Source organism: Rhea pennata, chromosome Z (assembly GCF_028389875.1).
Source record: "Rhea pennata isolate bPtePen1 chromosome Z, bPtePen1.pri, whole genome shotgun sequence".
NCBI lineage: Eukaryota > Metazoa > Chordata > Aves > Rheiformes > Rheidae > Rhea > Rhea pennata.
Window position 1 is genome coordinate 30,672,801 of NC_084702.1, and position 71,921 is coordinate 30,744,721.

Here is a 71,921-nt window from a genome sequence, read left to right on the forward strand (position 1 = left end):
TCATTTCTGAAATAGTTTTTATTTGTTAAACGAAATGTGTAACACATAATAAAAGATCCTCTGAAGAACAATTCTGCTATTTGGTTTGACCAGGCCCAGTGCATGTCTGTGGTCTGCAAGTTTTTCGAACATTCACATATTTTTCTGAAACATTCAAAACTCTTCTACAAAAATACCTGTTACAAATCCAATGAATCTAACAAGTTTTGACCATGAGCCAGCAATGTGCCCTTGTGGCCAGGAAGGCCAATGGTATACCAGCCTGAACCAGGAAGACTGTTGCCAGTAGGTTGAGGGAGGTGATCCTACCTCTCTACTCAGCCCTGGGGAGGCCTCATCTCGAGTACTGTGTCCAGTTTTGGGCTCCCCACTACAACAGAGACATGGAGCTACTGGAGAGAGTCCAGCATAGGGCTACGAAGATGATCAGAGGGCTGGAGCATCTGCCCTATGAGGAACAGCTGTGAGAGCTGGGCCTGTTCAGCCTGGGGAAGAGAAGACTGAGGGGGGATCTTATCAATGTCTACAAGCACCTGAAGGGAGGGTGTCAAGGGGGTGGGGACAAACTCCTTTCAGTTGTCCCATGTGACAGGACAAGAGGTAATGGGCAGAAATTGAACCACAGGAAGTGCCGCCTGAATGTGAGGGGGAATTTCTTCCCTGTGAGAGTGACGAAGTACCAGACAGGTTGCCCAGAGACGTTGTGGAGTCTCCTTCTCTGGAGACATTCAAGGCCCACCTGGATGCAACCCTGTCTAACATGCTCTAGGTGATCCTGATTGAGCAGGGGTCTTGCACCAAATGATCTCCAGAGGTCTCTTCTGACCTTACTGATTCTATGATTCTATGATTCTGAGTCTTATTATCCAGTTCCCACTCCAGGCAATTATGAAATCTGAGTGTTGCTGACGTGATCCATTTATATACAATATTTATTTAAGAACAAAGCTTTATATTTTTGTCATGCCTCCCCCTTAACCAGACACAGTAGGGAAATGTATCAATATTTTGCAATGCTTGTGGAATCAGTCTCTCAGGTTTATTCAATCTAAATAACACATCATCTGGCAGATGATCTTTATGGGCCAATTTTATAGCACGTAATAAGAATTATACTATCCTGGCTTCTAAGAGTTTAGGAAGATTTTAGACCATGCAGTCTATTTGTAAGAGAATGAATTGACAATACAAGGGATATCTAATTTATTTAAACTCTTGAAACATTATTTATTTTTTATGCTAAAGTGTTGTGCAGCAATTCTAGTCATGCTTAGATAGCATTTCCAGGCTTTTACTTTTACTACTGTGGACAGAAGAGAGAAAAATGAGTTGAAGATCTAGTAGATCTAACAGTAGAGTCAGGAGATTCCTGTTTGCTCACTTCACCAACCTGTTGTCCCTCTGGAACAGCAGAACAAGTCCTAGTATCAACCACTTTTCTCAATTTTATTTCATCTGCAAACCTGCTGAGGGTGCACTCTGTCCCATCACCTAGGTCATTAATGAAAATGTTCTCCCCAGTACTAGCCTTGGTATACATCACTAATGACCAGACTACAGCTGGACTTTGTGCTGCTGATCACAACCTTTTAAGCTCAGCAGTTCAGCCAGCTTTCAGTCTATCTCACTGTCCATTTAGCCAGTCTGTACTTCATCAGTTTGTGAGAATGTTACAGGAGGCAGTGTCAAAAGCCTTACTGAAGCCAAGATAAGCATCAGCCACTGCTCTCCCCTCATCCACAGAGCCAGTCATTTCATTGTAGAAGGTTATTGGGATAGTCAGGCATGATTTCCCCTTCCTAAATTCATGCTGACTACTTCCTGTCACCTTCTTCTCCTTTATATGTTTGGAAATGGCTTCCAGGAGGCTTCATCACTTTCCCAGGGATGGAAGGAAAGCTGACTGGCCTGTACTTCTCTGGATCTTCCTTTTTGTCCTTCTTTAAGATAAGAATGATGTTTGCTTTCTTCCAGTCCTCAGGAATCTCCAACAATCACCCTGACTTTTCAAAGACAGCTGAGAGTGGCCTCACAATGACACTTGACAGGTCTCTTAATATTCATAAGGGCACTCCATCAGAACCCATGAAATTCGGTATGTCCAATTTGTTTAAATGTTCCCAAATGATCCTCTTCAACTAACAGTAAGTCTTCCTTGCCCTGGACTGCCCCAAAAGTCTCAGAGGCCTGGGATTCCTAAAGAAAAATCTTACCAGTGAAGACAGAGATGAAAAAGGCATTGACTACCTTGACCTCTTGCACACCCCATTCAGCCACAGGTCCACATTTTCCCTCATCTTCATTTGGCTGCTGATACATCTTCAGAAGGCCTTCTTGTTGCCTTCCATGTTCCTTGCCAAATTCAACTCGAGGTGGACCTTGATTCTGCATGTTCAGATTGCATACTCCACCTGCGTCACCTGACCTGCTTCCACCTCCTGCACATTTTTTTTTTCTGTTTGTTTGAATTTTGTCAGGAGCAACTTGTTGATCCATGCAGGCCTGTTGTTGTTTTTGCTCGATTTTGTGCACCTCAAGGTGAATGGTTCTTGCACTTAAAGGAAATGATCTTTAAAAATCAACCAGCCCTCCCTGCCCTTTCCTCCAGGCCATGGAATTCTTACAAGCAGATCCCTGATCAGGCCAAAGTCTGCTTTCCTGAAGTCCAGGGCTCTGATCTTATCTGCCTTGTTCTCTTCTCTCAGGATCCCAAACTCCATCCTGTCATAGTCACTACACCTAAGGCTGCCCCCAGCTTTCGTATTCCTGATTAGTTCTTCCATGTTTGTAAGTATGAGGCCCAGCAGGGCATCTCCCTTTGTCAGCTCCTTGATCATCCACGTCAGATTATCATCAATGCACTCAGAAAGCTCCTGGACTGCTTGTGTGCTGCTGTGTTGCTCTTCTGAAAAATTGTTGGGATGGTTAAAGTCCCCCATGAGGAAGTGGAGGGCCTACAAATGTGAGGCTTCTTGCAATTGTATGAAGAAGGCCTCATCTACTTTTTCTTCCAAATCAGATGCTCTGTAGCAGACATCCATCACAGTGTTGTCCCCATGTTGGTCTGCCCTCTATTACTAACCCATAAACTCTCAGCTGGCTCCTTATCCCCAGGCAGTGTCCTATGTATCCTAACTGTTCTCTGACGTAAAGGACTATTCCCCATCCTCACTGTTCCAGTCTGTCCTTCCTAAACAGCCTATATGCATCCATGGCAGCACTCCAGTTGGGTGAATTATCCTGCCATGTTTCCCTAATGCTGATGAGATTGTAACCCTGCAACTGCACGCAAGGGCTCTAATTCCTCCTGTTTGTTCCCAGGTTGCATGTGTTAGCATAAAGGTAAATCAGAGCACCCAGTCATGCTGATTTCCACGAAGAAGCATGAGAGCTTCTTGAACATTATTAGTAGGGACTGTGTAAAATACTGTGGCAAATGAACACCTAGAAAGACAAAAGGTCTTCCAAAATGTTCATTTAACTTAGTACATATCACAAAACCAAGTTCTAAGTTCCTCTTTGTACCACTTTTAATTTTGCCATTAATATCACTGAATAGAATACCCTCTTCTTTCTTCTAGTATACAATTAAACAACTGACTTGCATTTTCAACAAGACTTCTAAGAGTCTGTCCTTTCTATGGGTTTTGGTGAGGTCTGCAAATGTTCACTGCATTTGAAGCTCACCAACTTGCTTTGTTTTCAGATATGCTGACATGACGGTTGCTGTAAATGTAACTAAGCTGCAGTTTTTAGATGCACATCAGTTAATTTATCTCCCCTCTGCATTGAAGCAGAGTGAACAGGAAGGCCACAACATTACATCTGAAATGCTTTCAGGGATATAGCACATCTTTAAAAAGTGCTTATCCCCATTATTGTATTCATTTGGCTGTTATCTGAGTCTAACAGTCCTCTTTCTTACAAAATCTAAACTAAGTCAAACATGAGTAGAGTTCAGATTTTCCTGTGGAGTTTGGATAAATACTTGAACTCTTCAGCAATGGCAACAGTTTTTCAAAATGAAATCATTTTACAAATCTCTCTGTGCAAAAACATGGTGAAAGATATTTTAGACAGCCAGCAAATAGCTTCTAGCTTGAGCTAGAAATAATTCCTGAAAAAAGGACTTTTATTTTCTAAAATCTTTTAAAGATACATGACCAAAGTAAATCAACTGATTAGCCTCTGAAAACATTCTCATTATGGGCTGGTTCTATGTGGATACTGCAGGAGGGAAGTCCTAATTTCTGTGGGCTAGTTTCTCTCCTGTTGTCTAGCCTTTTTTTTTTTTTTTTTTTTTTTTCCCAAGAGGCATAAGATACAGATGCTGCTTGTAATTTACTGGAAGAATTGTAATGGCAGAGGAAAATTCTCTGCTGCCACAAAGCTAACTGACTGTTCCCATTAACAGTGCCTTCCTCCCTTTCTTGTCCCTCTTGAAGGAAAGCATTACAAGCACGTAATGGAGAGACATTTTAGTGACTTGAAGTACAACTCTGCCTCCAGCTAATCCACTGAGATCTTACCAGGGTCTTAAATGCAGAATGAAATCCTTGGAGTGTAGACAGAATTTTATTCCCTGTTTGCTTATTAGCAAAATTAAAGTGTTTAAGCAGGAATTTAATCTGCTTCTTATTTTATTCTATTGTGAAGTCATAAAACTGTATTTGTGACAGTAAAATAACAGCTGCACTCTTCAGGAAAGATCTTTATTAAACACAAAAATCTCCATAAGAATCAAATGCAACATAATATTGGTTAAATAAATACTTTGTGGTATAAACACACATTTATCTTCAAGTGCAACCAAGAGTAAAAGTCTGCTTTAGAAAAACAGCCTATATTCTTGCTGATTTTTCTAAGATGCTCTGAGGACTGAGGTGTATTAAGTATCTGAGGTCATGATGGAGTTACATTGTGTTTATTTTGCCAAGTTTTTTAAATCTGAAATTTCTTCCCGTTTGCAGCTTTCATTTTATGAGAGTATGGTTCTTGTCACATTCCTTTTAAATGAAGGTAGTAAAGTACATGATTGCATGTATATTTTTAAAACAATATAATTTATTGGTACAATATTACATTCAATTTTTAAACAACCTCCCCCAATATATGGTGTCTGATGTTCACATAGTTTATTATTCCAGAAACTGCATTAGTGTTTTAATGCCAGCTACTCTCCCATTAGTCTAAAGAAATTGGTTAATCAAACACCCTCCATCTTTCATCAATTTGAGGTAGAACCAAATTCTAGCTAGCAGCAAAGACAACTTACAGAAGCAACTTAATGTTGCTTCTGGCTGCAGAAGTCTTCACTACTTTCAGAGTAAGCACGTACGAAACAGCACATAGAGTCATATATTAGAATCTCTACTGATTTACTCTGTCTCTGAAAATATTTTATGCAGAAGGATGTAGAAATTTCATTAGCCAATCTGACTACCTATCTTCATCTTCTACCCTCATCTCTAAGCACATGGAGGAAAAGAAGGTGATCAGGAGGAGTCAGCATGGATTCACCAAGGGGAAATCCTGCTTAACCAATCTGATAGCCTTCTCTGATGGAATGACTGGCTGGGTAGAGGTGGGGAGAGCAGTGTACGTTGTATACACTGCTTCCCACAACATCCTCCTAGGCAAGCTCTGGAAGTGTGGGTTAGATGAGGGGAGAGTGAGGTGGATTGAGAACTGGCTAAAAGGCAGAGCTCAGAGGGTCATCATCGGTGATGTGGAGTCCAGTTGGAGGCCTGGGGCTAGTGGAGTTCCCCAGGGCTCAGTACTAGGTCCCATCCTCTTCAACTTATCCATCAATGACCCGGATGAGGGGACACAGTGCCTCCTCAGCAAGTTTGCCGATGTACAAAGCCGGGAGGAGTGGCTGACACACCTGAGGGCTGTGCTGCCATTCAGAGACCTGGGCAGGCTGGAGAGCTGGGCAGAGAGGAAACTCATGAGGTCCAACAAGGGCAAGTGCAGAATCCTGCATCTAGGGAGGAACAACTCCATGCAGCAGTACAAGCTGGGGGCTGACCTGCTGGAAAGCAGCTCTGCAGAGAAAGACCTGGGAGTGCTGGTGGATGACAAGTTGACCATGAGCCAGCAACGTGCCCTTGTGGCCTAGAAGGCCAATGGTCTCCTGGGGTGCATCAGGAAGAGTGTTGCCAGCAGGTCAAGGCAGGCAATCCTACTCTCTACTCAGCCCTCGTTGAGGCCACATCTCGAGTACTGTGTTCAGTGCTGGGCTCCCCACTACAACAGAGACATGGAGCTACTGGAGAGAGTCCAGCATAGGGCTACGAAGATGATCAGAGGGCTGGAGCATCTGCCCTATGAGGAATCGCTGCAAGAGCTGGGTCTCGCTATCCTGGGGAAGAGAAGACTGAGGGGGGATCTTATCAAGGTGTACAAGTACTTGAAGGGAGGGTGTCAAGGGCATGGGGACAGACTCTTTTCAGTTGTCCCATGTGACAGGACAAGAGGCAACAGGCAGAAATTGAACCACATGATGTTCTGCCTGAACGTGAGGGGGAATTTCTTCACTGTGAGAGTGACGGAGCACTGGTACAGGTTGCCCAGAGACGTTGTGGAGTCTCCTTCTCTGGAGATATTCAAGGCCCACCTGGATGCAACCCTGTCTAACATGCTCTAGGTGATCCTGCTGAGCAGGGGTCTTGGACTAGATGATCTCCAGAGGTCCCTTCCAACCTTACTGATTCTATGATTCTATGACATGAGACTGTTGTGGAAACTGGGCCTCTATCACTTATGTCTTACGCCCCCAAATTAACACTTGTTGCATGTATGGTATACAATTTGGAATAACTTAGTCCTCTTTCCTCTATAATACAAATTGTAAGACTGCTCTCTGAGTACCACAGTTACACATTCCACCATTTATTATCCCTGCTTGTTTACAATTTATGCTTAGAGAATAACTTTAGATTCCCTTTTTTGCTCTGGATTTTGCTACAGATAAAGGCTGCAGTGGGAAGAAATTCAATTTTAGGGTATTTAATATACATCAAGATGCTAAATAATTACCTCTAGCTTGGTCCCAATGCCTGCTTTTATGGCATTTGCCAAAAGCTAGTTGTTGTCTTGCATTTCAGGCTGGGATGCAGACTAAAGTCTAGAAGGGAGCAAAATAAAATGAGGTGAGTGATCTCTCACCTTACTGCGTACATTGGTGGAAAGAAGTAGCATTGCTGAATAAATTAAAAAGAAAATATTTAATATCAAAGTGGGCATTTATCACAAGACTCCATCCCTTCTTTAGGGCTTGATGTTTGAACATGCCATCAAGTATAATCTTTTTCGGAGCATGCTAATTATTTCTGAGAGAGATAACTCTCCGCAAACTCCGCAAACAGCTTTCAGGTATTCCTTTGACTATAGGCTTGGCGTACAAGATGATACAAGCAGAGTAGCACAGGCCCGTGCCTAAGCTGATTACAATTTTCTTGCGGATATTAGTTTCTCTTAAAATACAGAATGCACTACTCTCTCTTTTCAGCAGCTTAAACCAGCCTGGATAAAATTAGTCAATAACCAACTTATGACACAATAATAGGATTTTAGGTTATAGTAATTAAATCACAGTCCTGTTTAAATAAGGGAACAGTTTCTCTGTTAAATTAACTTGCTTAAAATGTTCGAAGTAATTTATTAAATAACATCTTTAGTTAGCTTCTTTTGGAGACCACACGTAGTATTTGCATGACTTTCACTATATACCATATAGTTCTGAGACTTAGAAGTTTTTTTTTTGTTTGTTTAAAATTGTTTTTTAAGAGTGAAGAAATTCTATGCCATGCCATATTCATTTACTGATTAATTCTTGTGCAAACTTTACCAATTATTTTCTACTTTTAGCATTTTATAAAAAACAATTTGATCTCACATTACACTCATTCTTTCATTCTTAGACCTTCTAACATATTATGCCACGCGAAAGGAATCTGACACAAGCAGCTTACCCCCCCAGTAATCTGAAAAGCACTGCCTGGTCAGCACACTACAGTGGAAATTAAGAGAACTGACATGAACCGCTCCTCCTTTGAAATTGGTGGGTTTGCTATTGAATTCAGGAATTCATTGCAGCCTAGATTCTGAAGACACAGTGTCCTGTTCCTCACTCTGCCAGTGACCTGGTTTGTGTCATATGACAGCTCCTGTCACTATATTCCTTTGTAGAATACATTTATGACACACGGACAAGAAGGAACTAACAAATAAATATTTTACCAGCTGTCTCCGTTTATGCCTTTCTCAGCCCACACTGTTTCACCTAATGTTATGAACCAGTAGCATGAGCGCTAGCCTATCCATAAGCTGCAACTACTGTTCCACTTCTCAGTGTTTATCAATGACATTTCAAAAATTGTCTCTTTGCTACAGAGATATTTTTAACCTACAGAAAAATCCTCTCTCCCTAATAACCTATTTAGGCTTCCTCACAGTAAACTTATAATTAAATTATTCAGGAAGAAACAGACAAAATCAGTTATTGGATTATCTAGTTTGAGAGTTGATGTTACATGCTTTGATCCTGAGATCCTGATACAAGCAACTGGAAAAAATTGTTCACTGTCCTCTATTTTAACAACTCAGGAAGCTGTCAAGTGGGTAAATGCTTATCTCTGTTTCCCTTGTTAGTTTCAAATTTGACACATTATGTAGAAGTAAGTCATCACTCAGCTCTGGAGTAAAATATATGTGCAAAACACAACTGCTGTCATCAGCATCAGCAAGAAAATTTAGCTTTTCAGGAAAAAAAAATCTGCAGACTTCAGTATGTTTAAAACAAACTACAGGAGAGCTGAAAACAAACTATAACAGAGCTGATAGCCCTGAAGATACCTGGAAACTATAGCAACAGTTGAAATCAGCCTGATTAACTTCCAGCTTGAGTAATCATGCTCCCCTGGGCTACATTCACACGATAGTGTATTTTTTGCTTGTTGTAAACTTACAACAGCACTACTCACACCACATTCCATCTTTGTGCACTGCTGTACAGAAATACATTTAATTTTGTGTTTGTACCATAGTACAGCAGTTATCCCCAATCCCAAACTGGATTTTGCTCTCCCCACCAGCACGGACCGACTCTCAGGCCAAGCTCCTCCAAGCGCGCCGCACGGCAGCGCTTCTTCCCGTCGCCTGTGAAGCGCTAGTAAACACGAGAGCGCCGGCCCGCAGCGCTCCCGCCCTCCGCGCTGCCCATTGCACCTCAACTGCAGCCGCCTTCGCTCTCGCCCTAACGGCCCAACGGCCGCGCCGCGCGGGAACGCCCGCAAGTCTCGCGAGACTTCTCCGCACCGCCTCCCCTCGTTTCACGGGCGGCTCCTTTAAGGGAAAAAAGAAAAAGAAAAAAAGAGAAAGAAAATCCCGCGGGGCTGCTGGTCTCGCGATACCCGCCCCCCCACCTCCGCCGCGGCAGTCCGGACCCACCGCCCGGGGCCAGAGGCGGGTGCTGGGCCCGCGCCCGCCGTTACCGCCGCCGCCTCCGTCCCGAAGCGCCCTGAAAGGCCCCGGGGGCGCTTCGCCAGGTTCCCGCAGCCCGCGGCGGCGGCCGGGCACCGCGCGGGGCCTCCAGCGGCTCGTGCCGGCGCGGGTGCGGCGAGGGCGGCGGCGGCCCGGCCCGGCCCGGCTCGGCCCGGCCCGGCCCGGGCCCCCTGCCCGCCTTAGCGCGCGGGCCCTGCGCCGCCCGTGACGATGTGCGATGGTGCCCCAGGTAAGCGTCTCCCGCCCCTGCTTCCCGAGTGGCGCCCCGGTGCTGATTCCTCGCGTCGTGCGGTGGTAAAATCACGGCCGAGAAGTTACCGAGCGCTTGGCAGTTCGCCGCGGCTGAGGCGCTGCCCCCCTGGGGAAGAGAGTGGCCGCGGCCCGGTGTTGTGGGGCAGGCGCCCGGGGGCCTGGCTGTCCCACAGTGACTTGCACGCACATCTCGGTGGCAAAGCGCTGTGAGGCCTTGTCTAGTAGGAAAGCTGGCTGTCAAAAGCTGTCTTTTATATATATATATATATGCGTATATATATATATATATATATATGTCTTAGGAACTTTCAGTCAGGAAACTTTTTTTTTTTTTTTTTTTTTTTTTAAGAAAATAAATGTTCATTTTGATTTTCTTCTTGAGGAAACATGGAAATGCTTATTGAAGTGAATTTGAACCATCCTACTTCAGTGTGTGTTTTCTTTCTTTTTTTTTTTCTTTCTTTTCTTTTTTTTTTTTTTTTTTTTTTTGCAGTAAGGCATTTTGAATATTATTAGCATTTTTTGCTTAATAATTTTGTATTTAAATTTGATAATGTAAGAAAGGAAACTTTTTATTGCATAGCATACTTGAATTTTGTTTTCAGAGGCTGTTTTTTATTTGGGGATGAAAACAAACTTAACACTCTCCATGGTCGGACCTCAGTAGTTACAAAGTATTCATAGTTGTTTTGCCCATTTTATATAGGAGCGATTGTTGGAGTGAGCTAGTATCTGACAGTAGGGCATCATCAACATGATTTAGAATAGTCAATATATATAATGGCATTTTTTCCAAGTGTAGCATGGTGAATATAGCTAGACATCTGAAACATCAGTTTTATAGCATTGATGGTAAGTGTACTAAATCATGTTGGTATATCCATTCTAGGAAGTCATACTAGAATAAACTTTTTCATTTATAAGGCTAGAACCCTATGTAAATAATTGTTGTGGTTCACAAAAAAAAAGCAAATTGGCCTAATTAAAGTACCAATTCTTGCTTTGGCTTGTACACCATTGCTTTGGGGGATATTGTTGCAGTGATGGCCTTACTAGTACTCTTTTTGCTATTTTCTCACTTTTTCTCATTCTATGCCTAATTTCTTAATGAATTTGGTATTGCTGAAACTATGGCCATTACTATTCGCTCTACTTTGCACCTCCAACTGCAAAATGTCAAAGCCATAAAACTCAAAAAATGCTTAGTTAAAAACAAAGGCACTGTAAAATCATTGTTTTAACTTGAGGCTCCCTTTTTAAGACTATTTTGTTACATGTCTCTTTAGCTATGACTGTAAAAGAAAGTACTTGTAGAAGTTCTCTTATTTTAAGTTTTGTTATGCAAATTTAACAGCATGTTGTATGTAGTTGGTTTCATTTTATCAGTCTTGCTTCCTAATTTTGAGCAGTCCTACAAAGATTTAGACATTATTGGTCATGCGCTTGTTTTTTCACATATGTTTGGGCATGCATGTGAGACAGTAGAAATGGCTTAAAATTTCAGAGATTGGTTGCATCCAATTTGTTGAATACTGTTTGTATTTCCATGTCCTTCACCTCAAAAAGACATGTTAGAAATGTAAGCTTCATTAGCAAGAATAGCTGAAGATATGGACCAGCTTACTTACAGGGATCAAGCTGTGGGGTGGGGCTTCTCAACCCGAACAAGGATGATGTAGAAGTGCTCTGAAAAAGATCCACAAAATGATGTGTGACATGGAGCCCATATATAGAAATGGATGGGATTTAATCTTGTTGATAGTCCTCAGTTTAGGTTGTAGAATCCAAGTTTATAGCTGGGAAAAGTTTGTCATGCAGAAGAGAGCAGACCTGTGAAACTCCTAGTCGAAAGACATAGAATGCAAGAAATCTGCATGCATTGGAGGGGGAACGGGTACTTGGAAGAGAGATCTCCTAGGGATTACTAAGTAGACAATCACAGGCTCAGGAAATCTACAGAACTAAAAATACTTTAAGCCTGGAAAATTTTAAAGAGTGGTTTTCTGTATGCTTGTGCTATATTTACTTTTACCTGAATGTCAACTTACGGCCTCTGGTCATTACAGAATAGTAGGGTAAATGGACGTTCTTATGTTCTCTTTTAATGAATATAGCTTAATATAATAATTTTTTTAATATAATTAAAAAAATATTTCATTGATCTAATTAATGAAGAATATAATCTGCTGAGGATATAGGAACTGGGGAAGATGACTCAGGAAATGGTGAGGAGAACATACCCTCTCAAACCGGTTTTTGCACTGAGATATAACAATATGAGAAAGCGGGGTTGTCTCAGCATGAAATCAGTGTGCAGAGAAGTGCACAGAAAGGTGTATTGCCACTGATTAAAGGTGTGAAGTTCAAATACTTTTCTAAGGCAAAATTCTCTCTTGCTTCTTTCCATAAAAACCTGTCCCATGTGCCTTTCGCTGCTAATGCTTCTCACAGAAGTAGCAGAATGATAATTTCAACAATTAAATTGGAATAGTAAAAGCTCTGAGATGAATCATCCATATCAGTTTCTTCGGTTTGGGAAAGCTCAGTTCAGGAAGGCTGAAAATGGATTCTACAGGCTCAAAAAGACAAGCACACTACCTCAGTTCAAGCTGGAAAACTTGCTATGCAGCCATTATTTCCTGCATCTTTTTATTTTTTAACTGCAAAGAGGAAAAGCTTTATATTTTCTAGAAGGGTGCTTTGTTGGATGTTTCCTTGTTAACTTGACATGTTCTCCAAGCTGTGATGTATAGTTGTTCTTATCTTCCTTCTTCCAGCCCTGTTAGCAGCATTTACAATTTAAAAAGTTGTCTTTGTATACAAAATGTAAAAATGAGATAACTGAAAGACCTGGTTTTTTTATTAATTTGTTCTTAATATTTATTGTGCTGTATTGAGGCAATACTCAGAAGATACATGTCTGTCTGACATTACAGCTGTAGACGTGACTGCTGTGTAAGGAACTTACTGAGTGATTAGCCATTTTGATGAATAATATAGGCAAATGCTGTGCTACTATATGTTTTTAAGGTACTCCTCTATTGTTCCAGAAGCTTTTTATAACCTATGCTAGACTTCCTTAGGAGAAAGGTGATGTTTTCATGCTCAGTTACATTTGTAAAATAATTTATTAAAGCTGCAGTACTAGATGCAAATAGAACAAAAGTGCACATAATGCAGAAGGTCATTTTGACCAGGTCACCCAGATTGTTAATTAGACTCTAAACCTGCAGGCATCAGCGTATCCGTATTTGTTTGTCTGAGCTCAAGAGAAACCTTCCTGGCATAACTCAATGTATCAGTATTTGTTCTCTACCTCAGATTCTTTAATACAGACACACTGTTTTTACAAATTGTAATTTTGTTGCTCAGGATTTGGTTCTAAATTGTAACCAATATTGTTATTTGTAACTAATATTTTATTCAAGGTTTACCTTGAATAAAATCTTGAATCTTATGTTGTATGCATTTTTGTTAAATAAATTTGTATTAAATGTTTTTAATGGTGTGATAAAAATGAAATGCTTTGTACATTTGGACAGGTTTTCACTATGCTTTTTATTTGCGTGTTTTTTTTCTGTAGATAGATGGCACATTGGAGATAAATGCCTTGCCCCTTGTCTTGAAAATGGGACACTTTATGAAGGAACAGTGAAGTCTATTGAAAAGGACAAGAATGGGAAATCATTTGCTGTTGTATCATTCTTGGAGTCTGAAGAAAGGAAAATACTTATAACTAAACTTCATAGAGTCAAATCCAGTAAAGGTCCCTGGAAAAACTTAATATTTGATGATGATGATCTGGAAAAGCCTAATTTTCCTGACCAAAATCTTCCATCTCCTGCAATTCCTTTTAAGTTATCTGACAGTGGGGATTGTATCCCATATACAATTAACAGATATCTACGTGATTATCAAAGAGAAGGAGCCCAATTCCTGTATGGACACTATGCTAATAAAAGGGGATGTATTCTTGGAGATGATATGGGCCTTGGAAAAACAATACAGGTATTCTCTGTGGAATTCCCTTGTGGAATTCTCATCTGATGATTATTTAATCACAATATCAAGCAAGCAGAAGAAAAATTTTTTTGAAGAATATTTTATTTATTTATAAAGTGCAGTATTCTGTTCTTATAATGTTTATGGTAGTTCAATACTACAAAAATCTCCTTTTGCTTGTTTAGAAAATATTAGTATGTATAAATGAAATTTTAATTAAAAATCATTATGTGGCAGTTAATTCATTTACAGTCCTATAAAAAAATTTGAGGTATGCTTGTCAAGGGGCCAGACCTTTCCCATCTTAAACTATAACATAAGTTCTGAGAGAAGGACTTTTCTAGAAAAGTCTTTTGCAGTAGTCTCCATTTTTCAATTGATTTTTGCTTAATTTGGTTTGGCTGTCTGGCTCTTTCTTCTTAAGCTAAAACTGATATGGAGACAAGTAGAACCCTCCTTTTTTTTTTTTTTTTTTTTTTTTTTTAATAATATTTTCACTGAATTAAAATTCCTATCAATGCCTTTAAATTTATTCTTGCTTTATCTGGAAGAACCAAAGGTTTCTTAGCAGCGTGGACCTCTCTTCCAGCCTTTGCTTTAGTTACACATTTGTGATGGATAATTCTTCCATAAAGGGAGGATCTGGAAGGCATATAGGAGTTTACTTTTTGTAGAATTTTCTTTTTATTCTTGAGTAAAAAAGACACTAAAATCAAACAACATGTGCAAACTTGCAGCAGCCTCCTACCTTCAGTTACTGTGAAGCATTATGTATAAAAATACCTTTTTTTCCCTTTCTTCCATATACCTGTTTCTCACCCAGCTGCTCCTCTCTTCCAGTCTTTTACCTTCATTCTTCTCAGGTATTTTTCTGTCAACTCTGCACTCCTGGCTGGCCTTTTCCCCTGACCATTAGAGGGAGAAAGATATGGGTGTCTTTTGATGACAGTTTTATCTTTGCTCTGCTGTGAGCAGCTGTGTAGCAGCTGCTCAGGGAACAGGCTAGAGCTAGCTGCCCTGAGTAAATAGGGCCTGTTGAATTTCCAAAAGAAGGGCATCTCTGTCCAGCAACACGGCTGGGTCTTGCTGCTGCTTAGCCCCATTTATCATGTGTGGATTTTACAAATGTGAGTGTTCTGGCCAGGTATCTCTGTGCCTTCTGCCTGATTTGGATTGCCGTGGGAACAACTTGGAATAGCCCAGGTCACACTGCTTGTCCCCACTGTAATGTGTTCTAATAAATGTCCCATAAATCTACTGGTTGTGGATGGGTTGAGGCAGATGACTGAGTAACAGGCCCAAACACAACAGAAAGAACAGATTTTGTAGATAACAGGAATTTGAAGGAAAGGAACGTACATGAAACTACATATTAAGAATCTAACCTTTAGTTTAAACCTTTTGCAGAAGTAGTATTGAACTAAAATTAGCAAGTACCTCTTCCTTCTGTTTTCTCATCCAAGATTCATGTGCCATCTCTTTTCAGGAAAATTCCCAGGCATGTTTCATCTCTAGTTTTTCTTGGCTCCTTTATCTGTATTTTTTGAAACTTTTTCCACTTAGATGACTGAAAAGTAAAATCAAGCAAGATATGCACTTAGCATGAGTGCAGGATTCTCCAAAGTGAATGGTTCCTATTTGTCTTTAAATATGTGGGTTTTTTTTTTTTAAAAAAAAAGGAAAAAAGAAAAGAAAAAATTGAATACTTCTGTTTTAAAAATAGGGTTTCCTATTTTAAAAAATCAGTTTAAAAGAACAAAAGGTTTTACTAGGTCTAATTCAGGATCTTTTCCTAGATGTTTACTTGCAATGTATGATGTTCATTTTCTGCTTACATTTTTTACTTAATCACTGAGAATCGTTTCCTTTCTTGAGGTCATTTCATTTCTGGCTGCAGTGCTGCACAAAAAAGGAACACGTGAAGATATTGAAAATAATATGCCAGAATTTTTACTGAGGACAGTGAAAAAAGAATCAAAATGCAGTCCCAAGAAGGTACAGCTTTTGTTGATACAAATTTAAAGGTTTTGGTAAAAGATTATACCATTTTTGTTGTCATTTGTTTGTTTTAGGAGTTTACGTATGTTCATTTTCAATGGTTAGTGTAGATCAGAGGTTCATGGCCTTCTTAGCAGTGTTATGGCAGGCTCTGTTTTTTCAGATTATCACAGTGATTTCTCTAGCTGTTATTGTTCAATCTATTACTGTTGTCAGTCTGTACTACCAGAAGACATTTGCAAGTATCTGGATGAGATCTGTGGCATAGAGTACTTTGAAAAGCCTGTGTCACTGAGTAATAAACTAGTTTTGCATTATTGTGTTTCTAAAACAGAAAGAGCAGGTGTTTAACTTATCAATGAATATAGAGATTTATGTATAAGTTATGTGAAGAGAGATTTGAAGATCACTTTAATTTTACCCTTGAGAAGACCCATTCAATTTTATGTATTCTATTGCTATTTTTGTTTTATTGGAATATTTGGAACATTTGACTGGCTGGAATGGTTCGTATGACTAATCTGCTCTATGAGGAACAGATTTGAAAAAGATGGGCAGGGAAGGAAAGGTGAAGGGATGTCCCTTTCTGTGAACAAAGAGGAATGGTTCTGGCCAGATACAAGAGAAGAAAAATTCTGCTATGAAGACTATTAAGTATTGGAACGGGTCACCAAAAGAGGTGCGCCCCCCGTCTTGAAGTTTTTGATGACCTGACTGGGCAAAGCCCTAAATGGCTTCGTCCGAGTTCAGTGTTGCCCCTGCTTTGGCCAGGAAATTAGACTAGATGCTTCCTGAGATCCCTTCCCACGTGAATGCCTTCATGATTCTATGACGAATGAGTTGTAGAGGTTATCTTAAACCTGTAAGTGTGTTTTGATACTTTCTGTTCTGAAGTCATGTTTTTACTAGCTTTGTGAATTGGAGAAGTTGTTTAACCTCTTCATGCTTCTGTTTTCTCCATCTGTATAATGTTTTATGATACATGGATACAGATGTTATATCAGAGTGTCTTGTGTGCTTTATTGCATTTACTTATGCATTTCTCTGTGGAAATAAATTTAATAATTTATGTAAATGCTGTTAGTATATAATTTGAATAAGCAACACTATTGCTTTGGTATTTTTGTGGTATTCTAGCATGTGTGAATTTACATACTGTGAATAAGGTGGATATTTTTGAATTTATTTTGTTGACTCCTTAGGTAACTTTTTTTATTCTAGGCATGTAATTGTAGATAAATACAGATGTGACAATTAAACAAAATTTGAACTGTATAGCAGTAAAATAAAACTCAAGATTCAAACTTTCCTTATTGATAAAGTGCTATGTTGCAGATTTTTTAGTAGTATTGTAACAGCTGTTTGTTTTCAGACTTTCCTTATAGTGGCCCCTCTTTCTGTGTTGTACAACTGGAAGAATGAGTTAGACACATGGGGCTACTTCAAAGTTGCTATCTTGCATGGTAATAAAAAGGACGACGATTTGAGTCGCATCAAGCAAGGGAAATGTGAAGTTGCCCTTACAACATATGAGATACTTCGCCTATATTTGGAGGAGTTCAACAGGTAACAATTTTAATATATTTTGTGCAACTACGATTGTAACTGCCTTTTTAATATTAAGTTGTTCCTTACAAATATTTGTAATTCTTCCTGTGTGAAGTATTTATTATTAATTTCAATGACTTTCTATGTGGAAAAAGAATCCGTCTGTAGTAGATCTGCAGTGTACTGTCTTTGCAGGGGGGGGGGTGCTTAGGAAATGTAAGTGCTTAAATAGTTTTCAGAAGGCTATAATTACAAGTAAATTAGTCTTTTTTTCCCCCCCCCCCTTCCTTAGTGACCATGAAAATATTTACGTGTCTAGAGTTCATGTTTCCATAAGAACTTTCTACTCATTCTTTTGCAGCATGGCATGTAAGGTTTGAAAGTCTAATGAGTCTGCTGGTTGACTGCAACAAAGTTAAATATTTTCACATAGCTAGTCTTTGCTGTTACCCCATTCATGAAATGTTCTTAAAAGCTGCAGGAATCGTCTACCTGAAAAATCATGATAGCTAAAGATATGCAGAAGGTATTTCTATCTTTCAGTATAGTGTAAGAAAAAGGTTGCTGGAAGTCTTTAGCAAATGTTTACAAGATGCTTTGCTTATTATTTATACTTCACATTACTTTTCACAAGCTTCACAGAATTCCTAAGAACTTTGAGATGTAAGGGAGGGGGAGGAAGGGTGTATATGTGTATTGTATATGTATATATGACAGTGTATATAGAATTTATATACCTGAGGAATTCAGCAGAATCAAGATCTTTCTGACTGCAGGTTGTATTGGAAATCCTACTTTATTTGTCCTATTCCTGTCAGTATTCTTAAACCAGGTGTTTTGCCTTACCTTTGATGTTCAGGAGTATTAGGCTCTCACCTGATCACAGCAGCCTTCTTTACTTGCTTCATCTTGGAAGTAGAGTGGAAGTTGTATGAATAACTGTTGATAGTAGCAACCTGCCCTTAGCTGTTAGCATTCTTGGCAGCCCTGCAGACCTTCCTGTGTTAGGTGATGGGAAAGGACTAGAGAACATCCTGGTGTTCTGGATGGTCCTTGTCAAAACAGTTGGCTCTGTTGTCAGGTCTGAGGAGAAAAAGTGTGGGTAGAAGACAGCTAAAGGTGTTAAGTTAGCCTTTTTCATGCTGTTGTTCTCTCTTTGAGAGACTCCTTAAGCTTGAACATCAAATAATGGTCAGGGAAGAGGTGCATGTGCTGCACTACCTGTATCTATATGGCAGGTGTGAGGGGTCATTGTGCTAGTAAGTATGTTGGTTCAGTGTGCAGGTTGACTGAATGGGCTCCTGCAGAACATATAACTAGATGGACCTATGGTCTTCTCTTGGCATTGAGAGAAGCTATATTTCTTGCTTAGCTAGAAGGGTGGTTTGACGTCACACATTGGTGTTAAGTAAGAATTAATTATTTTAATACTGTGCAGGTTGTGGCCAACACTGTTGATAGCTTGTGAGGGTAACTAAGCACTGGAACAAGTTGCCCGAAAGTTTGTGGAGTCTCCTTCTTTGCAGATATTGAGAAGCCATCTGGACAAAATTCTGGGCAACATGCTCTAGGTGACCCTGCTTGAGCATGGGGGTTGGACTAGATGATCTTCAGAGGTCCCTTCCAACCTCAACTATTCTGTTATGCTATCTTATGTTCAAACACTTAAGCTGGCTTGCAAGCTTTTGTAACAAATTAGCTGTGAAATCTCTTTACATCTGATTTCATGTTCTTCCATTAGCCAAACTTAAGAGTAGATATTTGAGAATTTACGTAAAGGGAAAGGAAGAATATAGAGGCTCAAAAGTGCTACAAGTTAAGCCTTCAAAATAGTCACCTAAAATACCTATGACTTGCTCAGCAAAGATGTTTCCTTTTATACATGCCCGTTCCTACATTTTGCTTCTTGAAGTAACATCAAAGTGTTTTCATGTTAATACTATGCTGACAGAGGAGATTTCTGTCTACTTTTATTTAATCTGTGATTTTTTTTTGGGGGGGGGGGGGGGGGATGAAGGTCGTTTGCCCTTATCAGGTTTCAATAGTTTACTTTCAAAAAACTATGAAATTTTGTAAATTTAACTTACAAGTGGAATGAGTGCTGGTAAGAGATGCTGGATTACTCCAGAGATGGAAAGTGGTCTTCTTTCACAGAAGACATTTGATATAGTCAACTGTAGTTCCATCCATTTGACTATGTAGTTTAGCCGTTTGGCTTAACTATGATCAATTAATTTACTAAGTGAATAGAATATAATGAAGTGAACAGAATATAATGAAATGAGTAATATATATAGTAATATAGTAATATAGTGTAAAATAAGAAAATAAGAAAATCAAACATAAAATTATTGTGAGTATAATTATCATCACTACTTATGTGACTCAGTACTGTGGGATTGGATAAGTAGTTTCAGTTAAGATGGTATTTTTAATCTGCAGTGTAGAGTGGTCTGCTGTCATAGTGGATGAAGCACACAGAATCAAGAATCCAAAGGCTCAAATAACGCAAACCATGAAAGCACTGAAGTGCAGTGTTCGCATAGGTCTTACTGGAACAATTCTTCAGAACAATATGAAGGAACTTTGGTGTGTCATGGACTGGTAAATAAAATGTCTTTTTATGTGGTTAAACACCTGTGTATCTTTGCCATATGGTGGGGTTGGGCTAGGGCTGTTTCAAAAACCCTCAAGGTCCTTGTGAGAATCTTTCTACTCCTCCTCCCCCCTCCAAGGGGAATTGGGATAAGTCCTAGCAGATTCATCTGCAGCATGTATTTGACAGGTATTTAATAATTTTAGAGTTCTCTTCGTTGTCTTGCTTCTTTGTGGAATTTGGGAAGCAGGGACTTTTTCCTCCCTTTATCTTTCTTTTGTAAAGGTACTATTTTTTTTCTTTTCCATCTTTCTCTCCCCCACACAGTAGAGTGAGAGTTACTTTATGTCTTTGAACAATTTCCTATGCCTTGTCCAATGCATGCAGGTCATTTTGGCTTACTTGAAAATTGAAATTAATAATAATATTTTGACAATAATATTTGTCAAAAGGCATATATTTACAAAGCACCAATTCTTGTCCTGATAAAGTTTGAAAGGAGAGGGGAAGTTGGAAATAAATCTAGATTATAAATCCAAACACAATACTAGGTACACTCACAAAGGAGAATAAAGCAAATGTATCTTAAATGTAAATGTCAAGAAAGAAATTCTTCAATGCTAAGTTTAGGATTGTACCTAGTTCATTAAAACTATGGTGGTAGTTGGCAGCACAGTAGCTTGGAACAATCTATTACAATGATCTCTGAAGTCTTCCTGTTGGGTTTCTCGATTATAATTAAATTATAATACCTATATATCCTGTTTTTAATAAAAATAATAAAGATAAACCATTGCAAACATGAATGCACAACTTTGTAATTAGGCTCCTGAATAAAAGCAGCCTTCATGTTTGAAGGTTATCTATACTTGTGACTTAGGTTGGCCTGCTGATGTTTTTTTTTTTTTTTTTTTTTTTTGGAGGCCGTGTCCCTTTTTCTTTGGAGGCTTTTTTAAGATTTGAGGATCACAGTGAGTAAATGAAAAAGCTGAATGTTTGGAGGTAGTGTAAGATGTGTTTCTACTTATATGCACAGCTTTTATTCATCTCCCTAGTGATAGTTAATTTAAGACCTTGCTGTTAGCCAGAAACAATTTATGGTATGCTTTCAATCAGTGGATAGCCTGCCTCGAAGTAAAGACAATGCTGGTATTCCTTCTCCTCATTTCACCACCTCCCTCCCCCCAGCTTCTTTTATTTATTTATTTATTTAGTCCTCCTTTTGATAGGGCTGTACCAGGACTTTTGGGAACTAGAATGCATTTTGAGAAGAAGTTTTCTGATCCAGTGGAGCATGGCCAGAGGCACACTGCAACTAAAAGAGAGCTAGCAACAGGTCGCAAGGCCATGCTGAAGCTAGCAAGAAAAATGTCTGGCTGGTTCCTCAGACGTACTAAAGCTCTGATCAGTGATCAGTTACCAAAAAAAGAAGACAGGGTAAGAGCATCTGTCCATTTCAAATATAATACTAGTGAATATCTCTCTTCTTTTTTGTTTTTGTTGTATTTTTTCCTTTCATCATGCCTTTAGTAGTTTATGATTTTCTTTTGGGCTTAAGAACTTAGGAAGAGTCCAGAGTCTTGAAAAAAATGCACATGCAGTAGTGTGCTTTGTTCAGTAATTACTATGATTGCATGTTGAAATGGAGTTAATCGGGCATGCAAATGCTCAGCTAGACTTCTGACTAGTGATCTACACATCTGTTTTTTGTGTACTTTTGTAATTACCTGTGCAATCCACTGCAATTTATGTAAATCTCTTGAAATTCTGTGTTGGACTTCTGAATTCAAGACCTGTTATTTAGTACACAACAGTTTGCTTTTAACTTCCCTAAACTTCTTCATTTTCAATCATTAAAAAAAAAACCCCAAAACTGATTGTTATAGATCTGTAATCCTATTCATCTAATGTTATTGTAAACATGCAAAGAAAAAAACGCTTTATGACTATAGCTAAGAAATGTGATGAATGCTCATTAAAATATATGTGCTTTCCGTCTAAGTAGATAAATAAATTCATTTGTGGTTGGTTTTGTTTTCAAAATTTGGTATTTGTTCTTCATTCTTAGTGTATAATAGTGTCATCTAAACTGTCTTCTTTTTTCCTTTCTGTGAAGGAAAGATTAACAAAAACATCAGTCAGTTGCTTTTCTAAATCTAGCAGGTTTTATTCTTTTCATTCTCTTGTTAATGTGAGTGTATGTTCAAGTCACTGTTGTATTATTATAGCACAGCATGGTGGTGCTGCTGCGTGGGTGGCCTAGGTTAAGGAATGATCTTGGGATTTCTGTCTCCTGCTGCTTAAGACTAAAGATGTCATGGAGATGCCACCCATGGCCTCTAAGAGAAGGGATAAGAGTTTTGGCAATAGCACTGTATAGATCCCTGCCTTCTCAGTGTTCTGACTGCTGTAGGCCACCATTAGACTGAACTATATTTTATTTCTTATGCCTGTGTTAGTGTCCTACAACAGTGAGCACCTAAGAAGGAGGAAAGAAAGGGCAAAAAAAGCAACTGGCAGAAAAGGAGAGTCCTTACAGTTACGCATTTATTGCTCTCACTTGTCCCTATGCCTCCCTCCTTCCACCCACAAAAGCTCTATTGAAGAGTTTGTGGAAACCTAACAGCAGATTGATGTAGCTCAAAATTGATACTCTTTGTAGTGTTTTGAGAGGAGTTCAATAATGCATTTTGACTACAGTTTCCTTTTTTGTTGTTTTGGGGGAGGAGGGTTTCAGTGTTCCGTGTTTTTTATTCTGAAATGCCCTTTGCTGTTCGTTACATGCTGAACATAACTGTGATTTGGGGTTCTCTCTTTGGCAGATGGTATACTGTTCCCTGACAGAATTCCAGAAGGCGGTATACCAGGCTGTACTGGAGACAGAGGATGTAAGCTTAGTGTTACGAGCAGGAGAGCCCTGTAGCTGCAGCAGCGGCCGTAAAAGGAAGAATTGTTGTTACAAAGTAAGAACTTCTACAGTCTGGATTTTAGTCATTCCATTTTGAGCAGTAAATAGATTTCCTCAGAAGACTCCCTTCTGATGAAGAACTGTTGCAAATGTAGGTGACCTGGGCACAAGTTTAATGCTTGCATCTTTCTTTTTGGGAAATCCCATCTAGAAACATGGGATTGCATCATAAGTGCAATGAGATCAGGCACTCCAGGAGCACAGCAAAGCTGCTTTGTGTGCTCTGAGCAGGTGGCCATTATATATGCTGTGAGTTCTAGGTGTGTTCAATTAATATATATGTGCCTGTGACACAATAGTGGTGAGTGGAATGTGCCAGTATGCCCAGTATGTCAGGCATGCTGCTTTGGTGCAGATCAACTGGTTGGTGTAGAAGCTGCAAACCAGAGGGGTTGACCCAGCAGATTATTTGGTCTGTGATTGTTAAACCTGAAGCTGGGATTTTATCCTTCTTTGCCAGTAAATAGACATTCCTTTTTCTTCACTGAAGAGAGAGTTATGATAGCAGCCAAGTTAAAGCACAAGTGGAGCTTTTTCACTAAAGTGATAAGTCCTACAGATTTCTTCCATGTTTTCTGGTCTTCTAATGACTAGTCTAGCTTGCTGTTTGTTTTGTCTGTATCTTTCAGTAGACTGAGTTTAATTTAAGCATGGCTAATACATATTTAAGCAAATATCTCATACTCCATTTTCCCTAATTTCTTTCTGGCCTGCTTTGGTTTGTGTATTTAGGTTTTTTTCCAAATCGGGTAGCATGCCTTCTTCATCTTTCATTTGAACATGCTGACAGAGAGATTGTTTTTAAACTGTAAGTTATGAGACCTTTTCAGATGGAAATCAGAAGAAAAAATATTCTCTTTTTTTAAAGTATAATTTGTATAGAACAATCCATTCAAACTGATATTGAAACATTAGATTATATACATTGGATAGTGTCCTGAAGTGAAGTAGGGTAGTAGGCTGGAAGGTATATGATCTTTCTTCTAGATGCAGTTTCTTAATTCATTATCAGTAAACTAATGCTATAGACCAAGGATTGTCGTCTTTACTGACTGGTTTTTTTTTTGTAACCTGTTAATATTGTTTTGTTATACCCCAGAACAACAACTGTATCTACTCTGTCCTGCTGGAATATTTCTTGAAGTAAGAGCACTTCTAGTTTTACGCTAAGCCTTTATTATAAGGCACTACTTGTGATGGTAATTTGCTGATGGTTCTCCAAGAATATTAGCATCTTTTAGGTTTCTATTTCTCCTGTTTTTTTTGTAGAGCAAATGACATTTGGCAGGACTGCAGATGCTTAAGAGCTCTTATGGACTGCAATATTCCAAAGTTACCCATGAAATCTAGTAACTTGAAGAGGGTAAAGAAAGCCGATATTGGTCGCATCACCCAGCCAGAAAAATAGTTATCTGATGCTATTGCTGCTGATGCAGTGGAAAGCCATAAAGAATGTTTCAGGTTATTTGAATTGTATTACTTCAGATGTTTATAAAACTTCATGAATTTTTGTTGAAAAGATAAGTAGAGTTAGCAGTCACAGGGTAAGAAGTTATTCAAACATCTGGTTTCATTTATATTTAAATCAGTTGTAAAGTTACTGTATTTTTGTTAGCCAAGGACTACTAGGTTATCTTAGCAAGTACTGTAGATATGCTATTTAAAATATTTAACAAACTATGAACATACCTGGACTTTTTGAGGGGATCACAAAATAGGAATAGGATCACAAGCTAAGAAATAAAGGGGTTTTTTTACTTGCTTTTCTGTTAGAAATGCAGTATGCATCTCTTTAGAACCAATTTTATTACTACTTAGAATTGCTAGTGTAATAGATTAGTGTAGTAAGCTGTTAGAATAGCCTTTGTTTCAGGATATTTCTTATTTTCAAGAGTATTTGTTTTCATGATTATTCTTCTCTTTTTGGTAGGCAAATGCTCATGGTGAAACAGTTAAGTCACTGCGTTTCAGTTACCTGACAATCCTACAGAAAGTTGCAAATCATGCTGCGCTGCTGCAGATGGATACTACTAGTAAGCAGCAGGTTAGTTTCAGAAATACCTGAAAAGCAGACTTGTGGGAAACAAATGGGAAAAATTTTGAGTACAAATCGTTGCTGGTCTCCTTGCTTTATGAATATTCATGTTTTTGAGTTCTTTGACTTTAAAAACAAACAAAAAAAAACCTAACTGAAATTAAGGAATCTTGCAAAACTCCTTTTCATTCAGTAGTGCAGAATGGAGTCCTTATTTAGTAGCTAGAGATGTTTTACAACCATATTTTCATTTACAGAATCACAGAATGGGTAAGCTTGGATGGGACCTCTGGAGATCATCTAGTCCAACCTCCCTTCTCAGCAGGGTCACCTAGAGCGTGTTGGACAGGGTTACATCCAGGCGGGCCTTGAATATCTCCAGAGAAGGAGACTCCACAACGTCTCTGGGCAACCTGTACCAGTGCTCTGTCACTCTCACAGTGAAGAAATTCCCCCTCACGTTCAGGTGGCACTTCCTGTGGTTCAGATTGTGTCCATTGCCTCTTGCCCTGTCACATGAAATGACTGAAAACAGTTTGTCACTTCAGTTACTCGTAGACATTGATAAGATGCCCCCTCAGTCTTCTCTTCCCCAGGCTAAAGAGGCCCAGTTCTTGTAGCCGTTGCTCATAGGGGAGGTGCTCCAGCCCTCTGATCATCCTCGTAGCTCTATGCTGGACTCTCTCCAGTAGCTCCATGTCTCTGTTGTAGTGGGGAGCCCAGAACTGGACACAGTACTCGAGATGTGACCTTAACCAGGGCTGAGTAGTGGGACAGGATCACCTGCCTTGACCTGCTGGCAGCACTCTTCCTGATTCACCCCCGGATACCATTGGCCTTCTAGGCCACAAGGGCACATTGCTGGCTCATGGTCAGCTTCTTGTCCACCAGCACTCCCAGGTCCTTCTCTGCAGAGCCGCTTTCCAGCAGGTCAGCCCCCAGCTTGTACTGCTGCATGGAGTTATTTCTCCCTAGGGACAGGACTCTGCACTTGCCCTAGTTGAACCTCAGGAGGTTCCTCTCTGCCCAACTCTCCAGCCTGCCCAGGTCTCTGAATGGCAGCACAGCCCTCAGGTGTGTCAGCCACTCCTCCCGGCTTTGTACATCGGCAAACTTGCTGAGGAGGCACTGTGTCCCCTCATCCGGGTCATTGATGGATAAGTTGAAGAGGATGGGACCCAGTACTGAGCCCTGGGGAACTCCACTAGCCCCAGGCCTCCAACTGGACTCCACGCCAGTGATGATGACCCTCTGAGCTCTGCCTTTTAGCCAGTTCTCAATCCACCTCACTGTCCACTCTTCCAGAGCTTGCCTGGGAGGATGTTGTGGAGACGGTGTCAGAAGCCTTGCTGAAGTCAAGGTACACAGCGTCCACTGCCCTCCCCTCATCTACCCAACCAGTCATTCCATCATAGAAGGCTATCAGACTGGTTAAGCAGGATTTCCCCTTGGTGAATGCATGCTGACTACTCCTGATCACCTTTTCTTCTATATGCTTGGAGATGGCGTCCAGGATGAGTTGTTCCATCACCTTTCCAGGGATGGAGTGAGACTGAAAGGCCTGTAGTTGTCTGGGTCCTCCTCCTTGCCCTTTTTGAAGACTGGAGTGACATTGGCTTTCTTCCAGTCCTCAGCAGTCACCTCTCCAGTTCTCCATGACTTTCAAAGATGATGGAGAACGGCCTGACAACATCTGCCAGCTCCCTCAGTACCCGTGGATGCATCCCATCCGGGCCTATGGAGTTGTGGATGTCTAGCCTGCCCAGAAGTTCTCTAATCCTATCCTCCTCAACCAAAGCAAAGTTTTCCCTTCTCCAGACTTTCTCCCTTGTCTTCAGGCTCAGGGATTCATGAGGGCTGCCCTTAGCAGTGAAGACTGAAGCAAAGAAGGCATTCACTAATTCTGCCTTCCCTGTATCTCTTGTCACCAGGGCCCCCACCCTGTTCAGTAGCAGGCCCACATTTTCCCCAGTCCTCTTCTTGTTGCTGATGTGTTTGAAGAAGCCCTTCCTGTTGTCCTTAACATCCCTTGCCAGATTTAATTCCAACTGGGCCTTAGTCTTCTTCATCACATTCCTGCATACTCTGTTCCTGTATTCCTCCCAGATGGCCTTTCCTTCTTTTCCACATTCTATGTACTTTCTTCTTTTGTTTGAGTTTTGCCAGGAGCTCTTTGTTCATCTATCAGGCCACCTGCCCCTTTGCTGGACTTTTCACTCACGGGAATGTGCACTCTTGAGCTTGGAGGAAGTGATGCTTGAGTACTAGCCAGCTTGGAAGTGATGCTTGTACACTAGCCAGCTCATTTAGGTGATGAAAAACTGAAAACGAGGCTCCTAAAAGCCTTGGAAAGCTTTAAAGTAAAGAGTCATTCTTGGTGATTTCTAATAGTGCTATTTCTGTTTCATTTATGAAAACTGTTCACTAACAGCTAGGCCTTTTTGCAAGCAAATAAGTAATAATAAACAGAACATGATTTCTCTGTAGAATTTTATATTCAGAGTAGAGTCTCTCTAAAAAATATGATGAATGTGTTTTGGTAGAAGCTGCTCAAGGAGAGAATATCAGAAGTGCTGGTACGCAACTGTTGGGTAATGCAAATCTCAAGCTATCAGGGCTTGAGACTAAGAACTCTGGGCAGTCCTAGTGCAATCTCAGCCCAAGACCAGGAGTTTTGGCCATGTCTTGCGATAGTAACTGGAATCATTGATGTCGAATTAGAATCCTTTTTCTTTTTAAATGAAGAAAAAAACCTTATGCAGTAGATGTTTTATCTAACAGTTGTGTACTGAGTTAAATAAAAACATGTAACTTTCTAGTTGAGTTCCTTTGGATGAGTTGTTTCAGCCAGTTAAACTCCTTTTATGGCTTACCTGCTATGCTAATGTAACTCTAATATTTAATGTCTATTCAAACTTCTTGCTTTTTTTTCAGGAAGCACATATCAAACGGGTGTGCAACCAGGTATTTTCCAGTTTTCCAGATTTTGTGCAATTAAGCAAAGATGCAGCTTTTGAAACAATTTCAGATCCAAAATACAGTGGAAAAATGAAGGTAAATTTATTTTTTAGAATGAAAAAAAATCAGATTCATATCCTGAGTTTAAGACAATGTACACCTAATAGTTTCTAAATCACTCATTTGATGGTAGTGGTACTATGCTAGAGATCTCCTCTAAGGATGCTGCTTTGCAGGGACTGCAAGAAGATGTTCTGTCACCTTAAGAGTTAATAGCTTCATATGTTCAGTGACAGGCATTGAAGTGACCCTTACATTCAAGGATGAAACACTGGAGGACAGTTTCATGAAGACATCAACTCAGTGGTAGTCAAAAGTCAAATTAAGCCTTTGAACCCTTTAGAAAAGGAACAGAGAACAAATGAAAATCATTATGAAATTCATTATTTGTGTGCTCTTTCAATACTGTGAGTAGTTCCAGTCCTTCCTCTCAAAAAAGGATATGTGAGATTTGGAAGAGATTTAGAGAAGGGTGACAGAGGTGCTCAGAGCTGAGGCTAGTTTCCATATGAGTAACAATCAAGTAGGCTGGGGGAAAAATAAGACTTAAAAATGTGACAGAGGTCTGTGCTGTCATGGGTAGCATGGAGATACTGGAAATGTATTGAACACTCACTGTCTGTTCTAATTTTGACGACATCAAAAGAAGTTAATAAGAGCCAGGCTGAAGATGAACAAAAACTTACGTTGAGTATAAATCTGGAATTCGATGCCTTAGAAACCATAAGGCTTTCTGGGTTCAAAGGGGGACTATTAATAACTGGAAGGGAGACCCATTCAAGGTAACTAAAGAGAAAATTAAACCAGGCTTAGGACCATTCCTGAGCTGAAAATAACGAGTGAGAAGGTATGCAGGATGAAGTATACTGTATGTTTACACTTCCAATATAACACAATATCCACAACTGTTGCGGCAAGGCCATTTTTTTATATCACATTACTGATTTGTTATTATGCAAGCAGTATCTTTCTTTTCTGTTACTACATACATGAGGTGTGCGTATTGCCTGCTATATACACATAATTGTGTCCCAATAGTCAGTTTTATTCTTAAATTCACTGCCAGCAAATATTTTATATACATATACATATATATATATATATATACACACACACACACATATATACACACACACACACACACACATACATATATATATATATATATATGTATATCTACATATCTAAAAATCAAGTTAGTGAACTTCGGTGGTGCTTGTGAGATCCTTCTTTTATTCCCTGAATGAAATTTCCTGTGTCTAGAAATCCATTACAGGGTAGTAATATGGACTTCACTCCAACAGTACCTTATGACATTTTTGTTACATGTTTTTTGACACTAGTGAACAGTTCAGGCCAGCAGAATCACCTGAGTTTAGATAATGGTGTCAGCACCAAATGCTCTAAAAGCCTGCATCTTCCAAAGCTGCCAGCCAGTGAGAAGCAGTCCCAAAAGGTGTCAGTGGAACTGAGTTGCTTCTTAGATGGGATGGGCTACAGCTTCCTCCAGGGGTGCACCTGGCTGTGGCTATGTGGACTCCATGTAACCTTGATCAGTAGCAGTGAGGCTTTTCCCATGTTAATACAAAGCGGCCTTGAGTGATAAGGAAGTGGGTTTTACTGTTGCAGTACCAGAGTAGGTACATAAGTGAGCATAAAAGAGCTCACTTTTATGAGCTTCTTTATGAGCTTGTATGACCTTCTTAAGTATACTGGACTTGTGCCAGTGGCTTGATATTTGTGAGGGTCAGGCAAGTTGGATGTTTAGTTTTGGCACTGAGGAGGTCTGCTTGATTAGAAAAACATTTGAGCTATCACTGTATAAATGACAGTTCAATTTATATTTAGGAAATAATACTCAAACATAGGTATAGCCAGATGAGAGTAAGTGACTCAAAGTAGTTAGCTACTAACAAGATGATTTGTCTGTTTTTTTTTTTTTTGATTATTAGTGAGTCAGTGATACTCATCTTCATTCTGTCTCATTAGAGACTTTCCTCACATGATATATTGTGCTTTTTCTTTGATTTTTGATCTTTTATCATCAATGTTCATGTATTTCAAGGTATTTTTCTGTACTGTAGGTAATTGCAAAAAAAACCTCTGAACAGATAATGGGATGTTCCTGAGATGAGCTTTAGTATGGCAATTTCCCTTAAAATAAGAATCATAGAATCAGTAAGGCTGGAAGGGACCTCTGGAGATCATCTAGTCCAACCTCCCTGCTCAGCAGGGTCACCTAGAGTGTGTTGGACAGGGTTACATCCAGGCGGGCCTTGAATATCTCCAGAGAAGGAGACTCCACAACGTCTCTGGGCAACCTGTACCAGTGCTCTGTCACTCTCACAGTGAAGAAATTCCCCCTCACGTTCAGGTGGCACTTCCTGTGGTTCAGATTGTGTCCATTGCCTCTTGCCCTGTCACATGGAATGACTGAAAACAGTTTGTCCCCATACCCTTGACACCCTCCCTTCAGTTACTCGTAGACATTGATAAGATGCCCCCTCAGTCTTCTCTTCCCCAGGCTAAAGAGGCCCAGTTCTTGCAGCCGTTGCTCATAGGGGAGGTGCTCCAGCCCTCTGATCATCCTCGTAGCCCTGTGCTGGACTCTCTCCAATAGCTCCATGTCTCTGTTGTAGTGGGGAGCCCAGAACTGGACACAGTACTCGAGATGTGACCTTAACCAGGACTGAGTAGTGGGACAGGATCACCTGCCTTGACCTGCTGGCAGCACTCTTCCTGATTCACCCCCGGATACCATTGGCCTTCTAGGCCACAAGGGCACATTGCTGGCTCATGGTCAGCTTCTTGTCCACCAGCACTCCCAGGTCCTTCTCTGCAGAGCCGCTTTCCAGCAGGTCAGCCCCCAGCTTGTACTGCTGCATGGAGTTATTTCTCCCTAGGGACAGGACTCTGCACTTGCCCTAGTTGAACCTCAGGAGGTTCCTCTCTGCCCAACTCTCCAGCCTGCCCAGGTCTCTGAATGGCAGCACAGCCCTCAGGTGTGTCAGCCACTCCTCCCGGCTTTGTACATCGGCAAACTTGCTGAGGAGGCTCTGTGTCCCCTCATCCGGGTCATTGATGGATAAGTTGAAGAGGATGGGACCCAGTACTGAGCCCTGGGGAACTATAAAATCCCATCTATAAAAATACATTGTATAAAATACAGGCAGGGCTATGTTGGCGGCAGCCTAGTAGATCTATAGTGTGTCTTTCCACTGTTAGTGACCTCTGGGTTTGTATATCTGATGCCTTACTGTAGAAATCTACCATCTATTTCAGTCCCTCAAATTTTTAAAATTTGTGTAAGGAGTGAACAAATGGCTTGTATTGATGGAAATAGATCTGCCTTCTCTGTTAAGGGGAACTTGAGTTTTCTGTCAATTCAGGAAATAGGTCTTAGCACAGATGTAATATCCCGAAGTGTATAGTGATATCTTTGTGCTTTAAAGGAAAAGTGTGGTGTCTAATACTAGATTTACAGGGACTGTGTAGTTTAAGATGGCTGGATTTTTAACATTCTATTGTTGTACTGAAAGCTAGAGGTGATTAATTTCATTTATCTGAAGTTGGGCACATATTGGGAGCCTTCTGTAGCCGAATACATAATCTCAAAGTTTTTTTGTTAATTAGAGAAGAGACTTATCAGTGTTTATTTTAGATTTTAAAAAACAAGAACATTGTTCTACACAATTGTCCAGGTAGTCATCATTGAAAAAAAGAGAAGTTGTTCTTGAGTCCATTAAATTTTACTTCAGGATAATTATAATACCAAAAATTGTTTCACATGTATCTGTTATGGTAGTGGTATTTTGTTTGTTTTTCTTAATACTGATGCAGATTGCATTGGAAGCTTATCTTCTGAAAGAAAATTGACTAACTTCTGCTTTCTGTTCTTATTTTTTTTGAAGAAGAAGTTGTTTTGGTGGTTTTGTTTTTTATACTCTGAAATCTGGAGGATTTTTCACCTCTTACTATGAAAAAGTGCACAGTCATCACATATTAGAACTTGAAAGCTACTTTATATTATTTGTTTACATCCTGGGAAATAACAAGTTATGGTGAAATGTTTTTAATAACCTTGTTCCACTTTAATAATTGAAATTTTTTGTTCTATATGTTACAGGTATTTTAGATATTAATTGAAATGGTACTATAACTTTCTTGTGAAAATTTAAGCAAACAGATATTATTTGGTTCATTTGATTAAAATTTAGTGTGAAGTATCCAGAAAATTTGGCATAGATACTTCTTTTGTAGATAAGCATATTTGCAAAGGAAAAGTTTGTGGCATTAGTTTATTCCAGAGAGAGAAAGAAAGGAAAAATAAGGAGGGATTTATTAGCAAAGCTGATTAGCTAAGCAGTTGTAGTTGTTTTGCAGAGATGCAAAAGTAGTGTATCTGCCAAAATACCTTCTGTTCTCTGACTAAGCACAGATAAAATGGATGGGGAAACACACTCTGTTTTTTGTACTGTGGGATGTTCCTAGAGCCAACAGTAAGGCTGGAATTGCTTATGTGTAGGTGTGAAGGCTTGAAATAAGGGCATTTGTGTCCTGTATTGTGCAGGTGTCTTGGCTGCACTCACCTACAACTGCCTACAAGATGTAGAATTTACAGCAAGCCATCCTGGGAATGATTCAGAATTTAAGATTACAAGAAGGACCTAGGGAAGACAATCCCTATAATCCAAATGTGCCTATATAAGCATTGCTCATACAACTATGGCTCTAATTGATGTCCTCATTGTAGAGGGAAGTGGGTACTATAGAATAAGGTGATCTTAGCTTAAGCTGTTTTTTTCTGGAATTATCCCCTTATTTTCAGTCGTACTGCAAAGCACACTTTTCAGAAGGCTTTGCTTATACATTCTATTGCAACATGAATTTCATGGCTAGGTTTTAACTTGAAATAGTTGATTATATGAGAACTGAAGTAACAGGAGTGTGCTGCAATGTGGGAGACTAGTATTTTTCCATCATGAAGTAGAGGAGTGCAAGAGTAAATGAAGTGAATTATAACAGTAGATGACTCCATTACTTTTGAAACGTAAAGACTGCAGATTGCAATTTGACCACACAGAAGTATCATGGACTTATTTCAAAAGAAGTGAAGTAAGTGAAGTACAGAAAATAGTTTAAAATCTGCAGTAACCTTTGTAACTGCCTTGTTGGATTATTTCTACAGTTTTGTTAAAATTCAGGCTAAGACGACTATTAAATGCCTGGGCTTTTAAAATAATATATGTATTTTTAAACTGCCATTACAATATTGTCACAGAAACTTATTCAGGAAGTTTTGGAGCACTCTTTTTAATTAATAGAAATCCCTTGAGAATAACTGTATTGGATTGAATTATTTATTTTGCCTGACATTGTTATTTCAGTAGGAAAGCGCAGGTCTATGGAGTACCTTGCAAATAATAAATTCCACCAGTGGATAAGACCCTAACCCAGGCAGGCATAGTTTTGAAGCCTTAAACTTTGTAGGCTAGAATGGGTGGCTGTATACAGATAAGGTGTTCTCAGATGAAGGAGTAATTTTTTGTCACAGTCAAACAAATCATCATAATGTATAACATAGGAGGGAGGCATTTAAATCCATGTAGCCTATACCAAACATCACATTATTTTTCCTCAAGTATGGTGAAGGATTTTTTGAAATAACTACTTTCAGAATGGTACTCTGGTGTGCAAGCGTACTGTTTATTTCTCTTCAGTATAAAGCTATTCATTAATTTTCCCTGCTTGTCAGAGCTCTTTTTTATACTCTAGAATACCTAAAATCCTAGAATAGGCATGACATTGATCCATTTTGTTTAGACAAACTGGGTGGATTTGTTTCCATTCTCCTGTAGGGCATTAATTATTTGACCTGTACTTATTATTCTAATAATAACAACAACAACACAGTAGCCACATTCCTCCTGCTTTAAAAGCATGCTGCTGTTTCTTTTACCCCTTTTCTTCTTGATTTGTCTAACAAAATGCAAATGTTAGGCATTTAACTCTGGTTAAATTACCTAATGTGTTTTTTTTTTTTACCCATACAGTTGACCCTGTTCTATATATTGTTGTAATGAAATAAGTCAAAATTACCTTGTTTGTGCCTTTTTTTCACTTGTAAGTGACTGGCCAGTATATATGAAAGGATATATGAGTGATGTAGATTTACTATTTTATATTCAAGATATTACCCAGAACTGTAAAATTAATTAAACATTCCACATTATTTGGTTGTCCAAGATAGGTTTTAGTGAAATCTGTATTGATTAATATTATTTATCACTGAATAAATATATTTTTTAAATATTTATTGCCCAGTGGGAGAAAGCTACATACGTGATACAGAAATTCTTCTTTTCCCTTTTGTGTATTGCTTCTGCATGGTACTCTGGAGCTGCATTGCCAGATGTGGACATGCTTCTTTTGAAAATAACAGTGTCACTATTATACACGAGGCTCTGGATTATTTGCTTCCCCGCTAGAAGAACATTGTGTGTGGGCGGATTATTGGCATTTCAAGGTCTGCACAGAATCTGGGAAGCTGAGTCCTACTGTAAACAGAGCAACAGAAGAGAGTGGGCGCAGGAGGGGCATACATCTCACTGATTATTTTAAGAAGACAAGTTCCAAGAAGTTCTGAACTCAGATGTAGTACAGCAAACTTAAATAGACCTTTCTGTTTTCAGAGGAACTGTGCGTTTGTTAAAGAATGAAACCTGACCTAGCATGTAGGTAATATTTTGTTGCAGACTTCTAGACCAAAATGTTCATTAACACAAGTAACTTCTGAACTTGCCTTCTGTAATATGATTACCTTTTCAAAATGACATCACAGTGGAGCTCAATGAAAAATGAATAGATCCAGCATCTCTGTTACTTTTGGCATATTATGTTGCTAACAAAGTGTTTTAGTTATTCCAGTATTTAGCTTTGCAAACAATTAGCAGAGTGATCTGCTAAAAGGTTGAAAACACAAGTAATCGTGTGTGAGATGACCTCTTTATCTGTGATTCATTTCCAGGTCCTTCAGCAGCTTTTGAATCACTTCAGAAAAAACAAGGATAAAGTACTTCTTTTCTCCTTTTCCACAAAGGTGAGGTCCGTATGATTTGTATCAGTTAACTGCAGCAGTAAGTTCTGAAATGTAAAGTGCTGAGGACATGAGCAACTGTCAACCACACTTCCTTTCTCCGCGTGCTTTGAGAAATATTGTTAAGAAGAACAGTGCGCAGCACTGCAGAACTATATGGAAACCTTATGTTATGTGAGGACAGTGATGATAGTAAAATATAATGCTCTGCTTTATCCTTAGAACTTTTTTAATTGTTGTGTTTCTATAAGTGCATACAGCTCATGCTGAAATCAGCTGTGCATAATGGATTAGAACAGTGTCAGTGCAAAATACTAGTGAAGTATCATACGGTATTTGGGTTAGCACTATGAAGCATTTGAATTCCCTCTGTTTTACTGGTTTTTGACCATCAGCAGTGCTTGAACTTAATTTCAGAGATTTGATTACAGCAGTTGTTTGAACTTGGTTTGAAGTTAAGTGTTTAACTGGAGTTAGAGATGTGTGTGCACTTCATTTTCATGGATGTGCTCCCTGATTTCCTTACTATGGAATGTTTTCTGAAATGGTGTAAGCTATAATACAAGTTTATTTAAATATTTACCATGATAGTACTAAAGAAGTATTAAAGATTAGTGTGAATGACAGTTCAATTTTTTTTTTTTTTTTTTTTTTTTTTTTTTTTGTGACTTTAAGGAAGATTACAAATTTAGTCCTGAGATACAGTAACAAAATGCTTGATGGTTAAGCAGAAACATATAGGTAAAGGTTAGTAAAATGTTTGGACTGTGATTCATGGTCTTTAAAAACAGTCTGTCTTCTAGTTGCTGCACTATCTTTCACTCCCTCACTCTGAAATCTGGCTGGGCATACCAGCTTCTTTCTCTGATCTGGCTCTGGAGATCATTTACCATACTTCAAGCCATTTTAACTTGCTAAGATGGCAGGAAAATGTTTAAATTGCCAGCCAGCTTATTGAATTGAATCACTCAGACCTGGGACAGGCAGCCAAGGTTAGAAGAGAGAGCAAGGCTGCTGCAGACCAAAATTAATCACCTTAGGCTGCTGTAGAGAAAGGTGAATCAAAGGTGTTGATAGCAAAATGGAGAAAATTTGTCCTCATTTTTGGTGCTTGGTCTGTTAGAAAGAAACATGGCCTCTATGGCTATGTTTAATTAAAAAAAGATACTAAAAAGTACTTAATTCTTTTTCCCCCCCTCAGTTGCTCGATGTATTGGAACAGTACTGTATGGCATCTGGGCTAGATTACCGAAGACTTGATGGGAATACAAAATCAGAAGATAGGATCAGAATTGTAAGAGAGTTCAACAGCACTCAAGAAATTAACATATGCCTTGTATCAACGATGTAAGAAAATTTAACTTCTGGTCTTTTGTGCTGCCTTTCTAGCATTTATAAAATAAGTTACTCTACATTTTACTTGATTGACCTTGTGAGGGATTACTTTTTTGAGAAAGGGCATTTTTTCTTTGCTGGTAAACAGATGAACTGCTGTGGGTTGAGGCTTCTTAAAATACCTGGAAAATTCCCTTCTTCCCTTCTCCCCTGCTTTTGAGGATCTCAGATCTGAAGCAAGTGAGTTTTCTGATTCCTGATTTTAACATTCTGGTTGCTGTAGGAGTGAGAAAACAATTACTGACATAATGTACTGATCCAAAGAAAGCTTACTTTACTAGAGACAGGCTCTATTTCTTGTACAGTGCTAGCAGAACTAGTAAGTGGGTGTGAATACAAAATGCTGCATTGAACTGAAGAATTCTCTCTTGATGTTTTGCAATTTATTAACCAAGTTAATTAATGTGTTTAAAATAGTTCAGTCTAAGATGGTTTCTGTACACTGCTAAAAATGTACTTCATCAGATCTACTTATCAATAGTGAATTCTTCTGGAATAGCGCAATATGTTCAATTATAAATAATGAAAATATACTGACAATTCTTGGATTTTCATTCTGGTTACTTCTGTTTCAGCTTAAATGAAGCTTGTAACCATGCAAAAGTAGAAAGGAAACAGAGAAGTTAAATCGTTCCGTCCAGAGGGAAACTCAGTGAAACATGCAACCAGGGCTGCTCTTGTCTATACTGTCACTTCCTCTTCCTTTACAAAAAACATGCACATCAGAGTTCGGTAGGGTGAGATACCTGTCCACACTAACTCCTTTTAATTAGCAGTCAGCCATCATCTTAAACATCGTTGCAAATGGGTAAACATCAGAAACAGTCTTCAGATGCTCTCTGGTGTATGTGGGCAGGGTTATGAAAAGATTTGTGGTGCTGGTTGTCTGTGCTTGCTTTATTGCTTGTAATCTCATTGAATTTTAGTATCTGGCCCTGAGTGTCACTAAGACCTTCTCCAGGCTAAGCAATTCTTTTTCCATGAAAATAGCACAGAATTTCTGCATCTGTAGCATTAGAAAAAACTTGATAGTTGGTGCTTTTATCAGTCTGCTTTCCTTTCATAACCGTAATCTTTTCAATTCTTTTTTATTAATTTACATTGGAATAAAATGAAGTTCAGTTAAACAAAGATGAACTTTCTCCTCCCTTTTATATGAGCTTGTGAAGGCAGAGGTTGGCAAGCTTTACCTGCATGTTGATGGTGCTTGAAAGCAGAGCCTTGATTCTTAGTGTTTCTCATCTTATTGAGGAAATGGAAGAAACGACCAAACACAGTCAACATAACGTTTGTTTACTAAGAGAAGCAGAAGGTGCAGTTCTTAGTGTCACACACTACATACATCCCAGTTAACAAATAGGGGTGTTTCTGCTTCCTTGATGTACAGTCATAGAACCAACTTTAATTGTGTATTCCTTTGGAAATCAGAAAGTGATCTACTGCAGTTCTTTACAAAGATTCTGTTTTTGTCCTACTCACATTTCGGACACTGAGACTTTATAGTATCTTCTTTATTTCTTAATGCATAGTAACTTGACAGAATTGGGTCATACTCCTCTGTACTTTCCTGCAAAGTTTTTGGCTGACTGTTCTATGCAGTCAACTTGTATGTGCTCTGAAAGCTCCGTTACTCAGAGAGGCAAATGTTGATTTTTCACTAAAAACATTTGCACATTCTTTTGGCTGCAGAATGCGTTCTGCAAAGGTTAAATTCCCAGCATAGTGGTTGTGAGCCTGCAATTTTATTCCATGTGCACAGTTAACATAAAACTTTAAACAAGTGGCATCAATCTATAAATTACTGCATCGTAATGCAGACAGTGGTAATGACTGTTAAACTTACAAGGTTCCTGTGTTGTAGTCCATTTTTTGTACCGGCAAAATATACCCTTTCTGCTTGGAATGGCTTATGCATAGTCCACAGACAAACATTTTGGAAATCCTGGTTTTAATTGGTTGATCTATTTGTGAGAAGTGGGATTTAAACAGTAAAGCTTTTAAAAATAACTGTGAAATTTTATCTCTGTAGTTTGACCTCAGATCTTGTATTTAATGCTAATATTGATCACAGTTGTATAGATATCTGTAGTGTTTGCAAAACTCTGGATGTTGACAGAAAATATTGTTGATTTCTGCAGAGCTTATTAATTCCATCAGACCAGTAGCTATAGATCATGAATTTCAGAAGGTTCTGGAAGACGTAAGAGTAGCTAACATTCACACCACTGAAGCTAAATCGCTATTCACCAGGTTTTCCAGACTAGCCTTTCACTTACAGTTTTTCTGAAGGAATTAATCTAAACCCATTTCTTCTTGTTGGTTTCCTTTTTAAAAAAAAAAATCAGCAAGGTGCTAAGGTGCTTAGATGATAGAGATAAGGTTGGAAGAAGTTTACAGGTAGCTTTTATCATGGATGGTTACGGTATGCACTTCCATTCTACCTGCAACATTCTCCAGGGCTGCTGTCCATTACTTTGAATGTCTGCCATGCTTAATTTAACTTGGATTCTGTACAGCTATATTGCCAATAATTTTTAATGCACACAGTGTCATTCAAAGAAGTCTCAGCCAAAAGATCTCATTAAATACAGTTTAATAATTATAAATAAAAATGAAATAAATAAATAAAAGGCTTACCTCAGTAAATAGAATTACATGGTCACAATTTTCATGGAAGCTTTTTCTAATGTCATACTGTTTTGTAACTTCTGAACACTGTGATAGTAATCTGTCAGTGACAGGATATAAAAACAAATCATTTATTTATCACACTGTGCCGTCTTAAGTAGCATGATTTCTGGAAGATGGTTGTAACAGAAATGTTATGAGACCTTTAACAGAGAGCTCTTTATTTCAACCATAGTATGGTAACTTGCAAGGACCATCTTGCAATAACTTGGCTTAAGCTCTTGGCTAAAGTGATGTTTAAAATGGATGATATTCTTTACAAACTAACTACACACAAACTGCATTCTTTCTGTCCAAGAAGGATATAGGGGCATTGTTCTTCTGTTCTGGAGTATGTGAATTTTTGTGGCATGCCTAAAAATACTGAAAAATCTTTATAAAGCTATGTAACATCTTCAGTTAGTTCTCATAGTTAGCCTGTGTTACTTGCACTGACGTTTTGCACTGAGTTTTATATTTCAGGTCCAAATATTGCATTTTTTTTTTTATGAGAAATCAGTTGGAAAAACATGTTAACTTATGTTTTAGTCTTACTACAGGGTTCATTTGGTAAGAAGAGAGGCTGAATTCTGCCCAAACTAATAAGAAATACACAAAAATTCCAAAATACAGTATTTTTTTTTTCTGAAGAAATACAAAGATTTTTATTCAATACTTTAAGCTTCTGAGAACACTCATCCTCCAGAAACGTTCGTTAATATTGGCAGGTTCCCACATCCTCTCTGTTTCCAGATTTAACTAACCCAACACCACACTACACCTGGAAGGAAAAGGCTACAAGTGTATTCATATTAACAAGGACTCCATGAAAACCAAAAGGTGGTGGGGCCCTATAAGCTTTTAGTATCTGCACCTGTTCATTCACTTCCTTGTAAACTTTACCTTTCCCACTGCTTTAAAAAAGCTTAAGAGAATACAAAGTAATCTGTTCAAAACAGGTGTTTGGTAAATTAAATTTAATTGACTACTTCAATTTTGCAGTACTTCATTGAGAAATTTCCATGTTTGAAACTACCTATAACAATGTAAAGAATTGTTTTAATAGTTAAATAACAGTATTTTGCATTTGCTTGTATAGAAACTTTTATGTTTTTTGGAGGAATGTTGACTGAACCAATCAAAAAAAAAAAAATTCGGTATTTGCTTATTTTTCAACTTGTTAACAAGTGATGTTTTCCTCACTTTGGTTCCTATCAGACGAGTCAGTTACGCACATGCCATATTCTAAGTAACTGAGCAGTTTTGCTGGATTCAGCCAGAGCATTAGTCAGTTACCTCAAGTTAGGCATACGCTTAAATTCCTTGCTGGCTTGCAGGCTTTATCTGAAAGCACTCCACAAGCCTTAAATAGTGCAAGCTACATAGCATTATTGTCAGAACTATATACTGGGATTAGAAGAAATAAAATTTAATGCAGATTTTAAGTCTCACTTTACTTAGCTATGGTTTTCCTGATGGTGTCATATTCATACTTTTATAATGTCAGCTGGTTTCAAATAGTTTTGAATTTCACGATACTCCCTGAGGGAGTTAGCCCCTGTGGCCCTATGTCTACTGTGGGCATGAAGTAGCAGACAGTACTTCTAGTAAAATCAGATGATAGCAGCTGTTCTGACTAAACTGTTTTGTACAATTCTTAGAAGTTTTCTTGCTGTTGAGGTTACAGCAGCTAGGACCCCCCTAGGACTCCCCCCCTCCCCCCCGGACCTCCTCCCACCTTGCTGAAGCCTGGGCTTGAACCAGGGACCTTTAGATCTTTAGTCTAATGCCCTTCTAGCTGAGCTATTTTGGCCCCCATAGGTGAGAAGATTGCATTTCACAGCAGTGGTTATGTGGGCGTTTCGTGGTTATTAACGAATAACAATTAATTAACGATTTACACAAAGTTGTTGCCCACTGTTGCAATTTTTCTGTTGTGCTGTTTTATTATGGTTGGGGAGCAATATATTAGCATGTATTATAACCTAATACACTGAAGAAAATTATACTTTTATTGTGCTGTTGGATAATTCTTTTTCTATTTATTTTTATTTAGGGCTGGTGGACTAGGTCTCAATTTCGTTGGTGCCAATGTTGTTATACTCTTTGATCCAACATGGAACCCAGCAAATGATCTTCAGGCTATTGACAGGTACATTCTCAAAATGCAGAACTTGGTTCATGTTGTGTTCTTTTGTTTTGATCCTGTAAATTAATTCTTCAATTAACTTTTTATTCAGGGGAGAGAATATTTTAAAACATAATCTGATTTGTCTATAAAACAGTAAGAAATATCCTGCTAAATTATTTTTAGAGTTGATATTCTCCTTTTTAACTCTGAATTTTATTATTTTTTTTCTATTTTATTTTTGTGGTGCTATTATAATGGAGTCACAAAAATACCATAACTACTATACCTTTTCATGATTTCTAGAACAAGTGTGTATGTATAGCCAGATGGCATTTTTGTGTGTTTGTCAGGGCAAACTACATTACTCTAACTAGGGTCAGTGACAATGTTTCGAATTCCAGAATCCCTAAAGAAAAGCATCTACATTCTTTTCAACATCACCCTCATTGAAATTAGTCTTTTTTCAGCACTCACTTCCAAAATCTCATATTATGCCACTGAAGTATTTCCAGGAATTTGAATATTTCTTTTGAGGCATTCTGACCTTATTGTTTCATCTGTAAGGACAGACTTTTGGATAGTTAAATAAAAGGATCGTGGAAGCTTTTCAAAATTCAGTTGTCTGATATATTTTAGTGAGCAAAAGCAAACTTGTTTTTGTTGTCCCATTCAATTATGCAATGCAATTTTAAGTATCTTTCTGATTTCCAAGAGGTGTTTATGCGTGTCTATCCTACTAAAATAAGTTTTTTCAGAAATGAATGTTTTTGAAAAGGACTGTCCTTGTAGAATCTTTGTGAGATGACATTTTTGTATCCTGTTCAGCCTTTGAATTTTCTGAACGTAATCTGTTAGAAGTTTTAGTGCTACTAATTTAAATAGTTTAATTCCTTTTCATTATCTATTTTTATGATGTTATAACTTGCACAGTGCTTTATAAAGTTGGGAAGGCATAGGCTACCACAAGTAATCTATGAGCTAACTCAGATACAATGCAAATAGGAGAATGTCTTGTGTAAGACCAGATGTAGATGGGCAGGAAAACAAACAAACAAAAATAATGGGGATGTGTTTTCTTGAGAGATGAGAGACAGGCCTTGCAATATCAAGAGATGAAAGCTTTTTCAGCTGCATAGGGCTGGGAAGAAAAATACAAAATTTAGGATAGAAAAAAAGGAATGGAATGCTGAGAAAACTTCGAAAAGTGGAAAAAAAAGAGAAAAAAATTACTTATAAATGATTTAAAATATTTCTGTTTTGTTGAATTGCAAATTTTTTACAGCCTCTAAGAACTCTGTGTATTTTTACTAATAAAGAATATGGTTTTCAATATGGCATTGTATTTGCAGAGCCTATAGGATTGGTCAATGCAAAGATGTTAAAGTGTTTAGATTGATATCCTTGGGAACTGTGGAGGAGATGATGTACTTACGGCAAGTTTATAAACAGGTAAAGTTCACAAGCTACTTAAATCAGTAACTACTTGCAGCAGTTTGAAAGCTAAGCTAGTCTATCACAAAATTTAGTTTACCTTGGTTTTATGATTTATGTTGTTATTTTATTAAATTATATTATATAATTTAGCAATTGTCAAAGAACAAGACAGAACAATATTTGTATTTTGAAAGCTTCCGTTACTTTTGACATGTTAATTAGGTAGCATACATTCATCAGCTTATTCTGAGGAGAAATCTATTTTATTTAGAGAATTATAAAATAATACCTGCTAGAAGTAGGTAGTACTTTGGCAGCCTGATTCAGGCAGCTTTTCCTTTGAAAGGTTGAAAAGAGAGCAAAAGTTTTGCTGATGCTGTAGCAAAAGGCTTCTCCTCTTTGCTACCTTTCATCTTTTAAAACCTCCCATGTAAAGGGCAGGGAAATGATTAGCTGCTACTGTTAAAAAGAATTTGCCAGCTGGAATCCTCAGCCTGTAATAATTGCTATGAGCTCTGAATTTAGCTACTTGGTTTGATGGATTGAACTGAAGCCTAGGAAAAGCAAAGAAGTGCTGAAGAGTGTGTAGTTTGATGAACACATTATCTAGCAACTGTTTCTTTATGAGATACGAAATAAAAATTAGCAAACTCAAACATCAACAACAAAGAACAGGCTGCAGACAAATAGGAGGCCAGGTGAAATATGAACATGTTTTTCTACACAAAAGTAGCAAGTCTACGCAATAAAGGTGGAACACAGCAAGGGCTGTTAATAAATTCAGGTGTGGACAGTGTAGACGTATAATATAAACTTGGTGACAGCAGGGAAATCGGTGAGATACAGTTACTCTGAGGCAAAAATTGTGTTGGAAAGACTGAGCAGGTGACCTCAATGGGCAACTGCTACTTCATGAGGAAAAAAAGCTTTATGAAATTGACAAGTTAACCTAAAACTTTTGAATTATCATCCATAAATGGGAAAAATATGGTACTGGGTCTGCAGTGACAGTCATCCTCTTGTGATTATGACAGGCTTTGTCACATGTTTAAAGTAATTGAAGGCTGAATGATTGGGAAATGCCTTAATAGTGAGATTGTTATTATCCTCATAAAGATTTAAGTTAATGTCAAATAATAATAAGATTCTGAGACCAAATGTTTGGATACCATATCTGATTACATACGGCAGATAACTTAGAAAACCCACAGCTGTGGGAACAAGTCTTGAGTTGCTCTCACTGGTGTATATGACTTGCTTCAAAATGATATGATCAAAAGTGTAGCAGTGACTGTAGCTTGCTTGAATTCAGTATGTTGCTAAAGCTGCAAAAATTTAGTTCTGCTTAATTTTAACAAAAGCAATAAATAAAAAGAAGAAGCTTGCTAAAAAGAAATTAAAAAGAGTAGATGAAGAGATGAAATGTTCTCAGGTAATAGGGCAATTTTCAGACATTGTTGAAATTGTATTCTAATGAGGCAAGTCAAATTTAAAAACACAGTCCAAAAAGATTTTTGAGGAAATGTGTACTAAAAGTGTAAAAGCTAATACTTTATTTTCGAACATGTCAGCTGCAGAACTCCTGCTGGAGAGTCTCTGTGGGCATTACTTAAGCAAGGTTTAAAATTAAAAGTGTTCTTTGCAAAAAAACTGATTTTTTCATATCAACATTCATGAAGAAGCTTAGAGAGCTTCTAATACCAGAGCTGCCCTTGTGGGAGATACTTTTGAGTATCAAAATCAAAAAAAGAAAAAAGAAAAAAAAAAAAAAAATATATATATATATATATATATATATCTGTAGAAGAGGTTTCAGAAAGACTAACAAAATGAGAAAAAGCAGAGTAGCAGGACCAGCTCTATTCACTAAAAATCATAAAGGAGAGAAGCCATGCTTCACTGAGGTCTTTGAGGCTAGTAATCTTGTGGATAAAGATGACCTGGATGATACTGTCTACTTGGATTTCCAGAAGTCTTGTATCAAAGCTCTTTTTCAAAGGCTCTTAGCCTCCTTTTCAAGTTGATGTAGAAAAAAGGCAATATACTACAAAACAGAATCATTGTAAATCAGGGATTATATTTGTTAGTCTACATTTGGATTGCTTTCCTTGTTATTGACACTTGAGCTGGGCACAATTAGGAACTTCTCAGTCAGTTGTGAAGAAAATGTCTTTTCATCTGCTGTTGAAAATTCAGAGCGCATGTGAATGTGTGGGTTTTAGTAAACTATATAAATGGACTCTCAAAGAGCTAATTGTTCTATGCCCAGTGTAAGAGTTCAATTTATGCAAAAACATTTTGTCATGTTATATTGTATTCTTACTGAAGAATGTGTTTGGTTTTAAAATCAGTGCATTTTTTTTTATTAGCAGTAGTCAATTGTCTGACCCGACTGTATGTAATTTAAAATCTAAATCAAATAAAATTGAAATCTAAAATATATAATCCCCAATTAACTATATATTCTGAAGGGTAGTTTTGTAAATACTGTGCATAACTTGGAAGAAGTAAATTTTGCCGATGTAACTTTTTACCTGGCTTGCATAATTCAAGAAATTGTTGCTATCTTATAAAGTGCCTGTTCAGTGCTAGCTAATTATCATGAGCAGACCTCTAGAACTACGAATTTCTTAGATCTAGTTGCAAAAAATATTACAAGTGTGGTATCCATAAAAACAACTTTAACATTCTTCCTGCTCAAGTCAGATACACCAATTATGTAAGTACTGAAAATTTGCAGTCATTGGAATGCAGCTAAAGCTGCCTGACTTCAAGAGTGTTTGAATTCTGTCTGACAAACTATTTACTTGTCTTTTTCTCTTCCATGTGGAAGACTTTTTTTTAGTCACTTCTGTTCAACCTGCTTAGCAGGAGTGCACAATAATTAAAATATTCAGAGAGTAGTAGAAATAATGTCATGATTTGATTTAGTGCTTACAAAGTAAGCATACAATACATTGAGGACTAAGAAAAAATTTAGTATTGAAGATAGATACATAGTCAAGATACCAAGGCATGCCAGTAGTGAATGTAGTAGGTGTCTGATGTCAGACAACAATGAAGTAGAACACTTGAAATATATCTTTAATTTCTTTTATTCAGTCAAACCAGCTAGGTTCATATTATACCATAATGACAACATCTGCCAGGGAAATTAAAACAAAATATCCTCTCTTAGGAATTTCTGCCTGCTCCAACTAAAGCTGTGTATATAATGTGGATGCCAGGAAATTCTGACATGTTGTTGGAGCAAACACTTCTGAAATCTCTTATGTTGTTCTGTTTTAGCAACTTCACTGTGTGGTGGTTGGAAGTGAAAATGCCAAGCGATATTTTGAAGCAGTGCAAGGATCGAAGGAACATCAAGGAGAACTTTTTGGGATCCATAACCTTTTCAAACTTAGGACTCAGGGGGCCTGTCTTACCAAAGACATCCTGGAGGTGTGAAGTTTTTCCTTTTGACTTTTGGTATTAGTTTTATTTTTTTCCTTTCCTCATGAAATATTTTTATTTTGTCATAATTTTGAATGGAGACACTTTGTAAAACAGAATGGTGAAACTTAGCGGTACCTGTCTATGCAAAACCTTAATGAAGTAGGTCTGCTAATTTCTTCGTCTAATGTAAGTCATAAAAATTTCCTTACATTAAAAAACCCTCAAAAATACATTTGGATTGTATTTGGCAAGAGCTTGCTAATGCATTTCTCTTTCTAATAAAATCTCATATCTGATTTTAGAGATGTTTTTCACATATTTTCAACTTTGCTCACAGATGTCTTTTATTCATCTTCAGCTTTAATTGTCTTTTAAGCCTGAGTTCTTTTCACAGAGTATTTCTTACGATCATAGTAACCTCTATATAGTATTTGATAGGATAGGAAAAACTATTCAATAAAATATATTTTGTAATACCATATTTATTTTTTAAATGTCGCAGGGCTGAGGTGGATAACTAAGACTTCTTACATTTTAAAATATGCATCTTGATTTCTAAAAAGAAGATTGTTGGCCTTGGTCCATAGAGCGTAGTGCAAAGTGGGTTTAAGTATATGCAGTATATATGCCTTTCTCCCCTCAACATGTTTGTTGCAGATGACTTGCTTCTTAGAATTTATTGCTGCCTCATTCTAGCTTTCTTTCCATCCTCCTCTCCTTTTATTTTGTTATCTTGCCTACCCAAGGAGGAGGCTAGGGAAAAGCTGGGATCCGAGTCATGTGCTACAAGCGTAGTAGTAAGAGTAATGTGAGGAAGTAAGAATATATTTTGGTGGCAGTCAGCTCAAAACTACTCTGCTGAGGTCTAAATTAGAACATGGCATGTACTGTAAACACTGTAGTTATTCTACTACAGGCAAAAAGTCTGCAAGTATGAAAACAGTGTATGTACAAGATCCTCCCACTTTATGCAGTATGTCATCTTTCTTGCTGGTTATAGGCTAGATCAAAAGAGCAATGCCAAAATGTAAGTGTTGGTCTGGACTTTGGTAATTCTGATCTTGATGCTTATACCCCTCTCCTAGAAAGGAAAACTCAAGTTTTGTGGGGTTTGCCTTTTTTAATAAAGTATGAGAACACATAGGTGTTGTTTTTGTTACATAACATTTTTGATTCTTTTTAGAGGGAAGGGCGAGTAGAAGCAGGTGTTACAACAGCTACTACATGGCTAAAGGAAGAGACTCCTGCATGCAGCTCAGGAAAGGTGAGAAGGTATCTTTGACACACGCAGTAGTTCCTAAGAGTTTCTCTTATTCCAGCTACTACAGTGGTTAATGTGGGGAGTACACTGTTAGGCTAGTAGTACTTTTACCTTAGATGGCACTTGCTGTCTTTTTTTGTCTACTTATCATGCTGTCTGTATTTTTAAAATGTGATATTTTGACCATCTGGTAATATGGTATTCTTTGAGGTTCACAATACCTGGATGTTATCACTCTGGATGATGATATTAGTGACATGTTGTAGTTACAGAGCAGCGTGGCTCACTTTGAAATATTGCTGAATAGTATCTTAACAAGTGGCTTGTATGACAGCATTCTGATCAAATCTGTTGGGGCTCTAACACCTGCTGTTGTTGAGAGTAGTTCTAGTTATGGAATTGTGGAAAGAAGTAAAATTTCCAGAGAACTGAAGGCGCTTTTTAAAGACTTTGACTCTTTCAGTTTGGATCTCTGTGGAGGAGCAGGACCATTAAATCGAAGGGATTCTCACCACATCAATGGTCTGCTCCATCCTGGCTTTTTTTTGCAAATAATGTATCTAAAGGTTTTCTTCTAGCTTTTTTGTTTGTTTGTTTGTGTGTGTTTGTGTGATTTTTTTTTCTTTTTTTTTTTTTTTTTTTTTTTTTTTTTTTGACTGAACACTGCATTCAGATAGGTTTGGAATGAACAATTAGGTCTAAAACACAGCCTCTGAGAGTGAAAATGTTATTAGATGATCACATTCTTCTGAGTTGTACAGCAAATTAGCCACCAGCTCTTCCCATGTTGTCTTTGTGGGGATTTCTGGGGTTATTGTCAGTATTGATTTAAATGAGTATGATCTCGTATAGGGGCGTGATGACAAACAATAATTTTTAGCCTATGTTAAATGCTTTCTTGTTGAGCAAGATTATACTAGGATTTTAACTGATAAGTTTAGTTGGTAACACTTTTCTACATGGACAAAACTTTAGTATTTACCCTTCTGTCTTTCCATTTTCATTTTGATATAGCTCTCGTCTCAGTATTACACGGTTTTGGTGCTATGTTCTGGAATTCTGTAGCTTCTAACTGTTGCAGAGTTGTCTAGATGTAATTTGTGTTTGATTACAGTAGGCCTCAACTAATTTTAGAGCAGAATGTTATGTACTCATAGCTGTCTTACACTAAAAGAGTTAGCTCCCATATACCAGGAGATTGGCCACTGTGCTTTGAGATTCTTTATGAATAATTACACTATGCAGTATTTAGGTTTGAATCATGAAGTCACTTCAAACAACTTTAGAAAGAAGTTGCAATAGAATCAATGTGAACAAGAAAATAGGGATGTAGCCTGGGCAAATGAAGGTTCTTACAGCGGGCAGCTTGCATTCCCTCAAGTGCATAATGAAGTTTTTTAATGCTATTTTCATTATTATTCTTTCAAACATTTTCGTATAATTTCTACTTATGATTTGTATACTTTTTAATCTGTGCAATGTGTTACTATTTTGTATACTTTTGGACTGAGTAATCCAGTGAAAATCTGCTTTTTTATACTGCTTCACAATTAGATATGTTCCATATGTTTTATGTGTTTTAAATAACTTGCTTTGTTTACAGTATCTAACTTTGAGGTAAACTATTTTTCTTTTACTGTTTTAGTATGCACAACCAGACTGTGGAGATGATGGAGATCCCCTAAGCATTAAGGCACAATTAAAGAAAGAAGAAATTGATTTTTATGATGATTTTAGTGATGATGATATCCTGGAAATTTCCAGGAGAAAACATGTCAGAAGGAAACCTTACACTGCAGATACTTCAATGGTAACACGGGGACAACTTTCTTTAATGCAGTGTGGGTTCTCGAAGTTGTTGCAGAGAGAAATTGATACTACCAGGGAAAGTAATAGTAACAATAACGCTCATCATTCAAATTCTGATGGTCAGACTATAAGAACAAATGTTAATAGCAAGTGTAATAGTTTTCACAAGTACCATATTTTGGAGCATGGGAAAAGTGCTAAATCACAAAATGGAAGTGATAAACAAGAGGCGCATAGTGTAGGTGCAGCCTCAAATTGGCTTGTTTTATCAAACTCTGAAGAAGAAGGAGACGGGGAGAATCAAGAGCAATGCATTTCAAAGCAGAGTGATGTGGTCATGGAAACAGAAAGCAGTTCTGAAGAGAATGATGATGTCATCTTTCCTACCCAAGTTCCAGCTCAACAGGAAGCCATGCTGACTAAAAATATTAAAATAGGTAAGTCAACATCTGAAAATTGTGAAGAGTCAGCAAAAAAAAAAGATGAATTCACATCTAAGGGATCTGATAAGCAGCCTGGATTTGGTAGTACTGTGTCAGCTTTCAGCAAAATAATATCTTTGAAAAACATTCAGGATACCACAAGAGATTTCAAGGGGGCAAGCGACATTAGTGATGAGTCTGATGATATTGAAATTCCCCATAATTTGGAATCGAGAAAGTTAAGAACTTCTGGATCTCCAAAACTGAAACAAAGACATGTCCTTAACAAAGACTTTGATAACTTTTCCAAAACTGTGCTACGAACAAAGAAGCCCAACAGACGAGAAAGGAAAAGTGGTTCACAGAACATAGATGAATTTTCATCCTCAGAAGATAACTTACCAGTTGAGAAAATTCTTGCCCAAAAGCAAAGTTGTAAGTGTAAAAGCAAGAGAGGCAAAGTTCATTTTCTATCTAAAATAACCCATCATGCTCAAGGTAGCCCTGTTACACGAATGAAGCCTGGTAATTATTCTGTACCTAAAACATCTATAAGTAAAACAGAAGTTGACAATCAAGATCAAAGAGTGGGATCAATGGACAAGTATTTAGGTAAGTAGTCATTTCATTTCTTTGCCTTCATTTCATCTAAAATAGTAACTTATGTTTAATTTGTTGGCAGGTTTTAAGTTCTTCCTTTTTTAATTTAGATTGTGTAACAAGAAAATATAATATTTCAGTAAGTTATTTAGCAATATCTATCTCTTTTTACCTGCTAGTTTTACTCTTGTGTCTTGAATTCCTAACAGAACTTACAAGTAAACCTTTTTTAAAATTACAACATGCTTCTTCACTCTAGCTGTCTACCTCCAGAGTTTTGGAATGACCAACATCTGTGATTTTATTTTTCTCCTAATGTATCAGATGGTGTTCAAGAAGTGGCTTATATTCACTCAAATCAGAATGTGGTTGGATCCAGTAAGGCTGAGAATTGTTTGAGTCGGTGGGCAGTACGAGATGTCTTTGAGTTGAAGCAGTTTTCCCAGCTCCCTGCTAATGTGGCAGTCTGCAGTGCCAAGGTAAGGAGAAATGTTTGGGAAGTGTTGTCACTCTTGTTGTCCTCGTTTTTCGTCTTAAAAACCATAACAAACTTATTTTCCTGTTAATGGCCCCCGTGAATGATTTAAAGCCACTGAAGATGGGAGAAGGAGGAACTTCAGATGGAGGTCTAATAAATTACTGGGTTTTTTTGCATTGGTCAGCTCTAAAAGAGTTGGGAATTGAGCAGCAGAACACCCTCTGTAAGTTGGTGGATCTTGATTTTTTTGTGAGAGAAGTGGTACAGATAAAGTTTGGGTGTTTGAAATCAAATTCTATGCCATGTTTTTTCTGATTCGGGGCTTGAAAATCCAGTTTATGCCCAATCTAATTAACAAAAATCTAGCTGCTAGAGTACATCCATGATGGAATCTCTACCTAGAAAGTAAAACATAAATTGTTTTCCAGTGTGTGTGTGTGTATGTGTAACATACAGTACCTATAATGCATTAAATTACAGTCTATGCTTAATGCCTGAAATTAAAACTAGAGTTCCTTGGGCATGTTGATCTGTAGCAGTATGTACTTTTTATGCTTTTTATTGGTCATGCATCTTGTTTAATTATTTTTTGGAATATTTGTAAGTCTGAAATAAATATGCAAACAGCTTCCAGGTTTTTGTTCTTATTGAATAGTGATTTTAATCTAGTTTAGATATTTAGATACTTTGTTTTTATTTGCCGTATAATAAACATTTGTAGTTTCCTTGGCTGATTTTTAAGTTAAACCACAGCATAGAATAAATAATTGGAGAGTGTGCAGAGAATGTTTTTTTACAAGTACGCTAGCAATCACTCCAGAAATTCTCGGGGTAAGACCAAGCCATTCTGGAGTATTGGGCTTCCATAGCATCTAAAAGGACTCTTCCAGTGGTGGTGCTGTACTATAATTAATTAATTAATTAATTATAATTAATTGAGCATTAGCAAGAATGCCAAAAGATTTTTACAGTGGTAAGATCAAATCAGGCCAACCAGTGAAAAGCAAGACTTTTTCAATTCTAACGTATTTGCATTAGAATATTCCTTCTTAACAGGAAAGTAGGTCAAAAATACTCAAAAATACTGTAGGAATATACTTATTTAATGGCAGTGGCTGACAACATTAATAAAATCAAATATAAATGAAAAAAATGGTACTTTGAAAATGGTACTTCAGGGAAATGACTGTTGATTAGCTATGTCCAAAACTAGTTTGTGGGAGTTAGGTTGTATTGTTCGTGTAATTTGTGCCTCATTTCTTAGTTTATTTGACTGCAACTGTTAAAAATTAATTTCTCTTAATTAACTTGTCATTCAGTTTGTTTAAGAGACCTGTTTTCTTCACTCAGAAGGAACAGTGGTTATGAATTCTCTTAAAAGATCTAAATAGGAATGAAAACATCAATAAATGTAGAAAAGGCTCCCTGTTGATTTCATTTCCTGCTCTTTTACATAGTAGCATTAATTTAGAAGGTAATCAGTAGATAGCTGCCTTTTTAGAAATGAAGAACTCGAGTTTTATGTTCTGTGCTTAAAGGCCTGCCAGAGCCTCACAGAAACTTTGAAAAATGGTCTACTTAGAAAGAATATTGCTCCTTTCTCTGCTGTTTTATTTTATTCCAAAAGGCATTGTATAAAAGCAGCATCATTTTCGCTCTTCTGGTCATCAGTGTTTGCTGGTCATTTTTCACTTACTTGCTTTCAGTTATGATATGGTATTTATTGTCAGCGCAATATATTGTATTATTGTTAAGAGAATGCAGATTTCAAGAGAAGTGTAATAGGTTAAAGTTATATCATATGTAATATTAAAAATATAGCCAAACAATTAAAATTTCTTAAGTATGTTAGAGATATAAAATGACTTCTGTTCTCTCTTTTTTTTTGGTTACATTCTTAATCAGATGTAAATTGTGTTTGTATTGTAGCTTTATTTGATAGCATTATGAAGACGCCTGGACAATGCTCTGATAATATTTATTTATGCCCCTTCTTTAAATGAAGTTATTTCTAAATAGAAATGATCAAAAGAGAGGATCTTTTCATTTTTGTTCATAAATGGATTTCTTTGGACCAAGAGTAAAATGTCTTTTGTGCTATTCAGTTCATTGGTGTCAATTCCATCTTCCTGTTTTGCTTGGCAGTCTTTCTGTAGTATGGCTCTCCTTAATAAAGTTTAAATATGTTTTCTGAGATTAATTTGAAATTAATATCTTCAAAGAGGGATGCAAGAACACTAACAAATCATTCAGCTGAAGTGGCCAAGTTTTAAGATGGGAAAAAGACTGTTTTTCTACAAGTCTTGGCTGAAGATTAAGTAAAACATTTTTGGTTTCTGCTTCTCTAGACTGAGAAGAGAATTAAGCAGCCTTATTAACCTCTGGAGATCATCTAGTCCAACCTCCCTGCTCAGCAGGGTCACCTAGAGCATGTTAGACAGGGTTGCATCCAGGCAGGCCTTGAAGATCTCCAGAGGAGGAGACTCCACAACGTCTCTGGGCAACCTGTACCAGTGCTCTGTCACTCTCACAGTGAAGAAATTCCCCCTCACGGTCAGGTGGCACTGCCTGTGGTTCAGATTGTGTCCATTGCCTCTTGCCCTGTCACATGGAATGACTGAAAACAGTTTGTCCCCATACCCTTGACACCCTCCCTTTAGGTGCTTGTACACCTTAATAAGTTCCCCCCTCGGTCTTCTCTTCCCCAGACTGAAGAGGCCCAGCTCTCACAGCTGTTCCTCGCAGGGGAGATGCTCCAGCCCTCTGATCATCCTCGTAGCCCTATGCTGGACTCTCTCCAGTAGCTCCATGTCTCTGTTGTAGTGGGGAGCCCAGAACTGGACACAGTACTCGAGATGTGACCTTAACCAGGGCTGAGTAGTGGGACAGGATCACCTCTCTTGACCTGCTGGCAACACTCTTCCTGATTCGCCCCAGGATACCATTGGCCTTCTTGGCCACAAGGGCACATTGCTGGCTCATAGTCAACTTGTCATCCACCAGCACTCCCAGGTCCTTCTCTGCAGAGCTGCTCTCCAGCAGGTCAGCCCCCAGCTTGTACTGCTGCATGGAGTTATTTCTCCCTAGGGGCAGGACTCTGCACTTGCCCTTGTTGAAACTCAGGAGGTTCCTCTCTGCCCAGCTCTCCAGCCTGTCCATGTCTCTCTGAATGGCAGCACAGCCCTGTCGTGTATCAGCCACTCCTCCCGGCTTTGTACATCGGCAAACTCGCGGAGCAGGCACTGTGTCCCCTCATCCGGGTCATTGATGAATAAGTTGAAGAGGATGGAACCCAGTACTGAGCCCTGGGGAACTCCACTAGCCACAGGCCTCCAACTGGACTCCACACCACTGATGACAACCCTCTGAGCTCTACCTTTCAGCCAGTTCTCAATCCACCTCACTCTCCCGTCATCTAACCCACACTTCCAGAGCTTGCCTAGGAGGATGTTATGGGAGACAGTGGCAAAAGCCTTGCTGAAGTCAAGGTACACAGTGTCCACTGCCCTCCCCTCATCTACCCAACCAGTCCTTCCATCACAGAAGGCTATCAGACTGGTTAAGCAGGATTTCCCCTTGGTGAATGCATGCTGGCTACTCCTGATCACCTTCTTTTCCTCCATATGTCTAGAGATGACATCTAGGATGAGCTGTTCCGTCACCTTTCCAGGGATGGAGGTGAGGCTGACTGGCCTATAGTTGCCTGGGTCCTCCTCCTTGCCCTTTTTGAAGACTGGAGTGACATTGGCTTTCTTCCAGTCCTCAGGCACCTCTCCAGTTCTCCAGGACTTTTCAAAGATGATGGAGAGCGGCCTGACAACAACATCTGCCAGCTCCCTCAGTGCCCGTGGATGCATCCCATCCGGGCCCATGGGTTTGTGGATGTCTAGCCTGCCCAGAAATTCTCTAATCCTATCCTCCTCAACTAAAGCAAAGTCTTCCTTTCTCTAGACTTTCTCCCTTGTCTTCAGGCTCAGGGATTCATGAGGGCTGCCCTTAGCAGTGAAGACTGAAGCAAAGAAGGCATTCAGTAATTCTGCTTTCTCTGTCTGCCTTCTCACCAGGGCCCCTGCCCCATTCAGTAGCAGGCCCACATTTTCCCCAGTCCTCCTCTTGCTGCTGATGTATTTGAAGAAGCCCTTCCTGTTGTCCTTAACATCCCTTGCCAGACTCAATTCCAGCTGGGCCTTAGCCTTCCTTGCAGCATCTCTATGTACTCTGACTGCATTCCTATAATTCTCCCAAGTAGCCCGTCCCCTCTTCCACATTCTGTGTACTTTCTTCTTCTGTCTGAATTTAGCCAAGAGCTCCTTGTTCACCCATGCAGGTCTCCCACCCCCTTTTCTGGACTTCTTACTCATAGGGATGCACCACTCTTGAGCTTGGAGGAAGTGATGTTTGAATGCTAGCCAGCTCTCCTGGACCCCCCTTCCTTCTAAGGCCTTAACCCATGAGGATCCACCAATTAGGTCTCTGAAGAGCCCAAAGTCTGCTATCCTGAAGTCCAGGGTTTCAATCCTGCTTGTTGCCTTACTTCTTTCGTGCAGGATCCTGAACTCCACCATCTCATGATCACTGCAGCCAAGGCTGCCCCCAACCTTCGCATCACTAACCAGTCCCTCTCTGTTGGTAAGGACAAGGTCCAGCAGCCAGCAGGACACCCTTCCTTGTAGGCCTTGTACGCTCCTCCACCATGTGTTATGAAATTATCATCAATGCGTTGCAGGAGCCTCCTGGACTGCATGTGCCTTGCTGTGTAGTCCCTCCAGGAGATTTCAGGGTGGTTGAAGTCCCCCATGAGAAACATGGCCCGTGATCTTGAGGCTACCTCCATCTGTCGGTAGAAGGCCTCATCAGCTTTTACTTTCTGGTCAGGTGGCCTGTAGTAGACACCCACAACAGTGTCCCCCATGCCAGTGTCCTCCCTTTGATCTTTACCCATAAGCTCTCAACTGCCTTGTCCTCCTCCCCGCCTAGGCAGAGCTTGATGCATTCCAGTTGCTCTCTCACATAAAGAGCAACTCCACCACCTCACCTTCCTGCTCTGTCTTTCCTAAAAAGCACATAGCCATCTGTGGCAGCATTCCAGTCATGTGAGCTATCCCACCATGTCCCCATGATTGCAAAGAGGTCATGGCCCTGTGATCGCACACAGATATCCAGCTCCTTGTGTTTGTTCCCCATGCTGCATGCGTTGGTGTACAGGCATTTCAAAGAGGTGGTCATGCCTGCAGGTTTCCCAGGAAGGGTATATGGGGGTCGCCCATAGCCATGTCCCAAATGCACATCCCCACCTGCATGCACCCGTTGGAGGCCCCCAACCCAACTTGCATTTTGTTGTCTACCCTGTCTGTATGACACCACCCCACCCCCCTCCTACCTAGTTAAAAGCCCTCTTTACTAGGCTGGCCAACCTGTTTGCAAAGGCCTGTGCATGTGCCCTGCTTGGTGAGGTGAATCCCATCTCTCCCCACCAGTTGTTGGTCTTCAGACCATGTTCCATGGTCATAGAATCCCAAACCCTGTCGTCAACACCAGTGGCGTAGCCAGTTGTTGATTTGGAAAATCTTCCTCTTCTTCCTCCCATGCCTCCCCTTAATTGGCAGGACCAATGAGAAGACCACCTGGGCTCCCAGACCCTTGACCACTGTGCCCAAGGCCTTTAAGTCTTCTTTGATTGTCTCTAGTTTGTTCTCTGTATCATTAGCACCCACATGAAAGAGCAGCAGAGGGTAGTAGTCTGATGAGTGTACAGGCCTTGGTAGCCTTTCAGACACATCTCGTATCCTTGTTCCAGGCAGGCAGCAAACCTCTAGAGGAGGGGTAGGTCAGCAGATAGGCACCTCTGTCCCCCTCAGCATGGAATCACCCACTACAACCACTCGTTGCCTCTTCCGAGTGGTCATGCAAGACTGTTGACATTTGTTTGAATTCTTATTATCTATTAGTCATCTAATCATGTTTTAGCTTTACTAAATTCCAAAGATTCCATCAAATTTTATATCCTAGTTTAAGTTCTTCAGTTTCATTGGGGCTAACTTAAGGAAATAAGATGAATGTGAATGTCAACAAAAATAAATTGCTGGAAAACAATATAAAAAGATCATACTTGTTTTCCAGCTGCTGGAGGTAAAAGTAGTATAAAATAGTCTTATTAATCTTTTATTGCTGAAGCATAAGGATTAATGTGGGCACTTAAGATGCAGAAGTTGCTTAAAACTGGAGTAGATTGCAGTAGCTATGAGGATTCTTCCTTCAAAATGAGGGAAGTAGCATAGGAGAAAGATTCAGGGAGCAGAATTAAAAGGGATGAGGGAGTCGGTTTGTTCCTCAAAAGGGAATGTTTCAGGTATGTAGAACACCTTATTTAAAAACATGAATAGCTAATGAATGAATAAGCTTGTTTTTTAAAAATTATTTTTTATATCAAGTGTAAGCATTAAGCTTTGGGATAAGAAAAGATCCTTGTCAAAATGATGGTTTGTTTGCTATTTCGATGTCAGGAGGTCTCTGTTAGATCTAGGCAATGACATATGGTATTTTCCAGTCTAATCTCTATTACCTTTTTAAAGTGTAAGTTTCAGTGAAACATGTTTTCTATCCAGTAATGAGTAAGTGAGTTGGTCTTTAATGCTACCTGTGCTGGGGTTCATATACCCCAACGGCTTTTTCTGTAAAATAACAAAACACCAATTTCAATCTACAGTTGTTCTGTCATTCCAGAGACTTAGGAAAACAAAAACTCACCTCTTTTTTGTGAGAGAGAGCTCTTGGTAGTATTTCTTCTTTGCTGGTTGCTTTGTGCTCCAGGCTCCATAACTGTCATTGCTTAGTCTGCTTCCGAGCCTTTAACTCGTCTTTTTCCAGAGAGGGAAGCAAGTTCAATAATACTCTTACTTTTTATTTATTTATTTTCAAAGGAATTGTGCAAGCTGGCTAGAATGTTCATTTTTGCAGTACAAATGCTTATTTAGTGTGGATGTCCATACATTCTATATGACTGTTAAATTCAGTTAAGTAACAATAACCAGAATATGTAGTCTCTTATCAGGAAATAAAAATAGAACATCTTAAGAGTTTTCTCACAACTTATCAGCTGTGAGGGGTGAGATAAAATTTTAAAGTAGTATAGTTAACAGAATGATATATGCATTAATAATAGAAAATAAGAGAATAAACTATACTTTGAAAGATTAACATTAGTCAAAGTATGTCCTGTTTAATGTTTAAATTCAAGAAAGATTACTGTTGGAAGGTATTTTTTGATATGACAGTAATAGAGCAAAAAAAAATATGAAAATTTCTTCTCATCCCATGCTCCTGAAGAAACTGAAATATATTTTTTGGAAACTCTTCTTTAGTCACTACATTATCACAGAAATCCATGGCAACACATAAAATTGGAAGAAGGGCCAGGGAAATTTTGAGTTACAGAGAAATCTGGGTAACAGAGAAAAATTTTCAATGAAAAGTAACTGTTGTCTTGTCATTACTGCAGTAATACCATAGTATTACTGTAGTCAAGTACTGCAGCAAGTATTTACTTATTGCCAGTGGTTTCTGAATCAGTCATATTATCCTGTGCTTGAAGACTGTCCATATCCTGCAGATCAACCACAAATAACAATGTCAGATCAATGCAGATTTTGAGGAGAAAGGACAGAAGAACAGAACATAGTGTTGTATGATAATCTTCCTCAAAAATCTGATGTTTGTAATAGTGCTGTTTATGTGGAAGGAGCTTAAGCTTCAGTACTTAGAGGTGCTTAAGAGTCTTAATAATCTAAAGAAGGTCAGTGATTTTTGTTCCTTGCAGAGATGTGGCAGACACACCTCTGAAGAATTTTTTTCTGAAAATAATTTGGAGGTACAGATTATACTGCATTACTAACTCAATAATGTATCTTAACCTCTGCTGAAGACATTCTCTGTAGTTCTAAAAATATATTGTGCCTCCCAGAACCTGAGTGTTTTGGAAAGCAATGAAGTGTCTCCCTTTGGCATCGAAGGTTTCTGGCTATTTGTAGTCTTACTTAGCAAGTTGCAAGTGTAGAAGTAAAAATATGGTCTGTTCTCCCCTATCACAATGCCGAATATGTGTATGAGATTCACACCAGATTTCAGTATTCTGAATACCTGAGGACAGAAAATGCATGCCACTTACTGCAACAGAGAGCTACTCTAGGAAACATTATCTAGACATTTAATGACATTTAGTCATATTTGTTCTGCATCTTAATTTCAATTCAGGTACCCTGTACCTGTGTGCAAATACTTGGTTATAATTTTGCAGCTTTTTTGTGAAACTAATGGAAGATTATTTGTTAGAAAGACAGTTCTTTGCTTTGGCTTTCAGCTAGTTTGTGTAACTGAAGAAAGAAGAACATTCAAAAGAAAAGCTGTGAAAGAAGAAAACATGGAATGAACCTGTAGACTGGACTGAGTGGCCTTCTAAAATCATAGTAAAACTTTTAGGGGTTAAAAGGACGGTTACTTCAGCTGTTACAAAAAGTCATATGAGACATTCATACGACATTTTGTTAAAAGTTTTTGTGGCATTATAATTTGGGGGGAAAAAGAGAAAGTGTTACATCTTATGTAAGATCTTAGTCACCTACTAAATATTTTTAATAGTTAATGTTTTTTAATCTTTTTTTTTGGTGGCTAAATTGCAGAGTAACCTGTTTGATGTTTTTGTCAGTGCAAGAGCTTGTAACTTACTGTGAATTTTTGTGTAACTTTCACTTTTTCTTACATCACCATAATAAATAGAAGCCTCTCAGAGCCAAAATGAAACATCTTCTTCTGATGTTTACAGTCTGCTCTGAATTAAATATCAGCATTCCATAATTAATTCCTTAATTTCTGTGTTAATTGACAAAAACAACTCATGAGAAATATTTTGCCCAATTCTGGGATAGGCTTTGTTTAGTTCCTATAATGCTGAATTTGTGAAGTATTTTTTCAATAGGGATCTTGTTGAGGAAGGTTGATGCATGGGGAGGACTTTGGAGATGGCTTGGAGTCTTCACAGAAAAATTGGAAATGGGAACAGGACATCCCAAATATTTTGATGTCCCACATTAGAACTCATTTGCTGCTCCCAATTTTTTATACTTGGAAATATATTAGTTACAAAAACTTGTGCCTGTTGAAAATGCAGAGTCTTTTTTTCTTCTTTTTTTTTTTTAAGTCAACTGCATGTTTTCAACTTAAGTTTACTTAAAGTTTTACTGAAAAGAAATGTACAAAGACAGCCATTCAATTGCGGATTAGTCACTATGGCAACAAAAATGTGGTGACTGAAAAGGGGGAGGATGTATTCTCCCCTCAGCTTCCTGCCAGCTGTCATATTCAACCTTTGTGGCATGAATTCAGGCCAAAATATAGACTGTGACCAACTCTAAGAAACTATATCTGTATTTTTATAAATTGGTACAAGAATCACACTAGAAAAGAAACCTTAATCCTCTGAATTGGATGACAGACACTTGGCACTCTTGCCAGTGTTTGACAGAGAAATAACTGGATGCTTTGTAGTAAAACCTGGATTAATGGTAAACCCTTCTTTATGTTATTGCAATGTGGTGTAAATGAGAGAACTAAGCAGGCTGTCAGCCTAGGAAAAAATGTGCCTTTTTTATCTTCAGTGCAGGTTTAAGTGCTGCTAAGAATACTGTAAATACAAAAGCTGTGTTATTAGAACTCTTTATCGTATTTGTATTACATTGACATTTTGTAGATTATTTAAACAAAGACTTTCTATCAGTTGTAGTAACTCTGATTGCAGTGTTTTTGCACAGTTTTTGGATTTAACAAGCTTAGGTAGTTGTTTACAATGAGTAGACTTTTGGGAGATAACATTCCATTCTCAGTGTTCTTTTGGGATGGAGAATGCTATTCAGCTTTAATGTAATTGTTCCCAAATGATCGGCCTGTAACATTGCTTTCTTGAGTTTACTGTTTCAGTGTACAGTAGAATTAACCATTTCAGCATGTCTTTTAGTGTTTTTCCTTTTTTTAATGCAGTGAGTTCATATGTAGCGTTTTATGAAGTATGTAGTTGCATTTTCTTTATACTGTACCTGCCTGCTGTTTGGTTTTGTACGGTTTGATGGAGAGGTGGGGGAACTGTAGAAGATAGTCTGTGAACTGGCACCTTCTGCAGAATAAGCAATTACCTGGTCTTTGAATTGAGACAGGCTGATCATCTCATTTTCAACAGTGTGATAATTGTATTGATTTATGGCCAAGTTTTTGGAGCAGAAAAGTGATGTATGACTTCAATGTGTTAAAAAGTCAAAAAATGAAATGAAAATGCTACTGAGAAATGTTTGCTTTGTTGCCTAATTGGAGAAGAAATAGTGAGACTCAAAAGCTAGTGAAAAACAGAGAAAAGAAATCTATCCTCAAGCGACATAGTAGTTTCTTCACTACTACTGCATTTTGTCCTTAGTCTTAGTTAAACAAGTAGGAATGTGACAACCAGGAGAAAATAAATATAATACTCTGATAACATTTTCTTTCTTCTATCAGCAGAGATGGCTAAATGCTGCTCTGTACGTAAGCTGATGAAAATAAAAGAACTTATCCTGTTTTGGTTGGTGACAGAATATGCTGGAACAGTAGTTTGGACTTAGGATAAATTTAACTGCGTCTTCGTAGATTAAAGAATATTTTAGCTCTCTGTCTGCTGTGCTACTACCAAATATTAGATATCATTACCACAGTGTCAGCAGTCAACATCCTGAATAGTTTTGTCTAGTTCTAGAAAGTTTAAACGTAAAGTGCAATTGTCTAGAGTAGTTGAAATTTCAAGGTAGATTAGCTTCATTTTCTAAAGCAATTGAGGTGTTGAATATTATCTTCACAATTACATCTAATTCTCATTCTGCAGTCCCGTTTTATTTGAACAATAGGCCAGTTCAGTCTGAGGGAGACTGCTTTTCTTTAAGGAAGTTCAAATTCTAAGGAAAAATTAGTGGGCACTTTAGAAATATCATTATAAAATATGGTGCTATTCAGGCTTGTTTCAAGCTGTGAGATGTGTCATTTGTCCAGTACCATAACATCTGTAGTTAAGCATCTGTAGAAAAGCAGTTGCGGTTTATTTAAGAACCAGCTGAAAGTTTTCTGATTATATGCTCTAGATTAGATAGATATGCTCTATTTTATGATCTTGACTATATGGACCTTATTTTTAAAGCAGCTGTGGAAGAACTAGCATTTAACCATCCCTGCTGATAAAAGTAAGGAAGTTTTATTATGGTTTTACATGGATGCCATTATACTTTGTTATGTAGAGTAACTTAGGAAGAAAATGGTGTCTGAAGTGCGTAGGTGTGGAAAGTAGAAGCCAAGAATGAAGAGTCAGGTAACAGATGTCTCAGGGTGTTTGTACATGTCCTGACAAGTACAGAAAATGTATTTAAAATAAAATGTATTTAAAATAAAAAAAAACAGTATCTAAGAATAGCAGATATTCAAGAACAACATATTGAAAGGTCTCAATAATAGACATATACTATAGAAAAAGTCCCCGGTGGTGGTGGAGGGCAGGGAAAACTATAAGGAGAAAAGATTAGCTGAGATTATTTAGGATTAGAATTTGGGTAAATAGATAAGTTCATTGGAATGCAGTCAGTGAATAACAGCTGCTCAAAATAACAACAAATAGTTCAAACTCTGCTGTAACTTGCAGTGTGTTCAGTATATTCTCAGGTTTTGAAGGGAGTGAGAGAATACAAAGTAGAATATGGGATAAGAGTGTGTTTATTACTTGCTTGAAAGTGAGTTTTAAGAGGAGAGTCATACTGTCTTTACTGTTTCATGCTTTTGTACGGCTTAGGGGATGGCAAGGCTGCTAGAGACTTGAGTAGGCCTTTTTTTGTTTGTTTTAGAAATGAAAACAAACAATGAAGCTGTGCAATGGAAAGCATCCCACATATCTGGCAGCAGTGGTTTCATGCATACTTGCAGGGAAAAGCTCGTTAACACAGTTCAAGCCACGAGTGAGGGAAAGCAGAGGGAACTGCTGAGTATACATCTGTATATGGCAAGATACTACCAGAGTGATACTTTGGATAGTCTAGGCAGAAAAGGGAGAGAGGAACTCAGACATAGTGCAATTACAGCTGAAGAATAATTATGCAAACATGCTTAAAACTTGATATTCAGGCTTTTGAAGGAAGTTCAGTACTTGAGGAATTGACACAGATTTGAGACAGTTTAAAAAAGCAAGCGTTGTCCTTGAGTCTTCATTAGTGGTCCCACTCCTAGCATGCGCTCTTTTGCTCTCCTGTATGTTTTCATCTTGCTGTGCTTAAAAAGATGCACACTGTTCCCTTTTGCCTTACTTGATGCTCAGCTGCACATCTTCACTGTCCTTGAAAAGCGAGTGCATGTGAGTCTTAATTATGGGCTGTTGTGGAATTCTGAATGTGCAGATACTGACATTTTTGTTGGAGTCTTGAATAAACACTGTATGGTAATGTGCATCTCAAAGAAAACGGAATGTAAAAGGTGAAAATAAATACTTTTTTATGATACATTTTTGGATGAGTGATAAGAGTCTCAAAGCTTTCTGGATCCTTTTAGAACTATTTTCTGCACAACTAGGTAATAGTCCCTTTTCTTTCCTGTTGCAGTATATGGAAAGCCTCTTTAGAGTTGATACAGTTAAATGAAGAGAGGATGAGAAAAGAAAACAAATGTAAAAGAAGTCTCTGTGTTCTTACATATTATTTTCCCTAGTTTGCATCAGAATTTCACCAGTAGCTCTTAAATAAGTTTTCCCATATGCTATGATATATTCTGCAGTATAATCTTTTCCAAAATATATTTTTTAATCCCCTCAAATGGTGCCTTTTATTAAAAGGGTTACATTTGTGGCACTTTGTGTCTGAGGTGCATGCTTTTGTTTGAAAATAAATTGTCTACCCCTGTTTAACTTTGTACAAAGATTTTCTTGACAAAGTGGAAAGCTATCATACATTGTGTTGAATAAAATAATAAAAATGTTACATTCAAGTAATTAGTTTTAATACAGTTAATTAGATAACCAAAAAATACATAGTCAGGCTTTACAGGGAAAATTTAAGCGTTTGAAGAGTAGCGATTTCATAATGTCTACTGCAAATATATACTATATTCGGTATAGTTAAATAAATATTTGATGAAGGCAAACATATTTCATATTTGCTGTCAATCTTACAAATTTTCTTTGGCGTAATGATATATGTGATACATATATGATTTATAGGATGATATACTAATTATGTCTTTAGCTCTGCATCATAAGTATGTCAGAAGGCTAATTAGAAGATGACCTATGTAATACATTAAAGATGTTTTAATACACAATAATCCTGTATGTCTGTGATGGTGTAATGTTTGGCAGGAATCCTTTTTGGGTTTCTATACTGTGATTTTAGTTGTTATTCAGAATGACTTGCCCACAGTCATGTATTTGAAAATTTTAAGCATATTTGCATTTGAAAGTAAAAGAAAATTGTACTGTTTTATATAGTATTGGGTGGAATCCTAATTCCGGGAGAAAGAATTTTTTTTGCTATTTGTTTGATTTTAATTTTTGATTATTTTTCCCCTCTGTGTTAAATTGGTTAACATTTTTCAGTAGCTATGTGGTTGAGGCATAAAACAAAGCCAGACTTGCGATTTAGCAAAAGATTTAGATTTTTTTTTGACAAAAATGTTGACTTTTTCTTCTGCTTCTCCACATTTTTTTGTATTAAAAAATTGTTTCTTGCCAGTCCTGAGATATACTTATGGATCAATCACAAGTTTCTTTCCAGTGTTGCAATAACGATTTGAAAAACAGTATAGTAATATCTTTTGTCATTAAAATGTTCTTTCAAAAAGCTCAGCAACCCAATTACTAGCCTCAGTGCATTAGTACACAGTAACATAAGTAAAGTAAAGAAAGTGCACTGCTGAATGCATAGTATACTACTTGTAGTTTAATTTCGGTCATAAATGTTAGTAATTCATAAAGGATAGTACATTCAATTATATAAATAGATTCTTAGATAGGCTAGTATCAATAATGAAAGAACAGGAGTCAGGTTATTTTAAATGCTGCTTTTTAAAAAACTCCTAGACCTTGTTTCATTCCTCTTATAAACATTTGTTGCACTATAGAGATGCATCATGTAGTCTCATAATCAAGGAGTGAGAATTGCATGGACTGAGCCATGCAGAGGTTCTTCGATCAATCAAATTTTATTAATTTTTTTCTTATTTTGCAAGAATACTTTATGCATATGATATACAAAATAATTCAGATGAACGAGACCAGTGCTGTAATGTCAACATGGAATTTGATATAGGAGGAGTTAGCAAATGACTTGGGGGGTAGGATTGATGGTAGAGAAAGCTCCTGAGGAACAGAAAATGGAAAACTATTGGAAGGAAGATGCTGGCATGAAATAGACTTAAATCAGTGAGTTAAGAAGCAGCCACTGAAAAGGGAATTTAGAAAGAAATCATGCGTGACAGCAAACGCATGAGTAGACTTAGAGTAATACAAGTCAAATTCAAAAGAAAGCAGAGTAGTACAATGTTGGGATGTAGACAGAGCTTTTCTTTCTTTTTTTCTTTCTTTTTTTTTTTTTAACAGTAACGTTACCAACTTCAGATTAGGCCTATAAAGAACATGGAGACATCTTAAGAAAAACTGAAATAAGTGTTTTTGTTTAGTTGACAGAAGGATATCGTTAAAATACGTACATACATATATAGATACAGGATCTGGGGGAGGGGTTGGATTTAAGTTGGCAAACTTTCAGAGATACTCACAAATTCAGCTGAGCCAGTTGTGCTTCAGCATAATTGGGTGTCATTTAACTGCCTGGCTTTAGTCTAGACAACTTAAAATGTCTAAGAGTATTTCACAGTAGCCTTGGGCTTTCGCTAGTATTTGCTCTTTTAGCACTTGGGGTAACTGTTTATAGTAACTTTTTCTATCTTCTGGAGTAAGCTTTCAGAAATTTTATTGGGGCAGAAGAGGAGGTGCTCCATTTCTGTATGTGGTGGTATTCTGCTGTTGTTGCATCGGGTTTGCCAATGTTGGTCAGTGTACTTTGAAGTTTTGTACTTGTAGAACTAAATATGCCATTTGTGGGTTTATTTACAATTAGCAATATTTTTTTTACAATAATCCTGATTCTCTGCAAAGACAAGTAATTTTATGACTTTCAGTATGTTTACAAGATTTGGCTTTTTTCCCAAAGAGAGATTTTTAATCTTCTGTGTTTGAAGAGGAGTATAAACCAAAGTATTACTGCCTTAGATACTTTGGTTTTCTTCTTAAGAGGCAGATGGATGCACATAAATGGGAATTTTAAATGCTTTTAAGACAGGCATGGCATTGTTAAGCTTGTATTCTACACAATTACGTTTACATGAATTAAATTATACTGCATTCACATTACTCCTTATTCCTGAGAGATGCTTAGTCTTATCACACTGAGGTCTGAAAGCTTCAAATATTTTTTATTAAAAAACTTTCATCAAAAATAATGTATTTTGAAACCAACATTTTTCTTTTAAAATATATTCTACAAGTACAATTCTGTATTATCCATGCATGTGCAAAAAAGAATACTTGTAAAATATTTTTAAATGTATACAGAATGAGCAAGATAGCTGTAGAATATTTGTGTATGCTATAGATAACATCTGCTAGTTCAGTCTTAAGTTTGTTACTATCATTATAACATTCCAGTTGGGAGATAGAGAGCTTTTTCATCTTAATTGAGGCCTTGTTTTCAGATGTGTAGTCTATTTTTTTTTATAGTACAGTGAGATTTTAATGTTTAGAATTGTGCAGTTGTCTTACAGAAGTGAAAATATTTGTCTGTATGTCCCTTAGTATTAACATCTCTGTATGCTAGATTGAAGTTACTTGCCAAAGTAATGGATTGAGAACAGATGTGAGATTCTAAAGCTCAAGAACATTGTGAACAGCCCATGGAAATTAGGAAGGGGACATGGATCAAATAGAAACACATTGGAAGAAATGCTGTAGACCCAAAACCAAAGTTTGGACTGCAGATGACAAGGTGTGAACACAGTTTGTGTTTTCATCTCAAATACTGTTAGTAGGGGGACTGAGGACATTATACAGTAGTTATTCTTTCCTATCGCATTTAGAAAAACAAAAAAGCAAACTGTAATGTTGCTTTACTTTGGAGGAAACAGGAAGTAGTTTTACAAGAATTTAGGAGGACGAGAATTTCTGAAGAAATAACTTCTAAGTGTAAAAGTGTATTTTTGTCCAAGAATCTGACTATTGATACATGAGGAGTTAGACTGGTAACAAAATCATTGTAATTTGATTAAAAGATCAGTTTCTTACAGCTATTACAATTATATTGATATTTCCTATTTAAGAATCATCACGTTTAAATTCCAGAATGTTTTCTTGATATCAATGTTATAATGAGTTGGACATGTAATTTTTTCTTTTACAGGTAAGTATTGTAATATTTTTTCAAAAGTATCTTTCAACTCTGATTAAATGTTAATAGAGATTGTGATATTAGCAAAAAATGCTCTACCAATTCTATTATTCAATTATATTGAATAATATTATGATTATTTATAGTTGTTAATTTCAAAGTATTTTTTCAAATTTTGAAAGCAAATTGTCTTAGTTTTCACTGGGATTGCAGAAACTTTCAAAATACTGTAAGACATTTAGCTAGAGCTGAAAATAACATAAAGTACACATCTTTCATCAGTTGCTATTTTAGAAATGTATCCTTGATTGTAGCTAACTAAGAGTTCTGAATATCCTGTGCATAAACTGTGTGACATACTTCAGAAGCAGAAAGTAGTGAATCTAGATGGTCTATTAAACTTGCTAAATGAATCCAGGACAATATTATGTATTTGTTGAAACTGCAACCTGTTGACACGGACATTTTTTCATATTACAGTAATACTTGGAGGGTCTAACTGAGATTTAAATCTTGTTGCACAATGTTAAGTATTTGTGTATTCCTCCATTAATGCATTAGAGAACTTCAGAATCCTTCATTTATCTTCACAACTAAACTGTGTTTTGAAAGTAAAAATACCCAGTGTTACACATGAGGTACTAACACTTGACTTAATTGTTCAGGAAGTTTGTGACCAAACAGGGAGTGTACGTTGGAGCCCTGAATCTGAGTCTTAGCACACAAACCACTGAGCTCTAGCTCAAGATGGCAGAAGTAGCCATAATAGAACTCATTACTACATTGAAAAACATAGTTTTGATGATTTCTCTGTCTCTTTCTACTAGAAAAATGAAGAAAACCCAGAAGATGACATAGCAGAGAAGAACAGTGTTGTGAGAGAAGAAATGTTGGTAAACAGTAAGCAACATCACCTGTTTGTTATGCACCCTGTAACCCAGAAAAATAAAAAAGTACACAAAATAGGTTCAACCACCTTCTTGTTTGGAAGGACACCCAAAGAAGTCCGCAGGTAAGACTGTTGGTGAGATAGAAGTAGAATTTTGAGCTTAAAAACATCTTTCCTTTGAGCAGTTACTTTTTTTTTTTTTTTTTTTTTTTTTTTTTGTCTTTATGTTTTAACCACATGTGAAGAATACTCATAATTTTCTGTGACAAGAGCAAAACTATTGGGAAATTTCAGTTCACACTGTGCAAAGAGTATGATAATTGATTAATAAAATGAATCAAACCCACACATCACTCTTAACATGTTGGTTCAACATGTCATGCATTACATGGCTATGCAGAGGCCATCATCACAGAGTTCGTGATATGTGCACCATGTGGCACTAAAAACTAATGTTTTAAACTGTATAGAAACAAGAAATCTTATGGTGTGAACTTTTGGCTGGCTACTGTTTTTGTCCAGATCTCATCACTTCATCACTATCATTGAAAGATTGTATAAAAAATAATAAAAAAAGACATTCCATTTATTTTTTTAGGAAGGGACTCAATATTTTTTTTTTAACATTTCTTTCAATATGTTATTTTCTTAACCCCATCTTTGGAAGGGTGATAATCTTTCCATCTTCTCATATTTTCCCCTTTCCTCAAGCTATTACTATTAGTACTACTTAAATTCCAATGGTGCATAGATAGAAATGCAATAACAACAGCAGGATGGTATGTGGAAACAGAAAGGAGAAAGCTGCAGCCAACTGAGCAAACTATGGAAGTAAGATTTGATATATATTTTTAATTTGGCCTTGAGACAATGAAATTACTAGATATGAGACCTGATGCCTTAGTAGTATCTGTAAGTGTTCAGAATCTGTCGTGTTAGTCAGCTTTAACTATCCAAACTAGTACTGAAGTGCTAGAGTTAATAGATATTTAATTCTGAACATTTAAGGGGGAGTAGAGGGGAACCCTTCATGCTGAGATTTTCAAAAATGTAGCCATAGCTATCAATTATTTATTGAGGTAAAATTTTCAAAGGCAGTGAAGTGACAGGCTTTGTAATGCAACCCCTGTGCAGTAAATGGGGTCATTTAGTTCCTCAGGCTGGTCTGTTATATTTAGAACAGGACGCTGCCTGCAGTTGCCACACTCAGTGAGGATAATTGGGGTTTCATGTCCCATCTCTAAGAAGAGAACATAAACTCACCTCTCTCTCTTTCCACTTACCCCTGCTCCAAACCTGATGCCAGACTATAGGCTGTCCTCAGGGCTGTCTCCTCCTTTAGTTAGAGGTTGGCCTTTGAGCAGAAAACAAACATACATTCCATAGATAACTAAGCAGGCAGAGGGGGCAGTCCCTGCTTGCTGTGATTGTGTTTATCCAGCTGTAGTTAACTCTTAAAAGGAGTTTGAGCAACTTTTTTTTCCCCGAAAATATTCTATCATCTATCTATCTGCCTAAATACCTTCTGAAATCTGGACCTTGGTGTGTAATCTTGCCTATATGAGTGTCAGTGAGTTTTCAGCACTTAAACTGAGGAAATCATGCTGGAGTTTGGGGTTTATAAATCACTTCAATTCTTCTAAGGTTTCTTCTTTTTGCTAATAAAACAAATACTTCTTCTGAAGGAAATTACTCTTAGTGATTACTTCTGGGGATATATGGGGTAAATGAACTGACTGAGTTACTTGCAGGCTTTTTTTTTTTTTTGTTCCTAATTAAAGGTGTCAGAATAACTGTTTTTCCTTCCTGATGACGCAGGAGACAATTTGAAGAAATGGTATCCCACTTTAACAAGGGATCAGTAGAAGAACTTGCAGAATATATTGCAGAAGCAACATCAGAAACACGTCAGAAAATGTTAAAGGAATTTTACACTGCCAAACATCCGGAAACAGAGGCTTTATTTCCAGTTGAAATACCAGCGCATGTTTCACATAACTATGAGGAAGGAGAAGTGTGTACTAGACGTTCCAGAAAAAGAAAATCTGTTGTTAATTTTGGAAAATCCAAGTCTAGACCTTCATCAGCTAAAGGTTATCTTCTGAGTGGAACTACAGAAACAAGCAGCCAGCAAATGCAGAAAGGAGAGGCAGAGCAACTTCATAATGTCTCCTGCGTACAAGATGTGTGTGTTAATGCAAAATGTAAACAATCACCCACTGTTGCTGCTCAACATATCAGAAGGGGAAACAGTCAAGCATTCACGGATTTTATGGCATCTGGGTCATTAAGCAGTAAATCAGAAATAATTGAGGTGCTGTCTGTAAATAGCTGTAAAGGACAGCAGGACTCAGAAGGAACACAGACACCAAGAAAAAGGTCCCTGTCTCAGTCAGAAAATGGGGAGAGAAAAGCTCAGACTTGTAATAAAAACTCTTTTGTGGACTTACTTGGAGATACCTCAATTCTTAATGACTTCTTCAGAAATGATGGAAATGGCCCTAAAGAGTTATCAAGGAGAATTCCTTCAGGGCAAGCAGAAAAGTCAAAAGAGAGACCGAAAGACTTCTGGGACATGCTGAATGAGCAGAACGAGGACAGTCTCGGAAAGCTCAGAGACATAGCAGTCATAGAGAAGCTATGTGAAAGAGCACCTCTTTCCTCAGTAACAGAAGAGAGAAAAGTGTGTGAAAGTTCTCTTTGGAAAAAAAATGAAAACTTCCTCTGGAAAAAACAAGAGTCTAGATGATTAAGATGAGTCATCCACTGCTACATCTTGCAATGTAGTAAAGAAAGCTTTCTGCATGAGTTGCACTATGATTGTTTTAGATTTTTTTTAAAAAAAGTGAATAACCACAACTTAAGCAGTATGCAGCATGCATACTCCATGAAATTAAAGGTAAAATGATGAACTTATATTTATGATACTAATGATTTACATTTTACATTGGCTGTATGGTGTACTATTGTAAGCCATGACATGCTAATTTTAAATTAAACTCTTTTAAAATCTTCTGAATGCAGTCTACTATTTTTTATAAATTCTGATCTTATTCCTATAGTTAGTAGCAATATTAAGTAATTTTTCCCCTTTGCTTATATCTGGCCACCCTCAGTCATCCTAGCAGAATTTAGTGATATAAACAAGATTTGACTGAGATACTTCTCATAATCTCTGAGCTGCTAAACCTGTGGGATTCAGGGACTTCTTGAGATAGGGTGATGCCTTTGAGTCTAAAGACCCTTGGTGAATTGTTTTCTTCTGTGAATTTGCTCAGTGTCTTTTCCCTGTGGAGCCTCTAATTACCTTCAGTATCCTGTGACAGTGAGTTCCTGAGCTTGCCTAGTGTGAGGAACCACCACCTTTTGTTTGTTCATTGTGTCATTGTTTTTTTAATGCAAGATCTACAGTGCATTAAATGATACCAGATTTCAGATTTCATTTTGTTATGCTACTTTCATCTCTCTATGCCGCTTAATTTATAGGCTACCATCATGTCTTCTCAGATGGTGAGGCCTGGATAGTACTTGAGTAAGGCCTGGACAGTACTTGAGTACTATTCATTTTCCTATGCAAGGAAAGAAGGGGAGAAGTACTCTTTTACAAGGAAAAAAGTATACTATTTCCTAGTGAATTTCAGTAAGAATCTGATGCCCCTCAGTATCTGAGGCATGCTGTTGTCTTATACCTCTACACTGGCGGGTTCACTGTGAAAAAAACTGGTGGAACGATTATGTAAAACGAATATGACTTATACTTGAGAGCTGGTATTTCTTGCATAATTTAATAATGTTTCATTTTGTGAGCTCTGTATTAAAAGTATTTTTGGTACAGTATTGTACTGCATATGCACTTAAATAGCTTATAACTGCACACACAGATTGCTGATTTATTTTTC

General features: G+C 37.9%; 2 protein-coding genes and 1 non-coding gene across 6 annotated transcripts; 2 read left to right on the plus strand and 1 right to left on the minus strand.

The window, feature by feature from the left end:
* Positions 1–9,654: 9,654 nt before the first annotated feature.
* Positions 9,655–52,612, plus strand: ERCC6L2 (ERCC excision repair 6 like 2). 4 transcript variants are annotated; one of them, XM_062599873.1, is made up of 18 exons: positions 9,655–9,736; positions 13,343–13,767; positions 15,637–15,756; positions 17,132–17,325; positions 19,750–19,911; positions 21,133–21,340; positions 22,726–22,866; positions 24,802–24,915; positions 27,841–27,960; positions 34,952–35,023; positions 36,222–36,367; positions 41,139–41,234; positions 42,563–42,662; positions 45,936–46,088; positions 47,266–47,346; positions 48,989–50,186; positions 50,499–50,653; positions 52,582–52,612. In XM_062599873.1, the coding sequence occupies exons 1-18, from the start codon at positions 9,718–9,720 to the stop codon at positions 52,600–52,602; spliced, it is 3,525 nt and encodes a 1,174-aa protein (XP_062455857.1). In that variant the 5' UTR covers positions 9,655–9,717; the 3' UTR covers positions 52,603–52,612. The 4 variants fall into 4 exon arrangements, 3 of the variants coding, with proteins under 3 accessions (XP_062455857.1, XP_062455856.1, XP_062455858.1); XM_062599872.1 differs by lacking the exon at positions 52,582–52,612 and adding an exon at positions 50,764–51,180; XR_009961173.1 differs by lacking the exons at positions 42,563–42,662; positions 50,499–50,653; positions 52,582–52,612 and having other exon boundaries at positions 48,989–49,070.
* TRNAF-AAA (transfer RNA phenylalanine (anticodon AAA)) lies at positions 40,823–40,895 on the minus strand. Its single transcript has one exon. It is a non-coding gene; the product is annotated as a tRNA-Phe (tRNA).
* A 15,458-nt stretch (positions 52,613–68,070) lies between the features above and the next one.
* Positions 68,071–71,037, plus strand: LOC134153581 (DNA excision repair protein ERCC-6-like 2). Its single transcript, XM_062599876.1, has 2 exons — positions 68,071–68,145; positions 69,804–71,037. Exon 2 carries the CDS (start codon positions 69,857–69,859, stop codon positions 70,769–70,771), a length of 915 nt encoding a protein of 304 aa, XP_062455860.1. The 5' UTR covers positions 68,071–68,145; positions 69,804–69,856; the 3' UTR covers positions 70,772–71,037.
* Positions 71,038–71,921: the final 884 nt, after the last annotated feature.

Excerpts from the sequence above, each read along its gene's own strand:
- ERCC6L2 (XM_062599872.1), top strand. Across the intron at positions 15,757-17,131 it reads CAAAATGCAGTCCCAAGAAG|ACTTTCCTTATAGTGGCCCC; the intron begins GTACAGCTTTTG and ends GTTTGTTTTCAG. Across the intron at positions 36,368-41,138 it reads ATATGCCTTGTATCAACGAT|GGCTGGTGGACTAGGTCTCA; the intron begins GTAAGAAAATTT and ends ATTTTTATTTAG.
- LOC134153581 (XM_062599876.1), top strand. The coding sequence starts at position 69,857 with ATGGTATCCCACTTTAACAAGGGATCAGTAGAAGAACTTGCAGAATAT.